Source organism: Aethalodelphis obliquidens, unplaced genomic scaffold (assembly GCF_003676395.1).
Source record: "Aethalodelphis obliquidens isolate GAN/ISIS:26980383/991018 unplaced genomic scaffold, ASM367639v1 scaffold57, whole genome shotgun sequence".
Lineage (NCBI taxonomy): Eukaryota > Metazoa > Chordata > Mammalia > Artiodactyla > Delphinidae > Aethalodelphis > Aethalodelphis obliquidens.
The window spans coordinates 8,371,563-8,443,651 of record NW_020838001.1 but is presented as its reverse complement, the minus strand read 5'-3'; the positions used below and the strand labels follow the sequence as shown (position 1 = coordinate 8,443,651).

Genomic DNA, 72,089 nt, shown 5'->3' with positions numbered 1-72,089 from the left:
CAGGCCCTGGCCCAGACCTGCGGGCTAAGAATTCACGACACACCCAGATGACAGTCTGCAGGTTCATAAGCTAAGGGAGCTGGGGTTCCCACGCCCCAAGTGAGCGACCCTCATCCACCTTGAACAGCAGAGAGACAAAGACACCTACACTTGTTCCCGCATCCTAGGTCCCCAGTCCCAATCGGAAACTGCCTTGTCAGACTAATTATACTTAAGCGTGTTCTGTGACTTGCTGTATTCCCCGGAAAAGAAAGAGAAATGAAGTTCTCTTTCGGGTTTGCAGGGTAGATAATGTCAAATATTTACAGAGCAAACATCATTCTAGAGGAGTGCCATTCCCTTCCCACTGATTAGGGGGCTGTCAATCACGCCTCGACGAGAGGACCCAGCAGCTCTTCTCAGGAGAATCCACCTGTCAACTTGGTTGAACTCTGTGTGCCTGCTGAGCTGGGGTGGGGGCACGGGGAGAGGGTTCTGAAGGTGGGTCGTGGAAGCGGGGTTGCTCCAGGGCTGCAGAAGAATGGGGTGTCTTGAGGCTGGCCGTCCAGTGAAGCTGATGGCATGGGGGAGAGAGGCCTCTGATGCAGAGGAGACTGGAGCTCTCGCAAACCAGGGGTTTTCGAACCCAAGCGTGCATCTGACCACCTGCAGAGCTTGACAAAACACTGGCCTGCCCCAGGCTCAGAATTTTGGGGATGGGGGCCTGAGAATAAGCATGTCTTCCCAGCTCCCAGGTGAGGCCACTGTCCTGAGGACCATTCTGACCCCCTGCCAACCACTTTATCACACCTCCTCATTTAATCTTCACAACCACCCCATGTGACTGGGATCGTCTTCCCCATTTTACAGATGAGAAATCTGCACCTCAGGGTGGGGGACAGGGCTGCGCGCAGTCACGACACTCACAGGTTGCTGCATCGGCGTTGAAACCTGTGTCCGACTGTGTCGTCCGAGCACTTAACCACGATGATCACCGCCCGGGTCCTACGCAGGGCCTCCTAAGACCCAGGTTCAAATGCAAGGGGCCCTTAGGGGCCCCCTTCAGCACCTGGAAGATACTAGAGTCTGTGACAACTTTCGGAGGCATAAAGATAGTTCGAGGTTTGATATCTGCCTTCGAGGAGCTTTTCTCCAGATAAATAGACCATTTCAATAAAATAATTTATGATCACGTTTTAAGTCCTAAGACCAAGGTATGCAGAGTATGCTGAGCAGAGAGGAGGGGCGGTTATAAGCTTTCTGGAAACCCCTCAGCTTTCCTCCATCATTTTGTTTTTTGGAAATATAGTTGATTTACAATGTTGTGTTAGTTTCTGCTGTATGGCAAAGTGATTCAGATATACATATTCTTTTTCGTATTCTTTTCCATTGTGGTTTATTATACGATATTGAATATAGTTCCCTGTGCTATACAGTAGGACCTTGCTCTTTACCTGTTTTATATATAGTGTTGTGTGTCTGCTAATCCCAAACTCCACATTCCTCCCCCGCCCCCTTTGGTAACCATAGCTTGTTTTCTATGTCTGTGAGTCTGGTTTCCTCCATCATTACCGCCACTTCCATCTCTCATTCTGACTCATGACTGGTTGCCTCACTCCCCCCTCACCACCTTGGAGTCTTTCATGACAAAGCAGCCTGTGTAATCCCTTCAAAACAAAGAATCAGATCACAGAGACCTCTGCTCAAAACCATCCTGTGGAGACTTCCCTGGCGGACCAGTGGTTAGGGCTCCACACTTCCACTGCAGGGGGCACAGGTTCAATCCCTGCTTGGGGAACTAAGATCCCACATGCCCTGGGGTGCGGCCAAAAAAAAAAAATGAACAAAATCCACCCCAGTTAGTTAAAAGAGAAAAAAATAAAAAGGAGGGAAACAAACAAAACAAAAGAAAACCCTCCTGTGGCCCCCATCTCACTCAGAGGAAAACCCTAAGACCTTACCATGGGCTGCCTGAGCCATCCCTCAGCTGCTACCTCATCTCCCACCACACCCCTCCTCCCCTGTCTAACCATTCGGGATCCCTGCCCTTCCTCCCTCATGCCCAAGTCACCCCACCACAGGACCTTTGCACTGACTGTTCCCTCTGCCCAGAACACTCTTTTCCAGGGCATGGCTCATTCGTACATATGATTTACATCTCTGCTTAAGTGATAACTTGTCAGTGATGCTTTCCCTCTCTATCCCCTTAACCCACTTTACATGTTTCTTCACAGGACACATTGCCACCTGATGTGATATAATAGAGGTATCTGTTTATATCAATGACAATTCTTCCCTTAACCCCAGAAAACACTGGGTAATGTCCAGAGATATTTTTGATTGTCAGGGCTGGGAAGTGTTGTTACTGGCATCTGATGGGTGGAGGTCAGGAAGGCTGCTAAACTTCCCGCAGTGCACAGGACAGCCCCCAGCAGAGGACGACCCAGCCTCACGTGTCAGAAGTGCTGAGGTTGAGAACCATGGTTTACAGGCTGATTGTCTCCATGCAGTAAGGGACAGTGCCTGCCACACAGTAGATGCTCAGAAAGTATTTGTTGGATGGACGGGTGGTTGGATGGATGAACAAACCAGTTCAGTCTAAGAGCTCAGAAAAGACATTACTCATCTCTACCCTCCTTACCTCCAGCTTCATCCATTCTTCAGTTCTCAGCTTATATGAGCCTTCCTTGATTCACCTACACACACACACACACACACACACACACACACACACACACACACACACACGGTGAGCTTCTACTGGAGGACCTTCTGAGAACACGTCTACTGTCCCCAGTAGCACTGATCCAGAAGCTGATAATTTTTGTTTGGATGTCTGCTCCACACTGTCTCCTCCACTCAACTGTAAATTCCACAAGAAGAGGGTGGTGTGTGCCCGTTCACCAATTAATCCCCGTAGGGCCTAGCAGAGTAACCACTCCCTACATTTGTTGAATAAATGAAAATAATTCAAGGAAAAGAGATTTGAAATACAGCAATAAATATACCTGTTGAGCAAATGGATTTGTGGAAGGATTATTTATTGAAATATTAATTCGTCTTGTTCAGCCTGAGATATAGAAATAGGGGAAGATATTTCCATCGCCCCCATGCTCTGAAAGCAGCCTGGACCTCTGTGTTTCTTTTCCCGGGGGGAACGAGTAGGCCTTTGTTTCCAAATAGAAGATGCTACAAGGATTTGGATGGTCCCAGGAAAGAGGAGCTCCAAGGGAGATGCGTGAGGGGTTGGGGGGGAAGGAGACGAGGCCTCAGTGGTCCAGCCCTAAGGACCAAGCACTGGAGGGCAGGTGGAGGAGATGCAGTGATGCAACATTTCCCCATCACTCCCAGAGGGGCTGATCATCTAGTCAGGGTGCCAGCGTGGAAACCTGGGGCTCCCTACAGCAGGAGGAAAGGCATCATGTCTTGGTGACTTTAGGAAAGGACCCCTGTGCTCAATCTCGGGATGGTGAGCCAGTTGGATTTGAAAGAGTAAAGCTACCTTGAGAATATCTCACTTTTAATCACAATGCAATCAAGACGAGAGACCCATTTCCCCAGTTTTGTAGAGCTTGGAAGCTTTGTTTAACTCTAAGCGTGGAAGGAATTCCCCTTAAATAGGACAGAATAGAAGTATCCCAACCTCTAGGGAAACAACACCCAACAGATATATCATGCAAGCCGCATATGCTTAATGTTACATTTTCTAGTAGTCACATTCTAAAAACATAAAAGAAACAGGTGGAATTAAATTTAATAATATATTTCATTTAACACAGTATATCCAAAATATTATTTTAACATAAAATCAATAGAAAAGCTTATTGATAAATATATTTTTTATTCTAAGTCTTCAAATTCTGGTGTATATTTTGTACTCACAGCACATCTCAGGTGGGACCAGTCACATCTCAAGTGCCCAAGGGCCACATGTGCCTGGTGACAACTGTATTAGATGCCTCAGTGTTACTGGATGGGAACTTCTAATATATAGGGGTCTTTTTTATAGTGTAGCATCTGTTTTTCTCTTTCTTCTAATAATACTGCCCACGTTCCTTTTTAGGAAACAACTCTCTATGTTAGTTATTTAATTGCTGGTTGTTTGGTTGGATTGTGTCCCCACCAAAAAAAAAATATGAGGGCTTCCCTGGTGGCGCAGTGGTTGAGAGTCCGCCTGCTGATGCAGGCGACATGGGTTCATGCCCCGGTCTGGGAAGATCCCACATGCCGCAGAGCGGCTGGGCCCGTGAGCCATGGCCGCTGAACCTGCGCGTCTGGAGCCTGTGCTCCGCAATGGGAGAGGCCACAACAGTGAGAGGCCCGCGTACCGCAAAAAAAAAAAAGGAAGTTCTAACCCCCAGTCCTTGTAAATGTGATCTTACTTGGAAATAGTGTCTCTCCGATGTAATCAAGTTAAGATGAGGTCATTAAGTGGACCCTAATGCAATATGACTGGTACCCTCATATAAAAGGGGAATTTGGACACAGAGACAGACAAGCACAAAGGGAAGATTATGTGAAGAGACACAGAAAGAAGATGGTCATCCATAAGCCAAGGGAGGCCTGAGACGACCAGAAGCCAGGAGGAGGGGAAGAACAGGTCCTTCCCTAGGGCTTCCAGGGGAGTGGGGACCTGCTGACATTTTGATTTTGGACTTTCTGGTCTCCAGCACCATGAGAAAATTAATTTCTGTGGTTCTAAACAACCCAGTTCATGGTACTTTGCAATGGCTGCCCTAGCAAACTAATACACCACATAACAAATTGTCCCAAAATTTAGCAACTGAAAACCACAGGCATGTATGACCTCACAGTTTCTGTGGGCCAGGAACCCAGGTGTGGCTTAGCTGGGTCCCTCTGGTTTAGGATCTCTCACAGGCTACGATCAAGATACCAGCCAGGGCTGTGGTCTCATCTCAAGGTTCAACTGGGGCAGGATCCACTTCCAGGTAAAATCAGTGGCTGTGGGCAGGATTAGTTCCTCGTGGGCTGTGGGACTGAAGACCTCAGTTCTTCACTGGCTGTTGGCCAGAGGCCTCAGTCAGTTCGCTGCCATGTGGGATTCTCTTTATGTGGCCCACACATGGCAGCTGCTTCATCACAGTAAGCAAGACCGTGCAATGAGACAGAAGTCAGACTCTTTTGTAACCTAATCATCAATGTGATATCCCCTCATTTTTGCCTCATTCTATCCATTAGAAGCAAGCCATTAGATCCAGCCAAATTCAAGGGGAGGGGGTCACACAAGGGCATGAATACCAGGAGGTGGGGATCAGTGGGGCTGTCTCAGAGGCAGCCTACCATGCTCTCCCAGACTGTGCCGAGGCGTGGGCAGGCCTATCACTTTCTTTCTCCTCCAGGAGAGACTCAATTCACCCCTAGTCCCTGGAACCCCAGAGCTGCCCTGTGTCCTGCCCTCCCCAAGCCCAGTCCTTCAGTGGGTAGTTTGTCGGCTACCCTGTACCATTTCAAAACTGAAGAGTCGAGTTTGTTTCTTGCATCCATCAAATTCTAATGGATAAAGAGGAGAACGAATTTTCCTAATGTAGAAAAATAATGAATTCTAAACCTTGAACCCAACTATTGTAAAGCACATGCCCACCTGCTCAAATGGATGGATGGACGGATGGATGAATGGATGGATTGATTTGAATCTCTATGTGACTTGCCCACCAATCCTAATCACTTTCATCTGCCCAACAACTTTTAAGAGCAAGGTCATGATAACATCAAGTTTCCTATTTCAGTTACATTTCGTGGCTTTTATCTACTTGAAGCAGAGTGGCAACAGTATGTGTGTGTGTGAGAGTGTGTGAGTGTGTGTGTGTGTGTGTGTGTGTGTGAGTGTGTGTGTGTACATCCTAGTTTGTTCACATTTATTGGCTTTCTTAGGTATTCTGAAATTAACCAGGCCTGCTAAGGGACATTAGTAAATATTTGGTCATAAAGTGTCTTCAGAGAACCATTTTCTGAGTTAACCACACCCGATAAAATCCTCTTGCATCACTGAAAGCCTTGTCTGGCTGTCAGGCAATGAGATCATTTTATTAAAAAGACTCATGATGTAGTGAACAAAAGCTTGGGAAATAAACTCTAATCCCCAAAGGAAGACTCAGTACAACTCTACTCACACTAAAATATTCAATTAATGGCTTATATTGAATCCTATGTCTATAATTCACTGCCCTAACTACACAGGAGTTTTTTTTAATACAAACCAATTTCAATATATTTTACTATTTTCCTTGCCTCTGTTAAAGCAGAAATAACAAATTTTGCTGAAAGATTCGGAGACAAATGCAATAGACATTTCCAGGGATGCATCTTACAATCACCTGGTTTTCATCAGACGCTGAGTACCTAGGATTGTGTTGGATGCCCTGGGCACCCAAATGGGTACTCTCTTTTTTCACTGGCTTCCCAGGGAGTTCTGATATACATCAAAGACAATAGCTCTTAGGAAAACAACGGTGTGTTTATTCAATAAATATTTTAGGGCACCTACTGTGTGCAAGAATCATTCTAGATGCTGGGGACACAAGAGTCAACAAACTAGATAACAAAGTCCCTTTCTTTAAAGAGCTGTCATTTTAGAAGAGAGAGAGAAAGTAAATAGACATGTGAATATATACACTACAGAAACTGCTCAGGAGCCAGAAAAGTCCTCATTAAGTAAGAAGGTGCTTCTTTGGGAAAGACCTAAAGAAAGTGAAAGGAGGGAGCCATTCACAGATATGGAGGAAGAGTCATCGTGAGGGTTTTGGAGCAGAGTAATTGATAGTCCAGCTTATAATTTTAAAGGATCCTTCTGGCTACTGTATATAGAACTGACTCTAGGAGTGTGAGGGATAAAGAAAATTTAGGTGGATGGCAATTGCATCACGATGCAAAAAAATTCACGATGGTACTCGAATCTAGCGAGAGGTGATGGTGGTGGACCAGGATGGTAACTGAGGATATGAGAAGACATGATTGGATTTGGGATACAGTTTAAAGTTAGAACAATGGGGATTTGCTCTTCCGTTAGATTTGGGATGTGACATGAAGACAGATTTTGAGGATATCTTCAACGTTTTAGCCTTAGTAACAAGGATCATGACATTGCCATTTTCTGAATAGAGAAGACAGAGGGAACATTGTGTTTGCAGGATGAAGATTACGAGTTCAGTTTTTCACGTGTCATGTTTGAGATGCTGTATTGATTATCTATTGCCACATAATACATTGTCCCAAAAGTTATCATCTTAAAACAACAAATATTTATTATCTCACAGTTTCTGTGAGTCAGGAATTTGGGAGTAGCTTAGCTGGTGGTTCTGGCTCAGGATCTGTCATGAGGCGGGGGTCAAATTATCAGCCCGGGCTGCGCTCATCTGAAGGCTTGACTAGGGCTGGAGGAGCTGATTTCAAGATGGTACACTCAGCATGGCTGTTGGCAGGAGGCTTCAGTTTCTTATTGACTGTTGGTGGGAAGCTGCACTTCCTCACCACATGGGTCTCTCCATAGGACTTGTTGAGTGTTTTCCCATGATGGCAGCTGGCTGCCCCCAGAATGAGTGATTCAAGAGAGCAAGGCGGAAGTCACTATGCCTTTTATAACTTAGCCTCAGAAATCATACGCTGTCATTCCCATAATATTATGTTAGAAGAAAGTCATCAATTCAACTCACACTCAAGGAGAGAGAACTTAAGCTTCACTCCTTAAGGACGTTGTATGAAAGAATTCATGAACCTTGTTTTCAAACCATCACAAATGCCTGTTAGACATTCAAGTGGAGATATTGTACATGCAGCTGGTTATACAAATCTGAAGCTCAGTGGAGAGGTCTGGAATAGAGATACAGTCTGGGAGTTGATAAATGTTCATTATCATTATCATTATATCCTTATACCATAGCAGTTATGAGCACAAGCTTTGGTGTTAGATTTGAGTTCAAATTCCAAATCATGCATTCACTAGGTATTTGACCTTGATGGCCGTATGCAAACCTGTTGCAGTCACACTCTTTCTTTTTTTTTTTTTTTTGCTGTATGCGGGCCTCTCACTGTTGTGGCCTCTCCCGTTGCGGAGCACAGGCTCCGGACGTGCAGGCTCAGTGGCCATGGCTCAAGGGCCCAGCCGCTCCGCGGCACGTGGGATCTTCCCAGACCGGGGCACAAACCCGTGTCCCCTGCATCGGCAAGCGGACTCTCAACCACAGCGCCACCAGGGAAGTCCCCACCCTCTTCTTCTTTATAAAATACCTAGCTAGTCTTATCCCCAGGGAGCCTTGGTCCACCCAAAAACCCAAAAGTGAGGTAAGCTGGTTTCCCAAAGAAAATACCAATTGCAGCACCAGGATAAAGAGGAAGGAAGCGAGACAAAACCAACAGACACCCATAGAGACATTTTAAGTAGAGCAATGCCAACGGATCCCTTTAAAAGATATTTGCGCATTGGGATGTGAACCCTTCTCTGTTTGTCCAAAGAAATTGGTCAAGAGTGTCCTTGATACCTATGAAATAATTGATCTGAGTGGATTTTTATAGTTTTAAACAAAGGAGAGACAGAGTTTTAGGGAGGCAGGGAGGAGAAATAGGCATCACACTCAGCAACGTAACCCCGAGAGAGAGAGGGACTACCCCACGTTCCCTAAATCCCCACAGGAAGCAGCAGACATCTGTGGGAAAGCTTCAGAACAGCACAAGCTTAGAGAAGGAGGATGTCAAGGCGTTTTTACCCAGATATCAAAGGCAGGAGTTCTCCAGCTGCCACCCAAGCCACCATTGTCATATTGATCATAATTTTCAAACCATCTCCACCACCACACCCAGCAGAGTTTAGGAAAATTCACAACGGTACTCGAATCCAATGGGTGGGAAACGGGGAAGAAAAGTCACGACTCCGAGAAAACAAAGAAGCTAGTGAAATGCGAGAGGGATGAGTCCCAGTTTTAGAAAAGTTTAAGATCACTAAATTTGTAGACACAAAGCTATTCTTTGATTCATTTGAATATAATGGTTGATTCATTTTTTTATAATGATTTTATGAATGGGTACTTTTTAATGACGTTTCAGGTTTATAAAAATGTGCTGGAGAGTAATAGAGCAAACACCTCTGTTCCCACCCAGTTAAAGAAAAAGAAAAAAAATTTATATAGTTAACAAACCATGTATATTGATTGGAGTCTTTAAAGTATGTCTGTGATAAACATACAAAAATGAAAACAAGTTATTAAAAAATAAACAGTAGACAGAGCAATAGAAGAAAATTTAAGAGTAAAATTACAGTGGCCGTGTCTTACATGCTCATTACGGACTGCGTCTTTAAGTAGCTGTTTTTCTTTAATGAATAAATAATTACATCCATTTTTTTTTTACAATAGACCCCTGTGAACCTCTCACCTCTCTGATCATATTTCCCTCCTTCTCCCCTAAGATAACCACGATCCTGAATTTGATGTTTGCCTTCCCATGCATATCTTTATATCTTTTACATTTTTATCCCTGTATGATAGACAATATTCTGCATGTTTTTTAAACTTCATACCAATGGTATCATTCTGCATTTATCCTGCAACTTGCTTTTCTCACTCCACGTTAGTGTTTGAAATGTACCCATGCTGGTTAGGGTAGCTCCAGCTCCTTCCTTTCTGCGGTAACATGGCTTCCCACTCTAGAAGCAGAACACAATTTATTTATTCAGTCTCCAAATGTTGAACCTTTCGTCTGTTTCCAATGTGTGGCAAAACAGACATCTTTGCAGTTGACGACTTGTCCACACATGTGTTTTTCTAGGTATCTGCCTAGGAGTGAAATCGTTCAGGCTTGGAGTGTGCCCATGAAAATCCCCTTTGCTCCCATCCCTACCAATTCTTGCTAAAAAAAAATTTTAATTTTTGCCAGAGTTTTTTTTCAGACTGGAACAAAAATCTCATCAAATTGCTTAACAGAAAGTCTTTATCTCCACAGGCTCGCCAGCCTCATCCACTCTCTCACCCAACCGGTGATGCTATTCCTTTCCTGACACCATTGACACATGGCTCTTTCTAGAAAACCCCAGTACCCATAATTCTTCTCAGTCTTCTTCCTCCTCCTTGATTTTTCTGCATTGTTGGACCTTGTTGGCCTGCGGTCCAGTCGGGAAAAAAACCTCAGCAATTGAAGACATGTTTCCTCAAATGTGGGATCCTGCATTTGAGACCAGCATCGTCCAAGAGAAACATGTGAGCCACACACGTACTTTAAAATTTCTAGTAGCCCCATTTCAAACAACAAGAAGAACCAGGTGAAATGAGTTTTAATAATACAGTCATTAGAGTATTATAATTTAATAATATAATATATATAACTATATTATTAAAACAATAATATAAAAAATGATACAATATTGTCATTTCAGCCTGTAATAAGTATATAAATTATCAAATGTGTTTTTCAGATTTTTTAAACATAAACCTTTAAAATCTGGTGTGTATTTTATACTTATAGCACATCTCAGTTCAGATGAGCCACATGTCATATGCTCGATGGCCACACGTGGCTGGTGACTTACATGGAGACCAGAGCCATCCAGACTCTGTTTTTCAAAGTGTGGTCCTGTAAAATGAGTTAGAAATCCAGAATCTCAGGCCACAGCGTGGAGCTGCTGAATTTCAATCTGCCTTTTCACAAGATCTCAGGTGATTTTTGTGCAAATCAGAGTCTGAAAAGCGGCTCTGGAATTCCACAAGGACCTCAAGATCCAGGACCCCCATGGCATTCTTGTTTCACTCTGTCATTCACTCATCAAATATTTGTTTTGTCAGACTCTATGCCAACCCCAGGCTGGGTCACGAGGATAAATTGGAGAATAGTCCTTCCGTAGTTCATGCCCTCATGGAGATTACTCTCTGTTGAAAATGAAAGAAAAACCCAACTCAAACTGGTCCAAGCACAAATGCAAACGACCGGTTATGATTGCGAGCGTGGGATCTGGAATTAGCTGGTTGTTCTTGGGCGAGTTTCCTCATCTCTCTGCTCCTCCTACGCTCTGAACATGAGAAAAGCGCTGTGCTGGGCACAGTTGGTTATCAGCCCAGAATCCATCGCCCTTTCTTCTTCACCAGCCGAACTCTGACTTTGTTGCAGGGTTCATTCCTCTGCTACGTGGCCCGGGTGACCCGGGGAAAACTGAGATTACCCCCAGCTGTTCAGGGCATGGCATTCCCCCTGGCCATTGTTCCCATTATGTCACATGCTTGTCCCCGAACAAGTGACTGTGGCCAGAGAGATACAAGGTTCCAATCGCCAAGCCCTGAGTCCCAGGGCCCTTCCTGGATTCAGGGGTAGAGTGAATTCCATCCAAAGCTCATGGAGAGAGCACCTACTGGGTGCCAGGCCCTACATTCCACGTACATTCATCACCCGATAAAATAGTTTTATCTTCAACTAACAGAAAAGGAAACTGAGGCCAGGAGAAATGAAATGACTCCCTTAAAATCACACCTGCAGGGAACAGCCGGCCAGGACAGCACCTGAGAAGGTGCCCCGAGCCAGTGACCACGCCAGAATAGGTTGTGATTTCACTCTCTTCCCTCCCCTCCCCCTCCCCTCCTGCGGTCCTGGGTGCCACATGAAGGGGACACCACAGGCGGATGGGGTGAGGCCAAACCCTGGGAGCTTCTGTTTTTCACGCAGTTTCCTCACTTGTAGACCCAACAGCTGCCCAGTCTCATGGAAAAGTAGAGCATCAGTGTCTCTTTAGGGAACCAGTGGTCCACGTCATTGTCAAAGCATCAACACCTGCTGTATCAAGTTCAATCTAGAAAACTCTACAGGCTCGTGGTGAAGCCCTTGGGCCCTCGGCCTAATTGACAGGTTCAGATCCCAGCTCTGCCAAACGATGTGATCTCAGGAGCGTTCTCTGTTCCTTGGTTTCTCATCTGTCAAATAGGTTGTCAAATCACAGCACCTTCTTCGTGGGGCTGGTAGGATTCATTGGAGCACAGGTAGCATGGCAGACACAGTGAAGTGGGTTATTATGGCTATGGTTCCTCTTCAGACCATCCCACTGAAGGGTGAGACTTAACTTGAGCTCTTTGAGCCTCTACACTAAAGGGTCTGCAGGACGGAGGAGCAACTTTGATTGTCAAGGCTGATGTCCTCAAGAGCATCTTCCCCTCTACAACTGCTAAACTGGAAACCCTCTTGGAATAATAATAATAATAATAATACAAATTGTTGCCAATAACTGAGAACTTGACATGTTCCAGACATTCCTAAGAGCACCTTCCGTACAATTTCATGGGCCCATCACTGCAGCTTTAACAGGAGGTGACATTACGGTGCCCACTCAAAAAGAAGGCAACGGACCTCACTGAGGTCACATGATTTAATAGCATCATTAGAGGCAAGTGGCCGACCCAGGACCTCAGTTCTCCCTGACCCCAAACGCCATGTTTTTCATTGTCAGCTGGATAGCAATGCTCCGTAAAATGGTCAGATGCTCAGCTCTCAGACTGGAAAGAATTGAGACGACTGAGAAGATTCAACTTTGGCAAGAGTATGGAAAGTGTGGTATTGTCAGACCCTGCTGGTGTGCATGTAAATCTGTGCCTCTATGTTGGAAGTGAATTCAGCAACAAAAATTCAAATGGGATATGCACATACGCAATAACCCGGCAACTCCACCTCTTGGTACCTGCCCAAGAGAAACACCTAGTGGACAAAGTGAAGCTGTTTACAGCAGCGTGGTGCAAGCTGGCAACAACCTCCAGATCCCTTCGTGGAAGAAGGGCTCACGTGTTATGAATGCAACCACCGGCCGGCTTCAACGAGGCTGGATGTAAACACGGAATAAGTCTAGGGTACTGACATGAACAATCTCTACGTAATGTTAAAAGTGAAAATAAGCAAATTACAGAAACAATAGAGGAGAGCGAGGCTATCTGCATTTTTAAAAACCTTACTCGTCTATGTAATGCATGGGAAAACATCATGAAAGATACACGTCCAACTGCTGGCAGGGATTATCTCTGAGGAGAGGAGTGGATGGGGGAGAGCAGAGAATTCAAGAGTGGCTAGGTTTTTCTGCATTATTTGAATAGTTTACAAGACTATGCATGTTTTCTTGGGAAATTTTTGCAGAGCACTGGGATTAGATAAGGCTCAGTAAAAAGGAAGCCCACCATGCAGTGATTCATAATCTTCCTGACAGCTCATCTCGCTGGAAAAAAAAAAATGCACATTTTGCACATCTGTACAAAACCTCATTCAGGGGTTTCGCTGAAAAACATGTCCATGAGACCTAGTGACCCCTGGTTTAACGGACCTGCGATGGAGGGAAAGATTATGGTGGATGAACGTGCCACAAGGCCTTTGCTGCCCCTCCCTGGAGAGGTGGGATCTGATTCTACCCCACCTGGAATCTGAGCGGCCTCAGTGATTTGCTTGACCAGTAGGATGCACCAGAAGTGGTGCCTTGGAACCTCCGAGGCTACTCATAAGAAGCCTGGTTTGCAGCTCTGCCCTTGGGATACTCGCTCTGGGGGAGTCCAGCCTCCGTGTAAGGACTCTGACTCCCTGAGATCATGCTGCAGAGGCCACGTGGAACAGACAGTGGCAGCAGGGCCCAGCCTTGCAGCCATCTTTGCCAGGACACCAGACACAGATGGAAGCCACTTTCACTTCCAGACCAGCCCATCCACCAGCCTTCAAGGGATCACATTCAACACCATGAGGAACAGGAAAACTGCCCAGGTGAGCCCTGCCCACATTCCTGAGCCACAAAATCAGGAGACGTAATATACTGTTTGTGGCTTTAAGCCACTAAGTTTTGGGGTATTTGTTACTTGGCAATAACAGGAAGGGGATGCATTCCTATGATCTGGAGTGAAAGTGGGGACCCCAGCTATCCAGGGACCCTGGGAGGGGTCTTCCCTTCAGACCTGATATCTTAAAGTGTGTCCTGACCTTCCACTGAAATAATTTCCTCCCTTCCCTCTTTCCTGCCTTCCCTCCTGTTTCCTTTCCCAATCATTAACTGAGCACTTACTAAATAAGTACAAAGCATGGGACAGACTCTGGGGAAACAAAGATCGGTTAGATTGGGTCCCTATTCTCAAGGGACCATTTCAGTGCGAAATAGATAGACATGCAAATAGTGACAATAAATTTCAAAATCATAACTACAATGCCACTACTTAGCATTAATTGGCTTTAGACGGATGAACCCGTTTAATCCTCTAAGATGGGTCTGGGTCCCATTATTATTTCCATCCATCAGCTGAGGAGACTAAGACACACAGGCATGAAAAATGACAAAATCTCATGAATAAGGAGGAACAGAGTCCAAATGTGAACCCAGGCTGCCTGGTTCCAAAGCCACCAAAACTGCTGGGGAGAGAACAGGCTGCAGGGCCCCGCAGGAAGCAGGGAGACCCTCGAGGATTACGACGGTGCCGGCTCAGGTCCAGGTGAAGGTGTTTTGCATGTTTAGGACTGAAGGACTGGCCAGCAGGTTAGAGACGTACGCGGAATGTTGACCTGATGGGGCTGGCTGCTGGCTGCGTCCCTTCCACACAATCTCATGGAAGCACGTGAGGTTTGGGGTGAGAGGGAGAGAGAGAGAGGTCAACGATGGAGAAAGATTTGCTGGGAAAATTGAGAGTTCGGTTCGGTGAAGTACGTTGGAAATCCACGGATACCTTTCAGCGGCCTGTGGTAAACGAGTCCACTTTTTCAAAGGAGGAGATTTCATTCTTGAAAAAACACCTGCTTGGGAATTCCCTGGCTGTCCGATAGTCAGGACTCCAAGCTCTCACTGCCCAGGGCCTGGGTTCAATCCCTGGTCGGGGAACTAACATCCCACAGGCCACACGGTGTGGCCAAAAACAACAACAACAGAAGCACCTGCTCAAACTCATAGGGACAGAAAGTGGATGGGGGGCTGGGTTGCCAGGGGCGGGAGAAGGGGAGACAGGGAGTTAGCGTTTAGCGGGCGTGGGGCTTCAGCGTGGGAATGTGAAAAGCTCTGGAGATGGAGGGCGGCGATGGCTGCACAATGATGTGAATGGACTTAATGTCACAGAAGTGCGCCCTAAAAATGGGTAAAACGGTACATTTTACGTTATGTATTTTTTACCACCAAAAAAAAAAAACCTGGAGTTTTGGAGTCTCTGGAAAAGTTGGAAAATCTGGCAAGACTGTGGTGCCCCTCCAGGTCCCCACTCACATGTCAGGCCCCTCGGACACCCAGGCTTTCGGCTCCGCGGAAGGCCCAGACCAGCTCTCCAGGCAACCTTCCTCCTTCTGCGTGATTCCTTTGCTCCATCCCATTCCCAAGGCCCAGGAAGTGTCAAGGAGAGAGTCAGGTCTCTGGGGCAGAGGAGGACAGCCGGGCTGGGACCTCAGGCTTCTAGTCTGTCTCTAAGTATGATGATTGTTGTTGCCCCGTGATTAGCCGGCTCTGAGCCAGCATTAACTAGTCACTCATCAATTCCTGAAGCACCTTCTTCAGCAGAAAAGCGTGGCCTCACCCTGCACTTGGCAAACAGGCCCCGCCAGTGCCCTCTCGGCGGCATGGGGCTGGGGCTCCTGGCCTGAAAGGAAGAGTGGAAGCAAGGCCACGGGCACAGGGAGCTCTGCGCGTCGCTGGTGTGTGTCTGTGTGCTGTGTGTGTCTGTCACCACCACCATCACCACCATCATCATCATTATCTGAGCTGCACAGACCAGAACACACAAGTTGGAAGCTTGCAAATGTGTTTCATCTGTCCTACATGTGTCTTTTATATTTTGAACCAGTATTTTTTATAAAGGGAGATGTCACGTAAATACCCTGGGTTCTGGCTTCTTTTTAAAAATCTGAAGATCTGGTGACATTGGACTTGCATTCCCACCTGGCACCGGTCAGCCAGAGCTAAGTAGCCGCTGCTCCCTTTAAATGGGTCCAGGTCCCCAGGCCGCCCTCCCCAATTCACAGGTACACATGTCCCCTCACATCTGAGCCACCTACTGGCCTTAATGGCCTTGGAGTTTGTCATCTCTGCTCTAATACAATCCCTCCATCTCCCCAGGGATGACCAGAGAGGTTGTGTGGCCCACCCGAAGTCACCCAGCAAGTTGCAATGGAGTTGGGACTGGACCCCAGGCCTCTTGGCTTTCAGCTTCCTTATTGTCATTAAGGTATTTATAACTGTGGAGCTTCCAGCATCCAGGACTGTGAGAAATAAATATTTGTCATCTATGCCCTCCAGTCTATGGTGTTTTTGTTATAGCAGCCCAAACGGACCTAGACAATCCCTTTTAGGATGCTGGGACCTTGAGAAATAAGCCTCCTCTTTACATTCAGATTTTTTTCCTGAAAAATGAAATATAATTTTAAAAAGATGTTTCTGATTAAACAGACTCCAGAAATGACTAAATAGAAAGAGATATGTTCTCTTCCCTCATAAGAAAATTTATAGATGATATTTCTATGTATATTAGATTAAATCATATGGCCTTTTATTATGACATTTAAAAATTTATACTCTGCCTCATTTCACAAAGGAGTTAAAACAGAAATTTGGACATATTTTATGGAAATAATTATTTAACTCAGAGTCTGCTTTGTTGCTGTAACATTCAAAAAGTTTCTAGGAGAATTATGTCTTTAGGGGAACTCACAGGCAGTCTAAAGAGATGCTAGACATATCCAAAGCAAACAAAAACACTAATTTGGAAAGCTACACCCACCTCAATGTTCACAGCAGCATTATTTACAATTGCCAAGATTGGGAAGCAACTTAAGTGTCCATCAACAGATGAATGGATAAAGATGTGGTATATGTATACAATGGAACACCACTCGGCCATAAAAAAAGAATGAGGGGCTTCCCTGGTGGCGCAGTGGTTGAGAATCTGCCTGCCAATGCAGGGGACACGGGTTCGAGCCCTGGTCTGGGAGGATCCCACATGCCGCGGAGCAACTGGGCCCATGAGCCGCAACTACTGAGCCTGTGCATCAGGAGCCTGTGCTCCGCAACGAGAGAGGCCACGACAGTGAGAGGCCCGCGCACCGCGATGAAGAGTGGCCCCCGCTCGCCGCAACTAGAGAAAGCCCTCGCACAGAAACGAAGACCCAACACAGCCAAAAATAAATAAATAAATAAATTTTTAAAAAAAGAATGAGATTTGGCCATTTGCAACAACGTGGATGGACCTGGAGGGTATCATGCTTAGTGAAATAAGTCCAGTGAAAATGCTGTATGTATGTTATCACTTACCTGTGGAATCTAAAAACTAAAACAAACGAACGAATAATACGAAACAGAAACAGACTCACAGATACAGGTTACCGGTGGGGAGAGGGAAGGGGAAGGGAAGGGAAGGGAAGGGGCAAAGTAGGGGGAGGGGATTAAGAGGTGCAAACTACTATGTATAACATAAATAAGCTACAAGGATATATTATACAGCACAGGAAATATAGCTAGTATTTTATAACTACAAATGGAGTATAATCTATAAAAATATTGAATCACTATATTGTACACCTGAAACTAATATAATAAATCAACTGTACATCAAGAAAAATTAATTAATTAATTAAAGAGATGCTAGATCAAACTATTTCTGTGAAGGTCCAGATAGTAAATGTTTTAGGCTTTGCCAGCTATAACCGTCCATGTTGCCACTACTCAGCTCTGTTATTGTAACACAAAAACCACAGACAACATGTAGACAAATGAGAGCATTGTGTTCTCTTGAAACTATTGCATCTAGATGAGAAGACGGATGTTAGCTGAACTTGTTGTGTAATCATTTCACAATATGTACAAATCAAACCATCATGCTGTCGCCCTTCAACTTATACAGTGATGTCTGTCAATTGTTTCTCAATAAAACTGGGGGGAAAAAATTAATAACTAGTCTAGCCTTTGACCCAATAATTCTGCTTCCAAAAAATCTAGCCAGAAGGAAATCTGAAATATGAGAACAGCTAAATGCACGAAGATATCCAATGCAAATCTTTTCTATAAACAATGAACACTTGGATCAACTTAATGTAAGTGCTGTGGTCCGTATGTTTGTTCTTCCAAAATTCATATGTGGAAATCCTAATGTCCAGTGTGATGAGTTTAGAAGATGGGGCCTTTGGGAGGTGATCTGTCGTGTGGGCGAAGACTTCCAGAGTGGGAGGGTGCCTTATCAAGGAGACGCTAGCCCCTTCCACCACGTGAGGACACAGCAAGAAGTCTGCCACCCAGGAGAGGGCCCTCACCCTGCCACGCTGACCCCCGATCGCAGGCCTCCAGCCTCCAGAACCATGGGAAATAAAGTTCTGTTGTTTATAAGCCACCCAGTTTGTGGTGCTTTGTTACAGCAGCCCAAACAGACCAGGACACTAAGCACAGGGCAGTAGCGTCAAAATACACATTTCATTCATCAATGGGAGATGTTACAACCTTCAAAAATTATGGTATGGAGGATATTGATAACTGGGGAAAATGCTTTATTTTATACTTTTAAGTGAGCCAGGGAGGATGCAAATTCGTTTATAAAGTTCAACCTCAAAACATAACAATTTTTTTTTAAATAATGAAAAGAATCATGGTCACACATTAGCTGCCTCGAAACTGGAAAAGTACGGGTGATTTTCCTTTTTGAGGGTCTACTGGGGTGGTGGTTGTTTTTTAATTTATCAGGAAACCCACGTCTTTTCTTTCCAGAGCAACCTGGAGCAACCAGGGAACGGCAAAGCTCTGTGGCCCAGTGGTTAGGTGCGGTGGTGGGGAGGGGATGCTCGCTCCATATTCTGGGTTCAAATCTCAGCACCTCCGCCTCACCAGCTGTCTGCCGGTCACATAAACGCCTCAAGGTCTAGTTTCCTTCCCTGTAAAACGGGAATGATATCAAGTTCCTGTCTCAAAGGGGAGTCACGAGAATTAAATGTCAGTACATAAAAAACAAAAATATGGAATTACCATGTTGTATACCTAAAAGTAATATCATATCAACTATACTTCAATTTGAAAAGAAAGAAAGAAAGAAAGAAAGGAAAGAAAGAAAATGCACAGCCCGTTGCAAATGCTCAGGAAAGGTGAACTCTCCTCCAGTCTGGTAGAAACAAGCAATGCATTTAGGGAAATTCAGACGAGTTACTTGCCCTTCGAATCTTGATTTCCTTAACAAGTTTCTCTCAAGCCAAAAGAATTAACACCTTTAGAAGAATGTCTCCTCGAGTCTTAATGAAGTTTTCACGGATTTGTTTTTCATGAAATTTTCTTTTTTATCCAATTTAAAGGATTACCCTTTAGTCTTCAATCATATTTTTCCAACTGTCTTGCCCTATCTTTTATGAAATCATGGCAATAGTAAAAGCCAACTGTACTTTTTTATCCCCTTAACTGGCAAGATCAAAACTTGATATCCACCCCTATGATGACACCAGTTTTTCAGTGTTATTGGTTAATGAAATTCCAAAAATCTGAGCACCCTGGCCTCCCCAACCCAATGGAAGGTCTTCTTGGACAGTCGCTTTCAGCTGCTTTTGAGATGTTTGTCATGCACTTGGCTGCCCTCGAGTTAGAAAGTTCTTCCTCGGGGAAGCGGTGCCCTTTCTTTGGGTCCTCATCTGTCTGTGACAACCAGCACAGGGAGGGGGTAAACCAGGTACCACGCTTGGGCAGCTCTGATGCAATCGTCAGGCAGACATGTGGGAACGTGTGCTGTGAGCCCTTTCCCTCCCCTGGAAGAGGTGAGAATCCTCGCTGTGGTTTTCGGAGCTGATGCCTGGTCTGTTTTATATTTGTTGACCCAGCGATCTACAGTCGTTGATTAATTTCCTAAAGTTGGCCTAGAAACCCAGCAGCCAGCCCACTGTTGGTGACTGCGGCCTTTGTTCCCTTACGATTGCTATTCTGAGCAAATACTGCCCCCGTGTGGACAGAGGCTGCATTACCATTGCCTGGGAAAAAACCTTTCCGGGGGCCACCGTTTAAGGAAGTGGCTCTAATGGGCTTTCCCTAATAAAACTCAAGTTCCCTCTCTACCTGTCCTCGTGTCTAGGTTCTGAGTGTTCCAGAGAAAGTAGTTCAATTAAGTAGAGACTGCTCTAAGATGAGGGTGTGAATTTAGGCTCCACTGCTAAGTGGACACCCCCTCCCAGGCTCAGTTTTCTTTTTTTTTTTTTTTTAACATCTTTATTGGAGTATAATTGCTTTACAATGGTGTGTTAGTTTCTGCTTTATAACTAAGTGAATCAGCTATACCTATACATATATCCCCATATCTCCTCCCCCTTGCGTCTCCCTCCCACCCTCCCTATCCCACCCCTCTAGGTGGACACAAAGCACCGAGCTGATCTCCCTGTGCTATGAGGCTGCTTCCCACTAGCTATTTTACATGTGGTAGTGTATATATGTCCATGCCACTCTCTCACTTTGTCCCAGTTTACCCTTCCCCCCGCCGTATCCTCGAGTCCATTCTCTAGTAGGTCTGCGTCTTTATTCCCGTCTTGCCCCTAGGTTCTTCATGACCTTTTCTTTAGATTCCATATATATGCGTTAGCATACGGTATTTGTTTTTCTCTTTCTGACTTACTTCACTCTGTATGACAGACTCTAGGTCCATCCACCTCACTACAAATAACTCAATCTCGTTTCTTTTGATGGCTGCAGGCTCAGTTTTCTAATCAATAAAATGGACCAGCAGGCGCCACACATAACTTGTGAGACTGAGATAGAAAAACCAGAAACTAAAAACAAAATACAGCCTATGCTCCTTGGCATGAATAAGGAGTCAATAAACATTCACTATAATCAGTTCTCATAGAGAATTTTATGCCCATATTATATAACAATTTTTCAAATGTTGTAATTAATAGGGTACCAATTCACTGACTAGCACAACAGAAGTCTTGGTGGGTTTTGCCATGAAGGGTTGCCTCAGTCACTATTATTCATTCATTTACTCATTAAATATATATTTAGTAATATTTAAAATAAAATATATTTCTTTAGCAACTCCTGTTTATCACTGTTCCAGGCACTCAAGACTCAATCGTAAAGTGCAATTACTATCGTTTAGACTAAAGGTCTGGGGGAAAGTAACACACTAAGAATGGGTTTTCCTATTGAAAAATAAAAGAAAAAAAAGTGTATGTGATACAATAACCCATATGACTAAACAATTCCACTCCTAGGTATATACTCAAAAGAACTGAAAACAGATACTCAAACAGAAACGTGTACGTGCAAGTTCCTAGCAGCACTATTCCCAACAGCCAAAAGGCAGAAACAACCCAAACGCCTATCAACAAATGGAAGATAAACAAATGTGCCGTATCCATACAATGGAATATTATTCAGCCATGAAAAGGAACAAAGCACTGATTCCTGCTGTCACATGGGTAAACCTTCAAAACATGATGCTGAGTGAAAAAGCCAGGCACAAAAAGGTCCATATTGTATGAGTCCATTTGTATGAAATATCCAGAATAGGTAAAGGCATAGAGACACTTGCATAGTTATAACTACTGATTTTTCAGCTTTTAGAATCAAACTCGATAAGTATGGACAACGTTCTTATGGTTCTTATGGTTCCAGAACCCAGATCAAGTGTCACCAGTCTTGAACATGGAACAGAAAAAGTACAAATAACATAAATTGAGAAGTGGAAGCAGAGATGTGATGAGACGGGGCAGACACCATCATTATCATCATTTCACAAGAGGGGAGGCAGAAGGTCCGCAGCAGAGCAGCTGTTCTCAACTGAAGGAGGTGCTGCCCACCCCAGGGACACTTGGAAATATTTTTCTCACGTAACAGGTAGATCCTCCACCTTGGGTAGGGGTGTGGGCAGGAATGCTAACGTTCCGTCTTACAATAAATGGTCAGTCCCACGCAACACAACTTTGTCCCCCCCAAAATGCCAACAGTGCCCCCACTGAGAAACACTGCAACGGGCAAGCTAAAAATCCTGGCACAGTGGAATGGAGAGGATTCGAGAGACAAGAGCTCGTAGCCATAACGCTGGTAATGCCAGTAGAAGCTTGGAAAAACGGTCTTGCATCAGAAGAGCGGCACTGAGGGAGTAGGGAGGTAGTGCAAGACCCTCATTTTGCACTATAAACACTATTTGGCTGTTTTAACCATTTGCATGTGTGATGTTGTTTATTTTTACATAAATGGCCATTTCAACAGTATGGAACGGGCTATGACATAAGGAAACGCTATCAGCTACAACATTTCAGTTGAATTTTTTAATGTTTTCTTATGTCACATGCCCTTTGGTTTCAAAGACAAATCCAGCTTGGAACTACACAGCAGCTGCTCGTTTTTCAAGGGAAGAAAATGCATCATTTGAAGCCACATAATTCACATCTCAACAAAGGAGCACCCACGTTTCTGTTTACCTGATGACGGGCGCCACCATGTGGCAATGATGTGTCCCCAACCTTCAGTCCACACTGCCTGAATGAAGATTCTCAGAGAATTTCTAATTTTGCAGCATTCACACTATTGCAAATTTGGTACGTCCCATGGAACGCTAACATGTATCTAACTCACAATTTCAAATTTGCATAAAGTAAGACCTCGCTGTGTCAGCTGGGGTCCAGTCAGGCGGATGCTACTTCTGAAAATCTGTAAACTTCTCAACCCCAGGCGTCGTTTGTGTTGTAGATGAAAGGAAGCCATTGAGCTGGCTGTGATTTACGATTATTTGCTTTATATTAAGGATCAGCAAGAGGCAATAAAAAGAGTCATTAGAGGATTCCATTTTCCAATTTGCTACACTTGCCTGCTCACCTTCAAAACTAACCGATAATAATGAGGGACAGTTAATACAAGTTAATAATGAGGGAGAGTTAATACAAGTTAATACAAGTTCAACCAAAAGTTCAAGTCTTGCTGTTGATTTTTGACATTGCCTTACTGCTTCTGGTCGATAAAACCATGGATCTTGTCGTCCTGCAGCTTTGCACCCTGCATCTGTTGGCCACATGATAATGGAAACTCCTTAACCGGCTAACCAGCACCTCTGCAGCCTCTTCAAACCCTGCCCTGGCAGAAAATTCTCTTACTCAAGTGGATCCCACCTACTGATGATCCCTGAAGTGGGTCTTTCTGCCTTCAACCTCCAGAGGGAAGTTGGAAGGGAACAGCAGGCGCAAACCCTCTCAGGTCCATGTGCAAGTCTCAGATTAGGTGACACTTCCAGGAAGCCCTCCCGACCTTCCTCATGGGGTTCAGATGCACCAACAGGTGGGGCCTTCCAGGAATGGGAATCAAGTTCAACATGGTGGGATGAGCAGCCCCACAGGGTCTCTACTGTGTGAAAGTTCAACCCCACTTGGAGGTAGCCTCAGTGACTCAATGACCATGCCCCGGCATGGAGCTGGAATACAGCTGTGACTAAGTCCAATCATGTTAATCCTCTGCTCAAAGCCCTCAGTAGTTCCCCATCACGCTCAGAGCAAAAGTCAAATCCTTCCAACAGCCAGCAGGTCCCCATCTCCTGTCTCCTCAGCCACCTGGCCAGCCGGCCACCTGCACCTTTTCACTGTTCTTGAGTAACCCAGGACCTTTGCACGAGCCACAGTAAAGCCAGATCTACTTCCGGAAGTTCTTGATGGAGTCACCTTAGAAGGGGGGAGAGGGGGGAGGGAAGAGAAGCAGGGAGACAGGAAAGCAGGATGGGTTCGTAGAGAAAGAGGAGAGGGCGAGAGGGCAAAGGTCAATCCGCTCCCCCTCGAGCCGAGAGGCTCCTTCCTCCAGGACTAGATTTCCTTTAATGTTGGGACTTCACCACACCCTCCCCCCACTCTCCAGGATCACTGATTTGAACCTGTACCTTCCTGCCCCACATCCTCCCTGTAAACTAGAAGGCAGAGGCATCTCCATCCTGCCCCTGGCTCTCTCTGAAGCCAACATCTGAGGCAAAGAGGAGAAGACGATGGTGACCAGTTTCTTTCTTCCTTTTTTTTTTTTTTTTTTAATTAAACTGGGTTTGGGGCATTCCCGGAAATAAACATCAAAATAGAAGTGGTGTCATTCTACTGCAGAGTTACAGTCACTGAGTAATGAACATAAAGGTTAGCTCGTGGGATGTTGAACTACAAAAATGTTAAATATTTCAATAAAATCACATTAATAGAGTCTCATAGTCCCTGCAGCATTTGCAATAACACAAATCACTATTGCTCTGTCTTGGGAAATTTTGTCCCAAATAGTTGAATAGCAAAGCTGGTTGGACGAGTAAACGAAGCTTGTTCACAACAGCGCCACCTGGTGGTGTAGTTTATTTAGCACTTTCCAGGGTTAAAATATCTGGGGTCTTGGTCAGTTCCACGGGGAAAATAGTCTTGAATTATTCAAAGTGTTCGATTATTGACTGTCTTTAAGAACGCACCTCTCAAATGCAATTTGGCAAAAGTGAATTGTGCTCATCGCCTTCCTCATGACTAGAGACTGGTTTGGTCCCAAATGTAATCAAACCCCAGTAACTGCTTTAGCTTAATTCACAGAAATATTCACACTTTACAAAAACTCACGTAGAAACTATAGCCAGCTACCCATCTCTATGTTAAAAGTACAGACCTAGCTCAACCCCTTTACCAGCCATGGACAGGTTACTTAAATTCTCTGGGCCTCGGCTTCCTCATCTGTCAAATGGTGAGAATAAATTCTCCGCCTTAAGATAGTGCATGTAAAGCCCCTTCGTGCTTTTCTATTAAGTAAATGCTCAACGAAAAATCAGAAGACATGGATTCTGAACTATTAAAGTGGTTATTTTAGAGGAGGAAGCTTCACTTTCTACGTTATAGATTTACACGAAGCTTGCTTCTTCATAAAGACATATTGTGCTTGTAGTTTTAAATTAATGGGTTTTTTGTACTGTGGTAAAATACACATAACACAAAATTTACCATTTTAACCGTTTTCAAGTGTAAAACTCAGTGGCCTCAAGCACATTTACATTGTTGTGCCTCTATAACCACCCTCCATCTCCAGAACATTTTCATCTTCCCAAACTGAAACTCTGTCCCCGTTAAACTCTTCGTCTTTCTCCCCTACCCCTCGCTCCTGGCAGCCACCATTCTAGTTTCTGTCTCTGTGGACTGGACTATTCTAAGTGGAATCATGCAGTATTTGCTCTTTTGTGCAAAATCAGGGTTTTTTAATGGAGTATACAGGAGGCATCAAGCAATACCTCTGTCTTCTGTAAAGCCCTCAGTCAACTGTATTATTCCAAAAGTCCTAACAGTGTGGTCCAGGGACCTCCTACGGGTCCAAAAGACCCCTCAGGGGGTCCAAGGGTCAAAAGATCTAATACCAGGAAATTATTTGATTTTCACACTCTCGAGTGGAGTTTTCCAGAGGCCACATGGTGTGGGATGTCCCCAAAGACTAAATGCAGGGCAGTAAGACACTAGTGACAGTGACAAAAAAGTGAAACCATGCTATTCTTCTCATAAAATGTTTTTGCCTTGGAAATTTTGTTATCTACCATGAAAAGATATGTTATTTATATTAACATGTAGTGGGTTTGTTTTTCCTCATGAATTAAAGTTTTAATTCCGTTTTAACCAGAATATGGTAAATATCAATAGGCATAACCCACATAAAAAACTTTTGAGGACCCTGAAGAATTTTTAAGGGTGTAAAGGGATTCTGAAGCCAAAAGTCTTCAGAATGGCCAAATTCTGTCAACCTTTCCTACAACAAATGATGCTTGGATTGGCATAGACCTAGGAAAACTTTTTCTGCATATATATCGGTGATTTGTGAATGGCTAAACTTCTCAGACGTGAATAATACACTTTTCCAGGCACTATCTCTGCTCTCCTGCAACCTGATTATCAAATTCTGCCCTCAAGGCCATCTTCACATCCTTCACACCCTCACAAACACGCACACCCAGTAAAAAAGCAATCATTCAAGTACTCCAGACCAAAGCTCTCTCAATCCTAGCTATTTATTAATCCTAGCGTTTATTCCTCTAAAAGACCAGTCCCACCCACAATCATCCTCTCGGTAAAACTCCTCTCACTTTGTATACTGATGTATAAGCAAAAATAAACTAAGCAGTGGTGAGCGTGAATTACATTTGTTGCCATGGAAATGCTTATGTCAAGGAACTCAGTAATTAATTTCAAAGGTATGAGGTTATTCTGACATAATTCTAGGCAAACACCTCTCCGTCTTTAATGAATTACTGGGCTAGAATAAACCACATATATTATCCATCTTTCCATCCATCCATCCGTTCTGCCAACAAATATTAAGAGTGCCAAGCTCTGCATAGGCCTGGGGATACATTGATAACAAATTTCTGCCCTCAGGGAGTTCACCTGCAACTGGGGGAAGACCAAACAAATGCACATTATAATGGCAGGTGGTGCTGAGTGCTAGGAAGAAAAATAATGCCAGATCCAGAGACGGAGAGGGCTGGAGAGACTTGGGGGCTGGTGACGCATGAGCACTTGAACGTGGATTATCCAAGGTACCAGGTGTAAAGGAGGTACCAGGCATGAAACAGCAAGGGCAGCACTGCTGAAAGAGGAAGGTGCCTAAGATGTTCCAGAAGGACAACCAAGTCCCCTGTGGTTGCCGTAATCAATGAGAGGAGGGGATGGGGGAAACCAGGGGTCAGGCCTGGTGAGCAAAGCCATGGCCAGGATTGGGTTTTATACTGAGAGTCATGTAAGATCATTGCAGGGTTTGAGCGAGGATGGAGTAAAATGACCTCTATTGTGAAAGATAGTTCTGGCAGCCACGTGATTAGATGGAAGAAGAGGTTAAAGAGGGAAGAGGGGAGACTAAAAACGTGAAGTCATCAAGGTGAAGCTCGTATCTTGGTCTAGGGTGATGGCAATGGAGGTGACGGGAAACGGCCATGTGTCCAGATGTGTTTTGAAGGAATAGAGGGAAGAAGTTTGCTCTTAGATTGGACGGGAAATGAGAAAGAGGAGTCCAGGGTGACTGAAAAGGGTTTGGTCCATTCCACAGAGGGAGGAAGGCGGGCTGTCATGGGCTGCCATCATTCCGGGCGCGTTGAGCTCAGATGCCAGCTGGGGACCCGGGTGCAGATGTGCAAGAGGCAGCTGTGAGCGACACATCTGGGCTCAGGGGCAGGGCCAGGGCGTGGACAGTCCTGAGGCTGGACCAATGCGGACAGAGCCCTGAACCCTGGGTCCTGCCGGGTCCTGCCATGTCAAGAGGCATGGAAGGGAAAGATCCACCCATTCCTAAAATCCCTGCTGGGGCTGCTGCGGGTTAAAGTGAAAGTCCCTGGGGCACTGAGGATGGCAATCAGTCCACTGACGATGATGCTTGTGAGGCTCGAAGCCCAGGGACACTTTAACCATCATTATGATGAGATTACAGCTGCCCAAATAGAATATCCAGGAACCTTAGGTAACGTCTCACTCTTTGGAGTAAATAAGAATCACCTGGTGTGCTTGGTAGGCATTCAGGTTTCTCAACCCTGCTCCAGGGGAGGTCGGACTGGGAGACATGCCAGGTGATTCTGATTCTATGGCTACAGTCCATAGGAGCCATAGACGTTAGCGAGTTTGATGTGTGTGCAAAAGTGAGGATGCAATTTCACTGTGACAAATAAGGGTAAAGGGCAGAAAAAAAATGTGATTTTTTTTTTTCTTCTTTGGTATAACTTTCCATGAACTCACAGGTTGGAAATCTTTTGTCACATGAGTATGTCCCATTCACACTAGGAAGTAGAATCTCATTGAAAGGCTGTACAATTGGATTAACATCAGGTGCCCAAGTCCCAGACACTGGCACAGAGATGTCACCCAGGCACCACAAATGGCCAAGTTCTGAGGAAGGAAGGGCAGACTTAGGTCTAACCAAGTCTGAAAATGAACCTGAGATTCTGCACTTCTCTCTGACCCTTGGAAAGAGAGCCGAGTGTAACAGAAGAGACGCCTCCCTCATAATGCCCAGCAAAGCTGTCTGGCCTTGGGATCACATGTGGCCTTCTGGGGACCTCGGGCTCCTCGTCTGTCCAAGGAGGGGGTCGAGTGCAGCCTCTGGAAGTTCAGCTCTCTCACCCTCTTAACATTACACAGCCACGGAGGGCTCTTGCCTTCTTTCTTTATCAGCACTTGCCTGAGCCGGGCTAAGATATGGTCAGCCTATCCATGCAAAAATTTTGGACTTTAGCTATTTGAGAAACCATACAGAAAGAAAGGGTTGAATACATGAAAGTAGTTAACAGTCACACATTGTACGTGTCCAGAGGTGATGCAGTTGAAGTGCGATGGGATGAAGAAGCCCCCGCCTCCCCAAAATTGAGATCTACTTTAAACCTCTAGACTTTTATTTACCCGTTTATAGGACTACATATAGAGGCTGGAGACACAGGTTAGATGAAACCACAAATATGCAATAAACCCAAACAAGAAAGTGAGAACTTCTACAGGACAAATGACCCAGTTTCTTCAATAAATAAAATGTCATGGGGTGTGTGTGTGTATGTGTGTGTGTGTGTGTGTGTGTGTGTTGGGGGTAGAAGGTTAAGATTAAAATCGGGTTAAGAAACCTATCAACTAAACCAAGTAAGTGGATCTTGTTTGGATCCTGACTGCAACTTACCAGTTGTCAGAAGACGTTTCTGAGACAACCAGGGAATGCAGACAGACATGGAGGTCAGTTATGAGAAATCGTTTTCCGCTTAGTTAGGTGTGATCAGGAAAAGCCCTTATCTGTCAGAGATACTTAGAAGTGTCTGAGGAATGAAATTAAATTATGTCTAAGATTTGCTTTAAAATACTCAGGAAAGGGGTGGGGAATCACAAAGAGACTGGCAAAGTGTTGCTGACGAGCACATGGGGACTCATTATATTCATCTATTATGGTGTATGTCTAAAATTACATTTATAAAAAGTTAAAACAAAATCAGAAAGCAGGGACACAATAAAGACCAAAGCCCAAGACTGCAAAACACCAAATCTATATTTACATCCACATATAATAACATAACTTTAAGCTGAAATATATCATAAATAAAACAAGTAATGTCTATGGTTTGACAACTTAAGTATCAACAATTAAAATAAATCAAACTGGAATGAAATAAATACATAAACAAAAATCCAACAGATTGTACCTCTATTATATGTACTGTTGTCTCAAAGAAAAAAAAAAAACACAAAACCAGTAGTATCCCAATAGTTAATACTGATGGACAAAAAAAAAAAAAAAAAAACACATTTTGGAGTACAAGGGCTGTGGAAAGAAAAAAAACTGATATTTTTATGCACTCAGAAATGTGGTTAAGAAGGAGAAATCTGAAAGCCCCCAAAAATTTCAGCATAACACGAACTGACTTGTTTTCAAATAGATTTGGTGATTTTTTTTTTTTTAAATACAGATTTAAATTTCAGCCCTCTATTATCATGTATCCCCTTTTAGGATTTATATTTATCATCACAGCAAGCTTTCTGTAACACTCATTGGATTAGGTAAGGATCAGGTCAATCATCTTGCAAATGTGTTAATCTTCAAAAGTAGGCTATAAAAGTGCAAAACTATGAAAACAAAAATCTAGATTATGTACATATGGCTCAGCTTGTGAACAGGAAGAAAGGTAAATAGTGTACACTTTCCTGATACAAAGCACTTCATCACGATGCCAGCAGACTGATCTCAAACCAGGTCTCCCTTTTCACCTGGGAGTTAAGACTTTTCTATCGAGTAGGTGTCATGTTGCATAATGAAAACAAACAAAAAAACATCAGGATTCTTTGAGGACATTACCCTTGCTCTAATGGAGAAGGGCAGGGCAAGAAAAATTAACAGTGCAAATTTACTTTTGAAACAGTTTTGTTAATGAAGAATTTTGTGGTCGCTAAACCCAGGTACTGCAGAATACACTCAGCCATGGGACAGCGGATTAAGAGAATAGAAGTTTAAAACATCTAGTAAGCCAGCTGGTGGCTAGCCTCTCATTAAAACCCAAATTGCATGTACACTGAGAAAAACGCTGCTGCTTCAAAACAACCAAAAATGGGAAGACAACTGAGGTCTCAAAACAGATTACCTCTCCCCTGAGTACCAGAAAACTCAGCCAGCACGCACTCCTGCAAAATCCACGTGTCTGTAATTAACCTGAGTGTGTCCACAGTTAACCCAAATGCCAGACACACCAAGACTTCCAAATGCAAACCTAAAATTACCCCAAAACTTTCATTTCTTTTAAAATTGTTTCCAATATATATATAATTCACATGTACAATTTAGTGTTTATATTTTTATATATGAATTTAGGCAAATGCCAGAAAAACCCAGGAATTGTCCAACAAAAATGATTAATTTGATAGAAAACAAATTTAAGTAACTCCACATACGATTTGGTACGCTTATTGAATGTGTGGCTGGCCTACAGAGGAAATGTTTCCCTGTAGATACACACACTTAAAAATCCCACAAACCATGCCATTCCCTCAGAAAAGGACTGTGGATCTGGGTCTTTCTCAGATGACATACCGAAATTTGCAGTAAAAGGGCACCAAATTCAGAATGGCTGATCTCCGTACATGCAGCACATATTCATAGGGGGTCAATGCTTCTGTTAACAATTCTGTTAAAACAACAGACTGCGGAGGATTTAACATAATACAAATCATTGAGAAATTTTTTAAAAAACATACATTTTAAATGAAAGAGGACAAGTAGCAGAAACATGCTCCAAGTGATGAGCAACATTAGAGAAAAGAATACACACAGTTTTAAACAAGCAGGTTTACAACATATATTTACAGTTTTACCTGAGGTGCAAGCGTTATATACTTTCTCCCCATCCCACCCCCCAGCCCAAATGATTTCTTTTCAGCAGCGCTCAAGTATGCAAAAAAACTCCACTTCTTATTTGGTCACTTCTAAAAAAAATATTATTCAGGGCAAAATAGAGATGTCCGGTCTCCATTTGTGTACAACCCAACTGTTCCAACTATAGTTTTTATTGCTATTTGGTACAAAAGTTAACAGAACAACTTTACAAAACCGTAGTGTTCTTTATATATGTACAGTACAATCACAGCTTATTTCAGTAGCTTTCACCATCTGCTTTTTCAAAAGATGAACTAATTCAATTTCATGGAGAGTACACATTTATATCCATCAAGACCTAAGGGGGGGAGGGGGAAAGGTTTAAAGATGATTAGGATAAAACTAAATACAGTATACAAAAGTCTTAAAAAAGAAAAAAAAAGTATAATAAATAAATAGAGCTAAAGGGATCTAGAAATGCAATGGGTTCCATTTAAGCTTAAATTTTGTGACCAAAGTCTCAGGAGTCTAAATAAATAAAAGCTGCACTATTTAGGGGGTGCTAATATATACTTAACAGTGATTTAATGAAAATGATTTAACCAAGAACCAGAATTCATATCTGACAGTTGCCAAAGGCAACTGCCATCTATAAGAAACTCTGGAAGTTTATACCCTATGAAAGGGAAATTCATGGCACAGAGTGTAACAATATTTGTTCAGCCAACACCTATCGACTTGTATGGCTGAAATTCCCAGCGATGGGCCAGCCACTGAACGAAGGAGACCCCTCCTCAGCTTAGCTCGGAGTGGAAGCCCGACGCACAGGTAAGATGGGCACAAATGGGTAAGAACCACAGCTCAGACGGAACACAAACAGGGAAGCCCCAGTTCCCGGCAAACATTCTGCAGAGATGATATGTGAGCTGGTCCTGAAGTCTCAGAACGAGGTTGTTTGGCAAAGAGGGTGCAGGAAGAATGTTCCCGGGGAGAGAGAAATGCAAGCAGAGTAGCCCAGAGGCTGCAGGAAGAGGCCGGAGCTGGATAAACAGGACGGTTCCCATCTGCTGTTACATGCAGTGCAAATAATCTATTGCTTACAACCTATAAATTTTCTGTTTTCAGGTTTTAAGGCAGAGTGGATTTAATCTCATTCCTGTGATGACACCAGTCTCACACCACTGGCATCACCTGAGCGGGAGAGAAGGATGTAGAGCTGCAGAGGCTGACGGGCCCCATGTGTCCCAGTGAAAACAGAAGAAGAAATTCTGCCCTAGTCCATGAGCCTTTATCTCTGTACCTAGATCTAGCAGGCACTCAGTCAAGAGTCTGCTCCATGGGGATATGGTGGTGGTTTGACAGGACAAGAGTCATCTGGGAGGGAACTAGATCGGTCCATGAGCCCCAATCTTTCCATTCAATTTATTTTTAAAAGCATCCTAGTGTGACTCTCACACAGACATCATGCCCTCTGCCCAAACTTGGAAGTAACTAAACTAACACGTGTACAACTCCAAGAACACTGAGGCTTTGGGGTAGCTACCGTTAGATACATTTGCCATGTGAACCAAAAAGTCGAAATAAACCTACTTGCTCTGTCCCACTCCCCTCCCCCAACAGATAAGGATTTATAAAGGCTTTGAACAAGCTCTTAAACTGGAGGGTTGGGGCACAGGCCTTGGACTGTGCAGACCTACGACCAAAAGTAGGCAGAGTAAGGCGCTGGGCAAGTTACATAATCCAAGTCTCAGTCTCCATATCTGCAAAGTGGGCACAGGACCTCCTAACCCAGGGATTGGCAAACTTGTTCTGTAAAGGGCCAGACAGTTAATATTCTCGGCTTTGCAGGCCATGAAGTCCCTATCCCAATTACCCACCTCTGCTGCTGTGGCACCAAGCAGTCACAGACAATACGTAAAGGAATGGATATGGCTGTGTGCCAATAAAACTTTATTGACAAAAATAGGTGGTAGGCAGTTGGCTAACCCCTGACCTGATGCTGTAAGAAGGATTAAATGAGCTGATGGCGATAAAACACTTCACTCAACACCTGGCATGAAACAAATGCTTAGTAACTTCCAGTTGCTATTGTTGTTTTTACCATTATCATCGCCGCTGATATGCAGAGACCGGGAGGACTCTGTTTTAAGACACTTCAAAAGTCAAATTCAAAGCAATTTTACTTTTTATTATTATACTGGATAAGCTAGATGGTTTATTTTCAATTAAGTAAAACCAATGCATTATATGTGCTCACCTTTCATCCCCAAAATAGGGAATCAAGTTTTTTTGTCATTTGGTCGATAATGTGCGTTCCCAATAAAATTCTCATAGTTCCTCTTCTGTAGCATGCTGCTAGATAAGTGTTGATAGGACACAGGCCTTTTTCCTGATTGAAAAAAAAAAAAGCATAAAAGGGCATTTAGAATTAAGTTCAACAGTTAGGTAAAATGTGTGGGATGTTAGAAGTCAATTTTCAAAATTCCTAACTGACAAGGTGACCAGAACACATAAGATGCATACATGTTATAAAGTTACTTACAAGGTGAAATGGTTTTAAATGCCACGAGGACATTTCTTAGCACAGAATTTTAAGTCACTAAAGCTAAAATTATCTAAGTGCTAGGTGGTCATCAGTAAAAATTAAAAAGCTAAACGGAAACAGCAGCATAAAGATTTTAAAGCTTTGTGTATCATGAACCAAAACTGTGTGGAGGAGGAGGGAAAAAAAGACTGATTTACTTGCAACACAGAGCCTTTTCTCTTCAAGTAAAGACACAGTTATGACTCATGTCCATTTTAAGTGCCGAGGAGGGGGAAAAAAGGGGACGCTTCTAATCAAAAGGCTGCAAAAATTATATCTTCATCAGAATTTTTATAAAAGTCACTGGACTGTATGAAAGCAATTGTTTAATTTGCTGTCCCTACCAGATCAACTGGCATCAAGCCATCCTTGATAGAGCATTGTCACCACACAGAATCTTTAATTTGAAATAAATACAAACTGAGAGGTTCAAAATGGATTTGTCCCTTTGGGACGGACAAACCTGCAGAGTTTATATCCGACAAAAGAAGGCATGGTGGTTTCATCACGTTTTCCAAGGGGGACAGGTCCCCACGACACTCTGATCTACTTTTTTGCAGGCACAGGTATGTGTCAGACACCTCTATGAAACTGTCATGAGTTAGCAAGGGCGTTAAAGACACCAAAGTATCTATGAGCGTAATGGACAATACAGGGAAAAACTGTGCTTTCTACAATTCACTTAACTATTTAACAAAGGCTAAAGAAGGCAGTGCAGTTCTGTAAGTCTGAACATCAAGCTGTTCAAAAGATTGTTTAACCAGCAGTTCTTAGCCTTCTGCTCTGGTGGATCAAGGGTCCTCATGGGTATTTACTGAGCACCCCTGGCACCACCCTGTGCTGGGCACCTGACAAGGGCTGCATACCAAAGTTATATAAAACTCATTTTCTGCCCTGAGTGAGTTCACAGTCTAGTAGGGGTGGTGAGACATGGACAGAAGTACCCCACCTCCGGGTTCCCACCTCCCAGGGTGGGCTGGAGCGCTGGACGCAACACACACGTGCAAAGGAGAAAATTGGACCGTGACGAAGTCAGGTGAGCGGGCGTAAATGACACCTGACATCAGACTCCTGGGTCCTCAAGCGCTTTTCACCATCCTCCCAACCAGGGAGAAAATTAAATTAAAAGAGCGAAATGAAACACTGGGGAATAAGCTTTCATCCTGTAGGGCCGAGTTTGGGGGCCCCGAACCACTGCCCGGTCTCGGAACGTCTCGCCCTCCCGGAAGCCCCCATCTCCAGGACACCCACCTTCCAGCGCCGACCCGGCCGCGGGGCCCGCAGGGCCGCAGGGGAACAGGGCTCCAGCCGCAGCGAAGGGCTTCTGCGCGGGCAGCACAGCCGCATCCGCCTCGCCGGTGGCCAAGAAGCGGGGCCGCGCAGGCAGCGCAGTGGGCGGAGGGCACGCGCACTCGGGGGGCAGCAGCGACGTGAGGCCGTGCACCACATGGAACTTGGGGAGGTCGAAGGGCCGCCGGTAGTGGGGGCCGGGTTGGTCCCCATCGCGGGCCGGGGCCCCGACCCTTGGCCGCTTGGGGAGCGGCTCGTCTGGCTCGGCGCCGCGGCCGCAGAAGTAGTCCCGGGCCGGTGGCGCCCAGAGGCCGTCATTCCTGGGGGTGTGGTCACTGCAGCCATTGAGGGCGCCGCCTGGGGCGGGCTGGGCCGGGGCCCCGGCAGGAGGCTGAGGCTTGGGCTTGGGCTCCAGCCGCTTGGCTTTATCCGCGGCCGGGGTCGCACTGGCTTTGGCGAACATCTCGGAAGGCGGCTGCCGGGCCGCGGCCCCCAGCCCCCCGAGGCTCTGCGGCGGCCGGTGGGACTTCAGGTTGCTGGGGGCTAAAGTGCTGGAGTCGATCCCTGAAGTCAGAGGGGCTTTGCCGGGCCCCGGGGGGGTGGGCTTCGCTTTCTCGGACGGCAGGGGTCTGGGCTGCGCTGGGAAGGCGGGCCTGGGCTTGGGCTTGTAGGGATTCGACAGGGGAGGCACATCTTTCCCCAGTAAAGCTGGGGGGCATCCGGTCCGACGACTTCGAAGCAGAGACTTGTTCCGACAGTTTCTGTGGCTATCTGGGTTGTACTTATGCTCCAGTCTCTGGTGCATCGTTAGAACCTCTGGATAAAATGTCTTGAAGGTGCAGAACGGGCAGGTGGTACTCGTGGTCACACTTTTACCCAAAGAAGCTGCCGGGCAGCAGTGGGAAGCCCCGAGGGATAAGTTTAAGGGCTTCTCCTGACAGTTGGCATCGACCTCCGCTTTCTTCTCTCTGTGGCCGACCTGGACGTGATGGGCCACCCGGCCGTCTGGGTGAGGGGCCACGTCCACTTCTGTTCTGCAGGTGAGGTTGTGTGCCTGAGGTTCAACTGCTGGTCTCTTTTTTAACACGTCCAAATAAGCAGGGGCAGGATTTTTGCTCAGTTTATCGGCACTGTCATCAGCTGCGTTTTTACTGAAATCCTGAGTATCTTTGTGTACTGCTAAGAGGACAGCACTGCCCAGAATGTTCTGAAAGGCAGGGGCCATCCCCTTCAGTTGCTTTGCAGGTGAGCTGCCTTTAACATCTTTGGCACCATCAAAACATCTTTTCTGATTTTTGGTTTGCGCACTGTCAGTGGTTAGAAGTGCATCTTCCGTCTCCTGGTTTTTCCCCTCGTTCCTGACTTCAGCAGCAGCATCGGTCTGCTTGTCCTTGTGATGTCTCTCCAGGTGATACCGCAGAGAGGTCTTCTGGGCTGCAGCATAGTCACAAAATTCACATTTGTATGGTTTTTCACCTAAAACAAGAAATGTCACTCTATTACAGAAGTTTAGGAAAGGCATCGAAACAAATAAGACATAGAAAATGGGGTCCTTTCCTTTTCCCTTCTTGTCTATTAATCTTCACATCCAGGATCTGTCATGAGTTGTTTGCTTCATCGCCCTTTCTACCCCAAATATTTGAAAATGTGAACACGTCTTTAATTTAAAAAATTAAAAAGCACACTTTAAAATTATCTCATTTAATCTTCATAACAGCCCTATGGGAGTGAATATTATCCCACTTCTACAGCTAAGAAAATGGGAGCGCAGAAGAGTTAAGTAATTTGCCTAAGGTTGTACGCCGGTGAGCAGATGTGCAAATTCAAGTCCACACAGCCTCCTAAACCATTATGTTACAGCTGCTTCTACAACCTAAAGAAAAGATTATTGGGAATTCCCTGGCGGTCCAGTGGTTAGGACTCTGCGCTTTCACCGCCAAGGGCACATGTTCAATCCCTGGTCAGGGAACTAAGATCCCACAAGACGTGTGGCACGGCCCAAAAATAATTAATTAATTAAAATAAACTTAAAAATAAATAAATGATTGTTAAATATATTCATTGCATTCTAAATCATAAAAATTAATGCGAAAGAGCTGTGGCATTAAAAAATGTTAAAGAGGTTTTAATAAGATGAGAGTTAGGATAAAGGAGAAATTAACTTCACAGCAATCAACAGACTACACATATATCCTTAAGCTAGTCCAAGGATCTAGCAGAATATCTGAACAACACAACAACAACAAAAAAAATCAGACACAGAACTACATCATAATCCTCTCAACTAATACATGCTGTAAACAAATCTAAGAAGTTCCTTACCTGTATGTGTTCTGAGATGAATATTGAGGTAATAATTTGAACGGAAAAACTTCCCACAATAACTACATTCTCTTGAGGATGTAAGATGCTTTATTTTTCCTCCATCATCATTTTTATCTTAAAACAGAAACAAAAATAATTCATGTAAGAAGATGGCTCAAGTATGTGAACAGGGCGAGCTGACTTAAAGATTCTTGATAGAAACATTTTTGGAAAGTATAAAATAATTTTTATATTAGGTATTGGCTAAAAACATGCCAAATGTTGCTTTGAGGTTGCCTGCAGTATTAAAGCAAGTGTGCATCAGTTTTTTTTCTGAGCACAGCAGAGTTCACTGTAAGATTCAGTTCTTCATCTACCTCGATCACAGGAACATTTAATAGACTGAAACCAACGGGCAGCTGTCCGCTCTCCCAACAAGTCTGAGACACGCAGAACCTGGCAAACTCAAGCTGGACCTGCACACAGGCTGGAATATCCAGATTCTTCAGAATAAGTAATTTAGAAAACCAAGCCAATACAAATCACCGACTTTCCCAACCACCAGAGGAAAAGCTTTTTGTCTTAAGCTTAAGCAAGTTACCACTAGAGGGCAGTGAGCACAACTTAATCTTTACAGAAAATAAAAAAGCTTGGCCCTGGGCAAACACCTAGGAAAGTTTGTCAAAATTTAGCAACGTTTTTGGAAAGCAGGTTGTATTACCCACAAGCACTCACACGGGCTAAATGTACCTGACAACTCAAAATCTGTCCCCAAATGACCCAGGGTTGAACTTTAAACTTCACTCTCTGCAGCCTGATCAGAACAGGGGAGTAAATGAAGGTCCTGGGGGGGCCACTAATGAGAGGAGGACACAGCAGCCCTCCCAGACAGCCGTGCTGCAGTTAAAGTACCGGCTTGCCATATATGGGCGTAAGTTCTAGATGAACCTCCTCTTATATTATTAAATTATGTCATATTACATAAATCACAATATGACTACAACATAAGTCAGGTCATCTCTTTAAATTTAGCATAACTTGTCCTTTTGCCTTGAAAAACTGTAATTCCCTACTAAATGGCCTCTTCCTGGCTCCTTCCACATTCCGCAGTCTAGATTATAGATTTCACTGATTTTAAAAAGCAACTTATAACTAAACCACGGTGAGCCTCCAGGTACAATAAAGACGGGACTATATAGGGAATTCCCTGGCGGTCCAGTAGTTAGGACTCCACATTTTCACTGCCGAGGGCCCAGGTTCAATCCCTAGTCGGGGAACGAGGCACAGCCAAAAAAAAAAAAGACAGGACTATAAAATCTCTGTCACCCCTAAACTTCCCTGAAGACAATGTAGCCACCTCTAAACCTCTGGACACTCTAAGACAGCAGAGACAACCCTTGATCTAAAAAGGTGTCATGAAGACTTTTAAAAATAATTTACATGAACAACTATTATTAAAGCCATTTATAGCTTAAAGTTGAAAACAATAAAGATAAATTATTTACTCTGCTTTTTGATCTTAAAAGTAAATCTAAAGAAAGCCTGGCTGATATAGTACATAACAATAAAATAAATCTAGACTAGAAGACCACATCATAATATTAATTCATGAAAGTCCATTCCCTAACGCAGAATGCCCAGCTCTCTTTCTGACAATCACACCCAACTCTGTAGCTGGGCTTGCACCTCACTGCAATTTCCTACTTCCAGCTATGTGTCAGGATTTACGGTATGTTGCATCATATCCCAAACGTTATGAAACGCCTTTATTCTAACACAAAGGGCATGAAATGTCCACATCTACCTGGTTCCTGGGAAATGTCCACATCTACCTGGTTCCTGGTCCTTCAGCACCACCTGTGATTTTGCTTGTGCTGCCCTTTAGAGGACTTTTTATAAATAGGCAGTTGAAATCATCCTTGGGAGGTGGAAGACAAGGGTCAATGAACCAATTTTGTAAACAGGGAAATCAGGGCAAAGAAAGGTTAAGCAACACGAAATGGGTCACAGAACAAGGCAGTGGTAGAACCAGACTCAACGCAAGTCTTGGCGCTCCCAACTATCATGGGCTATTCTATCTGCCTGCCGACTGGGCCCAAGTTTTCCACCAAGTTCTGCCCACACCACCTACTGGCAGAATGTGACCGGCTAGCTCATTTCTTTCAGGGCACCGCGGCATCTATCTCACAGGCCTAATTACCTCCCCATTACTGCAGGCCCACAAACAGCACTGCCACTAAGAGGAATCACTTAGAAAACTGGAGGGCTGGTTTAAAGTCATGTTTATGATGTCATTAAGACACCATAATGCGTTTTCTAGATTTCTGAAAAATGAACATTGTAAGCATGCTAAGTGCTAGGTTTCCTGTCTCCCAGGAAACTCTAAACATGCTAAATATTTGATATGAAAACTGCTGCTCTCACACCCATCCTGTGATCAGAAAAAGAACTGGGCACCAGCTTCAGAGAAGATGTATTATCTGGTCACATTCACCCTGGATCTCACACCCGGGGTTCTTAGAGACATCAACACACTGTCAAGTTACAATGCAAGAGGCCAGCATGTTTAAACCCAAGACCAGTCTGTAAATGATACCGTTTCTCTAAGACTAATTCATGATCTCATCATTCCTGTGTTGATTATGCAGGGGTTTATTCAGTGTTCTCCAGCAGCAGAATCCTCTGTTCAAACAAAATATTATTAAATGGGTAGAGAAGCTGTGGTTTACGTGAAGACGGGCACGATCTGAACCACAGGTGGAATTCTCCGCCCTAGATGACGCCCACTGGGACTCAAGAGATAGGTCAACAGGACCTCAGCGATGGCTTCCGTTTCCCATAAATGCCATCAGTACATTAGAATTTTGACTGAGCAAGTGAGATCTTTACATCATCTTTGGTGTGTTCACATTCTCTTTACTTTACAAATTGTTTCAGTGAATGAGCTATGAATGAATACTTGCCCCCAGACACAAAGGATAGGGGACCAGGCAGCACCAAATGGCCTAATACTCTTCCTCTGATTGACAACCATTCCCAGTACTGATCTGTGCCCACAGATATCCGTTTGGAATAAACGTGTGAAAGCTGGCCCTTGACAGAAAGGGAAGTGCACTGCATATAAGGATAACTTGTTTTTATAGATTAAGATCAGAAATGCTGGGAAACTGTAAGGGAAGGCCAGCATCTCTCAACTCTGACACTACTGGTAGGGGTGGGGGGGGGGGGGGCCTGCCCTGTGCCTGGGAGGATGTGTAGTGCATCCCAGGCCTCCACTTACTGGGTGTCAGCGGCACACACACCAACACAGTGGTGACGACCAAAACTGTCTCCAGACAGTGCCAGATGTCCACTGGGGGCAAAACTGCCCCAGCGAAGCAGCGCCGATGCACAAGGTAAAATCATGTGTGTCCTGGGACTTCCCTGGTGGCGCAGTGGTTAAGAATCTGCCTGCCAACGCAGGGAACGTGGGTTCGAGCCCCGGTTCAGGAAGATCCCACATGCCGCGGAGCAGCTAAGCCCGCGAACCACAGCTACTGAGCCTGCGCTCTAGAGCCCACGAGCCACAACTACTGAGCCGCGCGCCTAGAGCCCATGCTCCGCAACAAGAGAAGCCACTGTGATGAGAAGCCCGTGCACCGCAACCAAGAGTAGCCTCCGCTCGCCCAACTAGAGAAAGCCCACGCACAGCAACGAAGACCCAACGAAGATCCAACGCAGCCAAAAATTAATTAATTAATTTAAAAGATTGGTTTAAAAAAAATAAAATAATGTGTGTCTCCTGTTAGCAAAGTATGAAATCACATCACTCTTAGAACAGGAAGAAACCTCGATAAGCCTTATAACTCCACCCTACTGTTACAGAAATGAGAAAGTGAAGGCCCCGAGAGGCTAAGGGACTTACAACAGGGGGATGACACCAGAAACAGCCGGCACTCAAACTCACCTCCCCACCCTGATAACCGGCTAGTGTCCTCTGGCACCGAGCAGAGGAGGGACAGTGCACCACCCAGCAGCTTACCCAGGTGGAGCCCTTCTGGAAGCCCATCCTCGGACCCGTCTTCAGAGCCACCTTCTCGATCGATGGCTCCGTTCTCCTCCAGGGTTGGGGGCAGGTCCGGAGAACAGGTGCTTGGCTGCCTGCCGTCCACTGACATGGGCGGCGACTCGGCATCGGCCCTACGGTCCTTCTTGTGCACCCGGGAGTGCAGGACCAGCTGGTGGTAGGTTCTGAAGGCTTTGCCACACTCGGAGCAATGCGTCGGCTTCTCTTTGTTACTGGCTAACTTGGGGTCTGTGTCCATGGAAGGCACTTCACCGGCGGGGTGTCTGGGCTTCTCCTTATCTTGTGAGAGACCTGGACAACCGCTTTTACTTGTCTTGGACTTTCCGGAACCTTCGGGATGGCTTTTATTCGCGTTCCAAATTTCCCCCAGCTCTTCTTTGTCTGAACAGGACTCATCGTTGTCGGTGCTCCCCTCCTGGCCCGGCTGCTCCTTCACCTCTCGGCACACAGCGACCTTCCCTTTGGTGGCCAGCTGCCAGGCTTGGTAGGTGGTGAACGGGTCCAGCTGAGGTATCCATTTGGCCGGCTTCTTCGCGACCTCAGGGTGAGACCTGGGTCTTAGGTTTAAGAACTGCAGCAACTCTTCCCCCGGAGACGGCATTCCCTCCTGCTGCGTGTCTGTCTGTGAGCTGCGGGTACCGGAAGCAGTGTCTTTGGTGTGCATCTTCCTGTGATCAATGAGACTTTCTTTATTTGGAAACAGAAAGCCACAAACCATGCAGATCTTGTAAGGAGATGAGACGCTCTCAGCCGCGTGCTCCTGCACCACCTCGTTGATGGTCACCGGGCTCTCCAGGCCTGGCTGTGGTCTGCTCTTGGCCCCCGATTTGCCTGTGTGCGTTCGCATGTGATTCTTCAGAAACCAGGGCTCCTTGAATCTTCTGCCACACACATTACACCCGTAAGTGAAAGAGTCCTTGTGTTTCTTCATGTGGATCTCAACGTCGAAGGCGGCTCGAAACGTCTGCCCACACACTTCACAGCAAAGTTCTTCGTTTTCCTTGCAATTCTTATCCTTTGGAGGTTCTGTTCTCACCTGAACTTTATCAAGAGGACTCAGATACTCTGCTTCAACACGCAGAACGGCGGGCTCACAGAGGATAGGCCGATGTTGCATTAAGACGTGTTTATTGAGGTCTTCCGAATGTGTGAAGGTCTGACTGCAAAACATGCAGTCCAAGGGCATATACCCTTCTATTTGGATTATGTTTTTCTCCTGTGTGGCTCTGAAAGGAACAGCAGCGGTTCCTTTTATTGTCATGGCATCATCGATCTCCATTTGGGTGCCAAGAGAATTGCCAATAACTTCTGGTCCATCCATATACATCAAGAGGGATTGAGTTGGCATGTTTCCTGTCTCTTGAGGATTGTATATAAAATTAGAATCTGGGTGAGGAATCTCTGGAGTTGGAATAAGGCCACTTGTAAAGACTTGTCACTCACACGCCCAGCAGCCCGAGGCTTCAAAACTAGAGCAAGTATGTTATGAAAATTCAAAAGAAAGTGTATATTCCTCTGACTTCTTATCTTCAGAAGTCTCAGGAAGCTTAGTGATAAAAACAATCACTGGATCTTTCCACAAACCAGGCAGACAGACTCCCCAGTGCTTGGATTCAGAGGTGAGTCAGCACAAAGCATTAGTTCTCTTTGTCTTCATCAAGTGAGTGATTCAGTTGAGCAAGAAGTCAATTCCAGCAACCTGGAGACAAGGGATTTCCAAAACCTAGAGGAAAAAAAAATAGAAACGGCTATAGCTCCAGTCAGAGAAAAGAGAAGGCTGGCCGATGACTCACAGTGGTCCTTCCCACGAAGCACAGAATGTACCTAATTCAGCTGCTTCACTTTTAACTAATACAGCGCATCCTGTTAAAGTGCTCGTTAATTAAATCATTAGCATTTTATCCAGTCAGTACCCTTATCAAACTGCCAGAAATTCATGCAGTTAAACTGAAAACCTGGTGCTTTAATGATTTACATCTAAAATGTAAAGTTTCAGGACAGAAATTGTCAATTTCAGCTGAGTTTGTTTTAACTGCCATTAAAATGCACATGTGTATCCTTACAAACAACCTGTATAAGTATAGAGACTATAAGAATTGTAAAAAATAACAATAAAAGCACTTTAGGTAAAATTTCAAAAGCCAGAGTTTCAAACTCTCTTACAGACAAATCATACAAGAAACACAAATGCCTAAAAGCACACTCAAAGATTACCCATACATAAGTCAACAACATAAGCACAAGAAAATGGGACCCTTTCCTAAAATCCCCATTCAAGAAACACACCTCAGAACCGCTGCTCCTCCTGGCAAAGCAGAACCTTGATATTGATGTATTTTGGTTCACTGGATATTCTGGCCTTCATTCCACTGCCCAAATCCCAGTTTGCTTTTAACAGCGTCAGGCAGGGTAGGGCTTCCTTGTCCAAACAACAAATATACACAAAGCTACTCTGTGAATGTACACATTTAAAATAAAATCCTCAACATAGCTGGTTCAACGTGGCTTAGTGTTTCATCAGAAAATAGATCCTCTCATTTCTAATCCACCTTTCACATATACACTGACCAGGTAAAAAAATGCATGAGTTGATTTAACTCTACAGGGTCCGATCTAGAAGCTAATTTTCACTCTTGCAGAAGAATTAACCTCTAAAGCCAACACCCTCCACCTTTACAGCAAGCACAGGAATTATTTTTAAATAGTCCCAACTCCTTTAACTGAAGTCAGTTAATTCTACCCAAGAAAACAAAAAGACATGCAAACTATTCCCACCACAGTCAACGTTATATTAAAAAAACACACACAACTTTCCTTCTCTCCACTTCCTCAAAGAGCAAGGAAGGGCCTGTAGGCTCAGAGGAGGAGGAAACATTTCTTCCACTCTTTACGCTCAGAGAAAGAAAATTCTCATACTCCCTGTTATCTTTAGTTTTGAGTAAACTAGATCTTTAACATTAAGCTTTTCTAAATAAGACTGCAGATCAAAGTTTAGGGTACAGAAAGAATGGACTAAAGTGTTTTATCTTAATTTCTTAGTCTTTTATTGCAATCACAGTGGAGGATAAACACATGGGCCGACTACCAGCTGCTGGGTAGGACAGAACAGAACACTCCAGAGACCTGAGTTCCAGTCCTGGCCAAGCCACAACCTTAAAGCTGGCACCACTACATACCGCACCTTTCTCTGTCTACTTAATGAGGGTGGTTAAATTACAGGACCACTTGCCAGGTTCCAAAACTCTGTGGTCCTGGGGTTAGATCTACATTTATGGATAGACATACTCAAAAGAATATTTAATGATTATGCTAATCAAGACGTTAAATGATATTTGGATCTGTGATTGATAATTCGGGTTTCTGTGTAGTCATTTACTCATTCAACAAATATTTACTGAGTGCTAGTGTCCCAGGTAATATTTTAACTGAAGAAAGTAACAGCACACACTCTAGAAAAGCAGTTCTCAAACCCGACAACACTGTTTTCACTGGCCAACAGCTGAATGAGAAAGAGAAAAACTGCTCAATGAGCTCTACACAAAGCTATGTGAATTAATTCCAATCTGAATAAAGATTGTCCTTTATTTAAGGTCCTTTCTACTTTTTGATGCCAAAATACCCTTTTCATAAAACAAGAGTGGCAATTGCAGGCTTTTTTTTTTTTAATGTCCTAATTTGGCAAAATCAAAGTCCCCCAGGTCAGACCTCAACATAATTTTTTTTTTTATAAGAAATTTGACTAGTCTGTGACATTTTTAAGTTTGGGGGAACTCCACTTTTCTATAAATGATCTTTCCCCAAAAGACACCAATCCTAAACTCAGTATCTGGATCAAACATGATGTGGGTACATCCCTATTATTTCCCACATTGGGTAACAGCATATACTGGAAATTCCTGTCTTAGAAAGACAATTTAGTTTCAACTCTATCTCTGAAATGTTAAATATCTGGGTTAAGTAAGTCATCATCAGCTTCCAACACAAGACCTAAAGGATTGGTAAAGGAGGGTAGTGGGAAAAACCTTCGGAGAAAGAAGAGCTTCAGTTTTGCCCAAGAGGGTGAACAGGAGGGAGGGAAGGATGTCCCAGGCCAGGGAATCTTGGGGTGCAGTCAGCTGGGGAAGAAGACCCTCCCAGGCAAAACCCAAGGACTTCTTCCTCCAGGGAAGTTTCTGGGACAGATTCTGATGGTCATTAACTGTGCCCAGCTGTCCCCAGCACTAGGGTCACAAGCAATCCTTACTATTCTCCCAAAAGATACGAAAACTATGGGCCACTCCCTTTAAAGTAAGATCCCAGGGGCAGAGATCCTGTCGGCCTGGCTCACTGCTGCCCCCCAGTGCCTAGAGAGGGTCCCTGGCACAGGGTGAGGCTCTCAAGAAACACCACATAATCAGTACAGGTAGAGAATGAGTACGTGCATTTTTGGCCACAGTCACCAACCGTAACTGACTTGATATTAAAATTAACTTGAACGTTCATCAAGACTTCTACACAGCTATCTGAGGCTGCCATCTAATTGCCATTTTCTGCAATGTTAAGAGTATAATAAAAAATGAATCATATATAATCATACCATAAAGTTAACTAGTAGAAGCAAAACTGCATCACTTGGCTTTATAACCACTCTCCTTATTGACCTACCAAACCCAAAATGCAGGGCCTGCTAGGGACATCTCTCTAAGCAAATACCCTCAACTCGACTTAGAAAACTAAATGCAGACAAAACACTTCCTTAAACTATACATCAATAACTACACTCAAAATCAGTCTGCTCAACAAAAATCTTTATAGAGTGCCTGTAATAATAAAGACTTTAATAATAACAGAACTTAAGGAAACCAGACATCGTAACCTAATTACTGGTAACAGCAACATATCACCATTCCAACTGAGGGAAGTGTGCACACACAGGCTCCCCAGCACTTTCGGCGTTTCCATGTATGGAGCACACGGACGCCAACAGTACGCCAATGGCACTGCTGATAAAGTGAATTGTCTGTCTCGACAAAGAACTGGAGATGGAGGGGGTAGGGAAGACGTTATAAACCAACACCTACAGTCTAACTGCTTTTAGTTTGAAGAAAAGTGAGCATTCTGAACACACTCAGCTTATTGAAAGGCGCTCAGCAAAAATGTTTTTCAACGTCTAAAACAAGTTTTCTTAACCTTTACTCAGGTTAATGACAGCACTTGACCATCAGCCAGACACACCTAAGGCACCTAAGGCAAGAGGTTATTTAGTATAATCTAATATTTTGAGCGAATACTAGGGTTTAATTTATACTGTGATCACTTAAGTAGATACTTTTTTCTAATTCACCACAACATAAGCTTTGAAAAGAATAGAAGCCATAACTGCTACAACCACCTGAAATATAAGTCTGGTGTTCTTTAGGTCATTTATCTCTTTTTAAAGCAGATATTCATCTGTGAGTAAATTTACTATGAATTCTGCCAATACCTATCGACCTTGAAATTAGCAAATATTGATACTACCCAGTATACAATGCTTAATGAAAAGCACCATAATTTGTGCTTAAGCACAGTAAATCAGAGGTGAATGCCAGCTTGCTGACAATGTTAATTTGGAAATACTGTTCTTAATGTACAGCTGTACTCAAACTGTCGCCTTTAGAGACCCCACATCCCTACCTCGGCTGAACAGGTTATCTGACATGTCTTGGCATGGAGTATTTATTACCATATTATGGAGCAATAAGGTATTCAAGGCCCTCAAAACCTGTCAAACACACTTAAAAATTCTATTTATAGTCAAGTAATTTGCAGTATTCCTACAAATCTACTCCCCCTACCACCACCCAAGTTACCTAAGCGTCCAAATAAATGATCACTAAAACATTCAGTCTAAACAAACTACTAGTCTCCGGCCAATTCATTTGTATCCTTTAAACTTCAAAATTATCTCCAAGATGTGGTTAGGAAACTGCCGGTTTTTCTATAGGTTTCCCTTCTCTATTTTGCACATACTATTTTTTCCTTAATCTGACAAGTGAAGAGAACTCTACAAAGTAATCTACAGTAGCAATCAAAACCTACAACTTTAAATCCTTCAACACTATTGCAAGGAAATCACCAAGGTCACACCCACTGAACAGATGGCCAACCCAACTTCCCCAACATAGCTGTGGAAAGATGTTTAAAAGTTAAGCGAGAGAGAAAGACTAAAATATTCGAAGTTTACATTCAACATTACAATCTATTCGAAAGCAAATGATTGTTCAAAGGCAAGGCTTGCGAAGATCCGATGGGATAAAGGCTCATTTTCTTGAAATTCTGTGTAGGTGCTCGGTGCTACATGGGATTAGAGATCGAAGTAGGATAAAAATATATTCCTACTAGCATATTTCAGCGTCATGATTAAGAACTCTGCCTGAATCCTCCTAAATTAATTAAGCTTGATAAACGATCTTAATATGAACTTAAAACACCACATATTTTTAGTTTTAGTATTATCAATATTAACAGATACTGTGGCCTGTAAACTGGCTTTTAAAAATTCCATCTTGACGTGAAAAAAAGAATTATAAGGGAAATTAATTGTTTTAATTTTTACTTAAGCAAGATTAAGCACACTGCTATCGTGAGTTTCTATTATTACCACTTAACCAGTACTACCTTAAGTATTTTGCAAAGATTTTGGACAGGACTAACTTCAGAGAGATTTCAACAAACTAAAAAAAAAAACAAAAACTACCTGTATTCTTTAACTCTCTACAAAGAAAACACTGCACACACACACACACACACACGTGTGTATATGTATATCTGTGTGTATATAACACACACAGATATACAAATCACTATAACCATCATATTACCCATTACCCTACACAACTACACCTCTTTTTCCACAGTGCCTAATGGTGAATGTTCTTAATTATAGCCAATTTAACCAACTTCAGATTATATGTAAACAAGGGCAATGCCTTTTAAGGCATGAGATCTTTCTTTAGCCACATTTAAATATTCCCCTCCCCATCTCTGTTGAGTAAATACTAAAGCTGCATGTCTGGCTCTTTCAAATCACCTATTTGCTCTCAAAAATAAGAAAAAAAAGTCTCCCTTCAATTAATACAATCACTGCTCAGTAGACTTATATACTGAACTGAAAAGAACTTATCCACTAATTTAAAAAACACAAAAACACTTCTTCTGGTATAACTGAACTGTTCTGAGGTTATCCTGATTTGTTACAGGTAGGAAATATAAAAACAAGTGTTCTTCCTAATGCTGACTCAGGAACAATACATATGTGGACTCTCAATTTCCAGTCCATAGAACTATATTTTAAATTCAGAAGGTTCCCCGACACACTAGAAACTAATGAACACCAACACAAAAAACATTACACGAACCCGTTAAAAAACTAGCAGCTCACTCCACGATTGCTCTCCCATAGCAAGTGGAGGGCCGTACAGGCCAAGAGCAACTCTGGTAAAGCTCGAGGACAAAGGGTAAAGAATTAAACTAATTCTCTCATACAACTTATTAAGCTGTCTTTTTGGGTTTAGTAATTTTATTTCTCAACTTTATCACAAAATTACCAAACTGGCCCCAAATTTCCAGTAACTCAGTTATGTTGTTACCCTGGGCAGGAAGTTATGGGGATGTTCAGAAGAGTCCGTCAACAAATGTTCAAATATAAAGTGTTCTAATGAGCATTCCAGCCCGAAGCGTAAATGAGCAACGTGTGGTGGCACCTGGCTGACAGGGGCTGCCCCTCTATTTACTGGGAAGATAGATTTATACAAGAATTGAGCTTACTTATCAATAGCTGCCGATTTTAGGAAAGGATGGTCCCTGTCCTCCCACTTCCTCAAAGTCAGATTTCTATCTGCCCTCATGGTCTCAATTCCCAATCCTTTGCCCTACATACCACTGCAAATTTGCCTAACCATAGTATCAGTTGGAGAAAAATAATCCAGATCACCTTACTGCCAAAAGTCAACATTTCACCAACATTTCAGAAGGTTTTATACTGCCCCAAATGAGGCCATTCAGCTATGATGATCAAGCTTCCCTCCCGCAGATTTAAGAAATTTCCTGCTGTCTTTGTGTAACTCATTCTTTCTTCCACGTGCATTTAAACTAGTCAGCACCCCTCCCCCAAAGATCTGAAGATGAGGCATACAAATCAAGACTCTTCCACTGTCACGACTTTCCTTTACAGGCTGTAACTAAACTCTTCACTATTTAGAGTATTTAATATGATTGGATTCCTCTAATTCCACTTCAGTGGCTGTTCTGTAAATACCTTCCAGTTTTTTTTTTATTCTGCAGCACACCTCAGCAATTTGAAAACTACTCAGTATATTCCAAATAAAGTCATTTAACTTAAAATCTCTTTACATTTATTTTATTCTACAGGAATGAATACTCAGTTTATCCAACTGTCTCATGTGTTTCATTCTTACTGTGTAATTCTGAAGCTTGAAAATACATAGCCATTGTTCAGTTCTTTGACTTCACCTTTCCAATTCATCTATTAAACACACTATTACACAATTAAACTGAAATTAGAAATGAACCATTTAAAACAAGTCATACCCAGCAAGCTAGAAAACGCTTACAGGCCATAGTGGCATCTGTGAGCTGGAATGATCTGAATTGACTTTTCTTTTTTTTTTTTGAGCAAATGGAAACAAAGCTTCATGTAAAATGTAAAAAAGGTCCAATCATTTATAGTCTTAAGAGAGATAAAAGTCTATCTTTTTTTTAAAGTAGTAGACTGTAAGCAGTAAAGTATCATTAAAACTACTCAAAAGTTCTTATCAACCAATATCATGTTTGCGACAACTGTGAGAAAAGAATGTAATTTTACAAAGTGGGAAAACAGCACATCTTTTGGGACCCCTGAGGCTCTAATCAAGCGTATCAGAATTAAGAGTGCTCTGGGTTGGCAAAGCAACCCTGCTGTGGCAAAAACAGGCCATTTCATCATAAATGTTGTTAAAAGAGAAAGAAGTGATTAGCATTTATCTGAAATGAGGAGACAGAGGGACTCTGTCCTTGCCAGGCCATTATATTCCTTAATTATTTCATCAGTTTGTAAGTGACTTGATGACTGAGTCTTATTTCCAGATTTCCTCTTGAAAAGGACCACTGGAAGGGGTTTTTATTAAAACAGGGGCTGCTATTTCTCCCTGAAGTTCCACTGCCAAAAATGGAGGATTATTAAGAGAACGCAGACCGACCTCCACCTTAAACCTTTACTGGGAAAGTCAAAACCATCACCCCTCCCTCTTCCTCCCCTACTTGGAAAAAAAAAAAAACAACCAAGCTGTTATCTAAATCGATTCTTCAGGACAAAGGAGCAAAACATTTTCTACAAGTTTTATCTGAGTGGTGTATTAGTTCCTTTTTTTGATTAAGAAGTGAAAGGGAATAATATGAACCCAAGACAACTACTAAACTTCGATCTCACAAGTTATTAAAAACACACAGCAAAGGTCAAACGGCAGTGTTCGACGGTGTTGTGAAGATAAAAGGACTGAAAGAAGTTGGACACGAAAGAAAAAAGTCTGTGTCCTTTACCTAGAAAAGTCATAATCTTCCCCTACTCCCTCCTCCAGCATGCAAAATCAATGTGCAATTCTAAAGGAGCAGCCTCCCTCGTCTCGCCAAATAATTAAAATTCCAAACAATCGGATTATTAACCCTATTCTACCAAACAAGCCAAATAAATGATAAATTTGGCCTGTAGCTATTGACAACTGAATTTTTAAATAAGTCCCTACCTCTGGAATTCAGGATTTATATAACTGATTTAAAATGGCAGCAATGTGGGGTGGGGGTCGACTTCCACTAAAACACCAGGATTAAACACACACACACACACACACACACACGCACACGCACACGCACTACTACAGTCTTTAGAATACTAAACAAAACAGTATCTAAAATAAACAGGACTTCTCAGAAAAAGTCATCTACCATTAAGGACACACCTTAAAAGTTCTTAGCACACATTAACTAAGCAAGCACAAACTAGTGGTTTGACTGTTACACTTTTCAGACAAAAAGCAATTAGGTTATTGCTCTACACTTGTCACTACTGCGCTAAAGACTTTTTAGAAAATCTAAATCTATTACTCATTCTCAAAGTATTACAAAATTCACTATTTTAAGTCTTATTTGCTATCAATCAAGACGGTCCATCCATTCCAGGGGGGAAAAAGTACAGTCGAAAACATTTTAAATGTACTTCTTGACACATACAAAAGAGAAGGTACAGGCCCCCTAAGGACCCCTACCTAGTGGCCAGGCCTGGCTGGCAGCTGCTGTTACCCTGCCTTTTCTTTTGTTGGGCTTAATCTCATGTCAACTCATTCAACCAACTCAAAAGCGATGAAGACATAATTGAATCAACCTGAACTAAATCAGACCTAGGCTTCTTAAAACATACACCTTAATGATTCCAAACGATCTAGAAAACTAGGAAACCTGCTCGTTTGCACGGCGGTCAATAACATAGGACCCCAGACCGACCAAAGAACCACTGCACCCGCCTGTCTTTAATACACGTGAAGGAATGTTCAAGCTTAACGCTCCAAGCCCTATAGGCTGATCCAGAAAGATAAATTGAGGCTCAAGGAATTTCAAAGGGGAACAACACAGCAAAGCCTCAAACTCTGAAGTGACTATCCTTTTCTTGGAAAAAGCAACAAAATGAGAGAAAAAAAAGTTTACACTGCTCCAAGTGTGAACAAGCTGCTTGGGGTCCCAGAAGTGGCCACTGGTGGCCCTCTCCTGCTCTCTTTAATAAGCCCTGGGGGGAAACTGCCTCCCCCCCCCCCCCCCCCCCCCACCCACCCGCCCAAGAATGCGGCTTCCCGTCCTCGGTGGCCCCACCCTGAATCCTAAAATGTGGGCTCCAACCCGGGACTTGAACTTCTATTCCGATCCCCGGGGCGCAGGTACCGCGGCCTGCGCACCCCGCAGGCCTGGTCTGGCCCCCTCGGAGCAAGACCGCCCGGGCCATCCCAAATCCAGCCTCCCAGGGCCCCCAGCAGCGCCCTCCTCCCCCTCTCCCTCCCCATCCCGTGCGGCTCGCATTTTGGGGCCAAATCAAGAGTGAAGAGGGCTCTACATCTGAAACTGAGCGGTCTCGCCACTCAGCGCCTCCTGGCAGAAACTTCCCTTTTAAAAAAAAAAAAGAAACACTTTTAGGCTAACATTTCAATCCCTCCTGCCCTTTAGAGTTCCTAGTTCTGCTTCCAGCTGGCTTTGCGTCTCCCACTAGAATTGAGTGATATATTCTTAAAGCATTTAAGGGTTATTAAAAAAAAAAGTTAAAAAAAATTTTAAAATTAAAGGGGGGAAAAAAAACCCCTCATCACACATCCAGGAAACGCAGCCCGGTGCACCGCCTGCTCAGGGGTGGGCAGAGGACCGGGACTCCCGGGGACGGATTTGGGGGCGCCCGGAGGGCTGGCTGGGGTGCGCGGCCGGGTCCGCGGCGAGGCCAAGCCCCTCCCTTGGCCCCTGTAGACGCGCCCTCCGCCCGGCCCGTGCGGACGGTCCCGGCCATTGTTTGCGGGGGATGCCTGTTAGGACGCATTGTTTTGGCTGTTTCCAACTTGCCCCGGCCCCTCTCGGGCCATAGCAGGGGACCCCGCGCCGGCCCGCTCCCCTCCGCCCGCGCCCCACGGCAGAGTTGGCAAACGGGGAGACCTGCCCGGCGGAGCCACCCAACTTTTCAGAAACAGCCCCCCACGCAGCCCCCGAGCTCCCTCCGGCGGGCCCCTGGCTCCCGACCCAGGGAAGGGGGCACTTCTCCGCCCCCAAGCCATCTAGACTGTTTCCCAGAGTAAGTGTGATGGTCAAACACAGTCTGTGCACACCGGGGGCTCGCCCGACACCTTCTCGCCAGTGGAATCGCTCAGAAGCCAGGAGGGGAGGGGGCGCCCTAGAGGAGCGAAATAGAGAGTAGGAACGGTGGGGGGGGGGGGGCCGGCGGGGCGGGGGAACCGTCCGGGGAGGGGACGAGATAACGAGCACGGGAAACTCGAGGGCGGGCTCCGGGGACGCCGGAGGGGCGAGACGAGGAGCCCCCTGGGGCCCCGCGGGGGCGGGGGGCGCGCCCCCTTTACCTGCGGCTCCGGCTCCTCGGCCATTTCCTCGCTCGGCGGCGGCCGGGACTGAACTGACACCACACGAGCGAGCCGAGGTTTGAATGAGGAGGGAGCAGGCGAGGAGGGGAGGGGGCGGGGAAGGCAAGAGGGAGGGGAGGCGACGGGGAGTTTCTCTCGGCCTTTTGTGCGGACACCTCCCGGATTCCGCGCCCGCACCGGCCCCCCAAAAGAGACTTGGGGCCACTGCGCGAGAGGCGAGGCCATCCCCCAGGGCGCCTCGGGGCTTCGCGCCTTGAAGTTCCCCCCAAAAGGATCGTCCCCCACCCCCACCCCCGCCTGGAGGATTTGGGGGCCGGGCTCACCTCAGGCGCGGGGCTAAGGTGAGCGGGGCGGGGGTGCTCACGGGGGTCAAAGGCGCGGGCGCCCCCTACTCGTCTGCGCGAGGACAGTGCAGGCGCGGGGGGTCCCTAGAGCCGCCGGGGCGCGGCGCGTCAGGCGCAGGGGGACTGTTCGGTCAGAAAGTGCTCAAGGAGCAGCTGTTGCGCCCTCCCTCGGCCCGGCCGCTCGGAGACGCCCCGCCTCCTGCCTTCACCGGCCGCCCGGCCACGCCCTCTGCCACGCCCCCACATCCACGTGATCTGCGCAGGCGCGCCCCTGCCCCGCCCACCGCCACGGACCTCCGCCTCCCGGACGCGAGCGAGCGGCCGAGCGCGCGCACTCCCTGTTCTCGCCCTGCCACTCCCGCGCACGCGCGCGCCTTCCACCACCCCCACACCCCCCGCCTCCCGCCATCCGGCTTCACGTGGCCCGCGCGCGCCCCGGCGGTTCCAGTGACAGGTACGCGGGGAGGGGGCCACGAGGGCAGTGCGCAAGCGCAGTTCCAGGCCTCTGCCTCGCCGCTTCCCCCTCCCATGCAAGGTGTGCCCAGGCGAGGGGAGGGGCTGGTCGCCCGAACTCCTGGGTCATCCTGCATTACCAACAAACGAAAAGCCTTTACCCCCATTTGGGTAGGTTAGAAGGCAACTGTGCACAAACAACATTTTTTCAAATTTTCTTCAAGCATGAGAAAGGTCGATAAGATGATTAAAATATTTTTTAAATTAGTATCTCCGTAAAGCTACTTTTAGTTGTTCCTATTTTTCTGAAAGGGCTGAGCTTGCGCTGCTATAACTTGAGGTTTCTAAACTTGGCCTAGATGCCAAGAATCCACTTGGCTTTGATAGAAATCCACGTGGATGAAACCAGGCTTAAAACTGGAGGGAAAAAAAAAAAAACTAGCCTTCCCCCTCCCCTTAATTGAAAGCGTTTCGCAGCTATTCTTTTTATTTGCTCACTAAAAAAGAAAAGGTTATGATTCCGAAGGCCAGTGATATTCCCCCATTTTAAGTAAGCCCCAAGGAGGAACCAAAGAAGCAACACTCATATCCACCAAGTTCTCTGCCCCAAGATGCAAACGAATGCAAAAGTAAAGGGTGCTATGTTAAGTCACCACAAAATAGCCAAGTTTGTTTTGTTGTGTTTTTTTTATTGGCCTTTGGTGTGTCCAAAATGGAAAAACTTAAAACATATCAAGAAAGGCCCTTGAAGTATATTTTTAATAAATCAGGACAAAAAAAGCCCTACATAAATGCTCCGCTGGTGAGCAGTGCAATCCTTAATAAGTAGGAAATGGAACTTGAGAGACAGTTTCTCAGCAAAGGGGAAGAATTTGCCAAGTGTGATGTTTTGCTGTCATTTTATATATAACTACTAACCCCACATATGGTCTGGTTAGTCTTTTTTAAAAAGGAAGTGAACCAATTACTTACTCACACTTAATTAATTAGCAGTTCCAGAAGTAGATTCTTAAGCCAGAACTCTTTTTTTTTTCCCTCACTCAAGTACACTGATATTGATCACTTCTAGTACTAGAGTTCCTTTTCTCAGGGAAGATGAATATCTTTCTTTAAAATATTTTTTAAAGTCTTATAGTCACATACCAAAATACAGTCCATAGACATACTCTTCCTAAACAAGAAACTTCATTTAACTTACCAAAACAAATGACTTCGGGCACTGCTACAAAACAAAGAAACTATGAACAAGTGAAACCAAATTGAGTCTTCACATAAGTGTAGCCTCACTCTACATGTTAATAGATAACCTTTGAACTCTGAAACCTTGAAAGCTGTAAACACAATAGCACTGGTAGTTAAAAATCCTAGTGTCAAAATTGAGCAAAATAAAAGTCCAAACTTTTCAGTAGGAATAGGGAAACAATCAAATGTTTTGACAAATGATCGTTTCACTAAGAACAATGAGGCTCCTGGCCCTCAGACCTTGTTGCTACTGAATTATTTTCTGAGCAAAAAATGGTACTTTTCCCTATGCCCTCTCAAAACTACCACTTTGTGAGCATAATAGCATCATATGGTTTGTTAGTTACTGTTTCTCTCTCCTCCCTCCCCCCCCCACCCCGGCCCGGCAAAAAATAAAAAATAGAACAACAAAAAAACCATACTGTAGATTTTCAAATTGAAAGTAATTTTATTAACTGATCTATCCGCTAAGCGTTTTATAGGCGATCTTACGTTTGAGCAAAGAATTACAAAGAACCTTATTCCTGGAGACGTGCCAACAAAACTGGGAAGTCGTTGAAAAATTCTGCCAATGGCTGAGTGCTGGGTTGCAAACACATACTGTGTTTTTAAATGGACATAGAGTGATCTGAATGCGCTGTAAGGGCGTCTGTGGGACACATTCCGGCCCCTTAGAAGGTGGAGACTCACACTTAAGATTTACTTGGAAAGCGTGTATAGTTAAAACAATTAAGAATGAAAACTCCAAAAGCAACAGGAGGACGCCAGGAACATTCGGTTTTGTAGTAAAGCCAGGAACTCATTATTATCGTATGAAATGAAAATCGAAAATCGAACGTTGGTCTCCATATACTTAGCTCCGCCCACACATAATCCTGTTTCGCCCCCCCGCCCCCCCCCACCCCAGCTAGACTATCTCTAAAGGAGTCAGGTGCTGCAGAGACGCAGGCGACACAAACAATGGAACCAGAAATGTCCCTTCAAATGTGAGCTGATGCTCGGCACACGTTATTCGGGGAGAGAACGAAAGACCCCACTTCACCTCTTTTTAATGCGACGCACATCACCTACACCTCATTTTTCACAATTATCCAAACAGACCAGCCCCCCTTAAGATCTATTTCCCAGTGTATGCTTATAAAATCGCACCATTATCTCTGATCTAATCCCAGTGATAGGAGCCCTCTGGCTTTAGTTAACTTCTGATTTTCTCTCCAGCTCCTGCCTGCCACCGCATTCTCAGATCTAACAACAAAAAACCCTTCTAATTTGCTATATTTAACATTCATTGGAATCATCTTTTGAGAGTTAGCCTTCATTAGCAGAGGAGGATGCCGTTATGATCTTCTTATTTTCGCAAGTATTTATTTTACTGTGGAACTATTATAGAGAAACGATTTGGAAACTGTATGTAAATCCCTGGAGCTGAAACGGAGCCAACACAGACTTAAAAGAATTCAGTGTTCAGAGCAGGAAAACCTGAAAAACTGCAGTGAGGAGTTAGCAGGAAAAGAAAATGAAAAAGTTAGGCAAACCTGCCAGCTCTGCAAACTACAAGGGACATTTGAGAAGGAAATGAAGAAGGGCAGCTCTTTTAACAGGACAGAATGCACTAAATGAAGTAGAGATCACCAGCGACTCCAGGGAACACCGAACTTCTCTCTTTCCTGTTAAGTTTATTCATCCCATTCAAGTCATCTCACAATTTTAAACGCCCTACAAAACATCATAATAATACATGATAAAAATAAATAGCAGAAATTACCTTGCAGAAGTGGAGGCAGGGTCTGGAACCAGGAGGCTTTCTCTCCCTGAGTTGGCCGGTCCACCTGACTCGGAACAATACTGGAAGAGATGTGATTGCTGGTTTTTATAAGCAAACCAAAAAAGGGAGGGGCCAAGAATAAGGCTCAGTATAAATAGAGGTTTAGATGCAATCCCAGCTTGACTAACCAATCATGGCTGTGTCTGTCCCATTGGCAAATTTGGTGAGTACCCTGCCCCACTTTACAAGCACAACTTCTATGCATCTTCTCTAATATCCTGGATGGTTTTCCAAGGCTGACTCCACTCAAACTGTCACTGTAAACTTCCTTTAAAAATTACACGGGTCACAAATAAAACAAACTAGAGAATATAACAAAAAAGAAACACTCAGATATAGAGAACAAACTAGTGGTTACCAGTAGGCAAAGGGAAGAGGGGGAGGGGCAAGAAAAGGAGAGGGCATTAAGAGATACAAACTACTATGTATAAAATAAATAAGCTACGAGGATATATTGTAAACACAGGGAATAGAGCCAGTATTTTATAGTAACTGTAAATGGACCTTTAAATTTTTTGAATCACTATGTTGTACACCTGAAACTTATATAACACTGTACATCAACTATACCTCAATTAAATATATATATATATATATATATATAAAGTACTAGGGATGCAATATGCAACATGATTAGTATAATCAACACCGCTGTATGTTATATATGAAAGCTAAGAGAGTAAATCCTGAGTACTCATCACAAGGAGAAAAAGTTATTCTTTTTTTGTGTGTGTGTCTATATGAGATGATGGATGTTCACTAAACTTATTATGGTCATCATTTCGTGATTGTGAAAAGTCAACCATTATGCCGTACGCCCTAACCTTACGCAATGGCATATGTTGAATATATCGCAGTAAAACTAGAAGAAAAATAAATTACAGGGGTCATGTAACTTTTGGAGCACCTCTTTAAAGCTTTTGTACTCATCTAATATTCCAAATGGGGAGCTGTGGGGTGAGCGGGAGGTGACGGAAGAGGAAAGTAACTAACATCTATTGAAATGCAATTTTCATCATCATCTCAATAAATGGAACCATCTTCCAGCCACCCATGTAAGCCAAAACCTGGAAGTCAAACTATGATATTTCATCTCCAGCCCCACCTCCCGTCTCTCTCTCTCTCTCTCTCTCTCTCTCTCTCTCTCTCTCTCTCACACACACACACACACACACACACACACACACACACACCTTTAATCCATCAGCAGGGCCTATAATTTCTATCCTAATATATCTCAAATCTCTAACACAAGGCTACTGCACAGGACCACGATCTCTCACTCCTCCAAATATACCAAGGTGTCTCCAAGCTTCTTCCTTTCTAGGTTTGCCTTAGCTATGTTCTTCACCCATAGCCCAAGAGATCTTTCACAGTGTAAATCAGATCGTGTCACCACCCTGCTTAATGGCTTCCTATTGCCTCAGGAAAAAGAACAAACTCCAGAGCCTGCCTGCCAACCCTGTAGATCTGGCCCCTGCCTAAGTCTCCAGCCTCAAGTCTTGGCAAGCCCTCTGCTTAGAGCTCTAAGCTCCAGCCAGAAGGCCTTCTCTCTGACCCAGAGGATCCAGCCCTGTGTTTCCCTTTGCCTAGTTCTATCTCTCCAGTCTTTCAGGAAATCAGCTTCTATTCCCCCTGAGAGGTTTAAACTCTGGGCTCTCTGGGGGGAGGCCCTCTGACAAGGTGTTGGAAGGTCTTCTCTCCAATAGTCCAATCTTGGGCTCAAACGTTCCTGCTCCAACCTCTTGACAGTGCATTAATCCTAGAATAATATTTAATCTTCATGGGTTTCAATTCCTGATCCATAAAATGTGTGATAAAGAAGAAAAAGAAGATGGGGGCTTCCCTGGTGGCGCAGTGGTTGAGAGCCCGCCTGGCGATGCAGAGGACACGGGTTCGAGCCTTGGTCTGGGAAGATCCCACATGCCGCAGAGCAACTAGGCCCGTGAGCAACAACTACTGAGCCTGCGCGTCTGGAGCCTGTGCTCTGCAACAAGAGAGGCCACGACAGTGAGAGGCCCGCACACCACGATGAAAAGTGGCCCCCGCTTGCCACAACTAGAGAAAGCCTGCACACAGAAACGAAGACCCAACACAGCCAAAAATAAATTTTAAAAAAAAAGAAGAAGAAGATGATGGAGGAGGCGGGGAAGGGTGAGGTAAATTTTTTTTTTTTAATTTTTTAAATTAAAGTATAGTTGATTTAGGGACTTCCCTGGCAGTCCAGTGGTTATGACTCAGCACTTTCACTAAGGTGGCCTGGGTTCAATCCCTGGTCAGGGAACTATGATCCTGCAAGCCTCTTGGTGTGGCCCCCCCCCAAAAAAAAGTATAGTTGATTTACAGTATTATAATATATTAGTTTCAGGTATATGACATAGTGATTCAAAATTTTTGTAGATTATACTCTATTTAAGGTTATTATAGGGACTTCCCTGGTGGTCCAGTGGTTAAGACTCTGTGCTTCCAATGCAGTGGGCACGGGTTCCATCCCTGGTCAGGGAACTAAGATTCCATGCCATGTGGTGTGGCCAAAAAATTTTTTTCAATTTTTAAATTAAAAAAAAAATTTATTATATTGTTGGCTATATTCCCTGTGCTGTATAATATCAATATATTCTAGTAGAAGAAAGTAGATCTTAAAAGTTCTCATCACAAGGAAAAAAAATATTTGTAACTATGTGAAATGATTCATGTTAACTAAATGTATTGTGGTCACCATTTCAAAATGTATACATATACCAAATTACTCCATTGTATACCTTAAACTTATACAGTGCTATATGTGAATCATATCTCAATAAAACTGGAAAAACTATATAATAATATAATTATATTATTTATATAAATAGTATTTCTGTTTTCATAAGACTCTTGGGAAAATTGAGGCACACTGTGTAAAGCTTGTAAGCCCAGAGTTTTGCAGGCCTGGCACTGTTCTAGGCACTGGAGCTAGAGCTTACAGTAAGCAAAGCAAACGCAGTTCTTTCTGTTCTGGAGCTTACCTTCTAGAGGGAGGCAGGCAATACACAGGCTCAGTGGAGAGGGGAAGGTGCCTGCTGTTTTTTGGACTGGGGCTCCCTGAGGAGCAGAGACCTCCAGGAAGTCCAGTGGCAAAGCATACTAAGGCAGGAAGCAGAAGGTGAGAAGGCTAAGGGCGGAAGACAGGCTGACCTAGGGAAAGCACTGCAAGGAGGCCAGTGCATCGGGGCCCAGCGGGTGAGGACAGGGGAGCAAGGAAATAATAAGGCAGGACCTTGTAAAGACAGAGGGAAGGACTGGGTTTTTTTGTTTGTTTTTTTTGGCCGCATCACAAGGCATGTGGTATCTCAGTTCCGGACCAGGGATAGAATCCATGCCCCCTGCAGTGGAAGCTCAGTCTTAACCACTGGACGGCCAGGGAAGTCCCAAGGACTGGTTTTTGACCCTGGTAGCAGTAGGATATCAAAGATGGTCAGGGACTTCCCTGGTGGCACAGTGGTTAGGAATCTGCCTGCCAATGCAGGGCACCCGGGTTCGAGCCCTGGTCCAGGAGGATCCCACATGCCATGGAGCAACTAAGCCCGTGTGTCACAACTACTGAGCCTGCAGTCTATAGACACAACTACTGAGCCCGCGTGCCACATTAAAGCCCACGCGACTAGAGCCCGTGCTCCGCAACAAAGAGAAGCCACCGCAATGAGAAGCCCGCGCACCACAGCGAAGAGTAGCCCCCGCTCGCCGCAACTAGAGAAAGCCCGTGTGCACAGCAACGAAGACCCAACACAGCCAAAAATAAATAAATGAATAAATTAATTAATTAAAAAAAAAAAAAGATGGTCAATTCTCTGCTCTCATTTTATTTGCTGTATCTGCAGCCCTCGATAGAGTCAACCCTGTCCTCTTCCTTGAAACACGTTTCCCCTGATTTGGAACGCCGCGCTTTCCTGATTTCCACCAGTCCTCACTGGCTGCTCCTTCATCCCCTCTGCTGGTTCTTTTCCCCGGACTTCCAGGCTCTGAAGTGCCCCAGGGCCCAGTGCTGGAGCCTAGTCTTTTTCCTACTCATTCCCTAAGTATTTCATCCAGTCCAATGGCTCAAAATACCATCTATAAGGCTCCTAAATTTATATATTTCCCACCCAGACCTCTCCCCTCAAATCCCAAAATATATTTCCAGCTGTCTACTCCAGCTCCATTTAGATGTCCAGAAATTATTTCTAGATTTCAACCTCAGACCTTCTCCCACAGTCCTCCACCATAATGAATACATAAGATCATAGAATTGCATGAGACTCTCCAGGAAGGGAATGTAGATGGAGAAGAAAGCGTAGGTAGAGAGCTGGGTCAGCCACCGACATTGGATCGTGCATCCCTGCCAGGTACCCCCCGAGCTCAAACCAATGCAATTATACTCATCACACATTATAGTAATTATTTCTGCCTGTCCTCCTCCCACTAGAGTCTAAACTCCATAGAAATACATGATACTGTGATTTGTTCTCTGCTGTATCTCCAAGTCTTAGTATGATGCCTGTCTATAGCAGGGATCAATAAATGTGTTCAAGACGAATATAGAAATAATACTAATGCACAGAACTCAGCCGCAGGGAGATCCAGCCAAAAGGGACCTGAAGTTTGGGTGTTCAGGCCAGTCACTGGGGTCTTGGCTCAGTTTTCTCATCTGTAAAATGGGGCTTCTAACCTCTGTTTGACCTACCTCATTGGATAGTGGGGCTGCCCCCGTCATACCACGGGGAAGCTCTGTGCTGTATAACAGCAAAGGGTCGTTTTTACCATGACTCTTGTCTTGACTGCTGAGTGTCAACTCGGCAGGGGGCTCCACTTGTGTCTGGACTCATCTTTGGGTACACCTGGAACTCAGCTCCCCTGATGACCTTTACATCAGACCTGAAACCCAAGAGGTCCCGCACTTCGCTAAAAGCGCATTCAGAGTCTTTGAACTCACTTTTCTCTCCCTTTTGGATGAGATGCCTGGTGTAGTGAATGGTTTATATAGTTGGTTGGTTAGGAATTTTATTTTCTTTCATTTTTTGGTCTGAACCAGACTGTTAACTCCATCAAGAGTGGGGACTTGTCCAAACTCACACCCAGCAGAGCCTCCTGCATTTCTCTGCCTTGGGATGGGCTGGGTGGACTAAACCACTGACAGTTCAAAAAACTTCTATGCCAGAAACAGGGCCAGCTTGCCAAGAGGCTTAGCTGATAAGCTCTAACGTTGACTGAGTTCATGTGTGCTTTTCATTTGGTAACTCATTTAATCCACCTAACGACCCTGCGAGGCAGGGAGTATATTTTTCCATTTTTATAGACAAAGAACATGAGCACAAAGAGATTAAGTAGCTGGCAATAAGCAGCAGAACCAGGAGTCTAAATCCAGCACCTGCCTCTAGGGCCTCTGTCCTTACCTACAGATACACGACCTTCCTCATACCCGGGTCCCCTGCCTAGGTCTCCACCTCAGCTCCTCTCCCACCCTTTCCCCCTCCCTCACTGTCTTTCATCACAATGGCCTCCTTTCCTGTGCAGACACCGGCCAAGCCTCACCCCAACACCTCATGGTGTATCCCCAGGACCTTGAACCATGTCTGGCACATAATAGCTGCTCATTAAAATACTGGATGCAAAATGAGGGTGAATGCTGTGCGCCAGGTGCCTGCCATCTACTATCACATTACATTCTCCTAGTAATGGGCCCAGCGTTTTTCCCACATACCAGGGATACAGCTGTGAGGAAAGTGGACTCTGAGCTTGCAGAGCTGCCAATCCAGGAGAGATGCAGACGATCACATCTCTGTCACACTGAGCTCTTCACAATCTGCACTGATCTTTTCAAAAGTCAAATCTGATCACATCAGGGCCCTGCCCCAAACTCCCAACGTGTCTTAAAATAAAGACAAAATTTCTGGCAGGATCTGGTGGGCCCTGTGAAGACTTTGGACTTTATTCCAAAAGCGCTGGGATGCCAACGGGAAAAAAAATAGTAGTAAAACCGAAAGAACTATTGAATTTCAAGTGTTTCTTCCTTGAGAGATTATCTCCTGAAGGATCTCATCCTGGTTAAACAAAGAGGCCATAGCAAACATGAAGAAGTTACAGTCCTCTTGCTTCAAGCCCCCATTTTCCTCTCCTTCTGCCAAGGGTAGGATCACAGAATCACAGCAGTCACTGATCGCCGTGCCTGGCACCAGCTGTAATCTGATCAATCGTCACCCCTTGAGTTATTACTGCCTTTCCTTAAAAAAGAGGAAACTGAGGCTTAGAAGAGTTAAGTAGGCTAACTGAGGTCACACAGCTAACAGTTTGATTCCCTATCTTACAGACTAAAGCCAATGGGCAATTTGAACCCAACGTCAAACCTCAACTCTGTCACCTCTAAAAATCAACACTGGGGCTTCCCTGGTGGCGCAGTGGTTAAGAATCCGCCTGCCAATGCAGGGGACACGGGTTCGAGCTCTGCTCCGGGAAGATCCCACATGCCGCGGAGCAACTAAGCCCGCGAGCCACAACTACTGAGCCTGCGCACCTAGAGCCCGTGCTCTGCAACAAGAGAAGCCACCGCAGTGAGAAGCCCGCGCACCGCAACAAAGAGTAGACCCTGCCCACCGCCACTAGAGAAAGCCCCCGCGCAGCAACGAAGACCCAATGCAGCCAAAAATAAATTAAATAAATAAATTAAAAATAAATAAATAAAAATCAGCACTGATACACATTGCCTGACACCCTATTTCCTGAATATTCACCAGTCAGCCGTGTGTGGCTCCGGGGCAAAGTTGAAACCTCCTCACCCAATGTGCCTCCCCTCCCCCGCATTCTGGAACAGCCATATTTTACTCCATTGCCCTGGGGCTAGTCCCCTCCCATCTCAGTCACTCCCTGGCGTTCCTGGTGTCCCTGTGAACTCGGCCAGTCTTCCCCAACAGTCTGCGAATCTCCTTTGAAGGTAGGGGAGAAAGGTCATGCAAAGTATATCCCTACAGCAATTAGCAGAGTGCTTTTCACAGAGTTGGGAAGCAATATAGGTTTGTAAGATGAAAATATCCTAGACTAGGTCTCAAACATCCATGCCTTCCTTCACATTGCCTGTCAGAGCTCAGCAGCTAGCAAATCTTACAGATGCTATCCTCTCAAAATCTCTCAATGCACCCTTTCCTTCTTATTTCCACAGGCCTTGTTTCTTGTTTCATTCTGATCTGTGTATTAATCTCTTAACCCGTCCTCCTGTACCTGTTTTCTTCCTGACCCAGAATACTTTTCCCCGAACCCCACAAATAACCATCCTGCCACTGTCCCGTGCAAAAATCTCTAATTTTACCAAAAGAAGCCATACCTCCCTCTCTTAGGATGCAAAACTACGGCCCCAGCCAAGCTTTCAGCCAGATTCATTCCATAAATATTTATTTGGGAGCACTCCTCTGTCCCAGGCACTTGGCTAGATAGTAACTAAAGAATAAGATACAAAACAAATTGGATTCCTACCTTCATGGAGCTTACATTTTAATAGGAGAAATAGACATTAAACAAATTAAAACATAAATAAACAGAAAAGCATATAATTACAGTACCTACCCTGGAGAAATAATCACTCGGGTACTTAAAGAAGCATACACAAGGATGTTCATTGCAGCATTTTAAAACAGTGAAAAATTAGAAACAACCTATGTGTTCATAAAAAGGAAAATGGCCACATAAACTACAGTATATCCGAACTGAAGAATATAGACAGCAGTTGGAAAGAATGAAGCGGTGTGGCTAGATCACCAAGACATTGTGGAGTAAGAAAACAAGGCTGCAAAAACGTATGCCGTTTTTGTTTAAAAAGACACACACAGGGGCTTCCCTGGTGGCGCAGTGGTTGAGAGTCCGCCTGCCGATGCAGAGGACACGGGTTCGTGCCCCGGTCCGGGAAGATCCCACATGCCGCGGAGCAGCTGGGCCCGTGAGCCATGGCCGCTGAGCCTGCGCGTCTGGAGCCTGTGCTCCGCAACGGGAGAGGCCACAATGGTGAGAGGCCCGCGTCCGGCAAAAAAAAAAAAAAAAAGACACACACAATAATATATTTTCCAAAGTAAATACATGTATATGTATATAAAATTTATGTGTGTATATTATATATAAATATATTTACACATACATATATATGTATACATGTACACCTATATTTACATTAATACACACATACATGTTTGTGTGTACATATATGTATGTATACCTATGTATATATGTATGGGTATATTAATGTAAATAAATATATTTCCAAAGGAAATACATGTATATATTTATGTGTGTTATATATAAATATATTTACATATACATGTATACATATACATGTACACCTATATTTACATTAACATACACATACATGTTTGTGTATACATGTGTGTACGTATACGTGTGTGTATGTGTGTATATTAATGTAAATATATATGTACACACACATAAGAAATATATATATGCTGATCATTTCTCAATATATACGAATACTGAATCATTATACTGTACCACCTGAAACTAATATAATGTTATATGTCAGTTATATCTCAATAAATAAATAAGAAATATATATATGGAAATACACAAATAAAAGCTGGTTAATTCTCAAGTGTGGGCAAGGATCCAGGACAGTTTGGTGGTGGCTAAATACTTTAATTTCTTTACACGTAAAGCACACCCATATGCCTACTAAAAAGAAATTCCAAACTGCTGAATACACTGGGAGATAAAAAAAACAGAATAAAATGTTTAGTATCTCCATCTACTGCCTTCTGATAAACGTTTGATAAACCATTCTCTGCTTACCTGTCTCCTTGCTCTGCGACGGCTTCCTGTCCCACTGTCACTTTGAATCTCTCCAAATACATGTGCCATGTATGTGCAAAAGTCAATCTGTAGCCATCCTGCCCACTCCCCAAGGACCACTCCGAATGCCACCACCCTCTCTTTGTTCAGTCACTGTTTGCTCACCCCTGCTTTGTGACATCTGCTGGATTACGCTTAGCCCACCTGAATGAATCACACCTCCTTGAAGGGAAGGCCAGTTTCCTCCATGTCACAGTTGCTGGCACACAGGAAGTGTCTCAATATTTAGCTGTTCTATTTAATTAAATAAATATGCTCCCTGAATTCTTTCATTCACTCATGCATTTACTCTCTTACTCAACATTTATTAAGCACCTACTGTGTACCAGGCACTGTTCTAGGTGCTGGGAATGCCGCAGGAAAGCAAACCGATCAAAACGCCTATCCTCACAAAGTGAACATTTAATATTCTAGTGTGTTAAGTAAGTACTATGGAGAAAAATAAGGGGAGCGAAGGGGTCAGGAAACGGAACGGGTAGGTGTGGGAGGCGGGGGGATATTAAATAGGCTAGTCCAGGCCTTCCCTGGCAGACCAGTGGTTAAGACCGCGCTTCCTCTGCAGGGGGTGCGGGTTCGATACCTGGTCAGGGAAGTTCCGCATGCCAAGAAGTGGCCAAAAGCAAAAAAAAAAAAGTCTACTGCAGGTTGACTTCATAGGTGGAGACGTCTGAGTAAAGATCTGAATAGGGTTGCAGTGGGAGCCATGTGGGGTTCTGGGGAAAGAGGCTAAAAGGTTGGCCTGCAAAGACCTTGAAGTGTGTATCCAGTGACTCAAGGAACTACCAGGCAGCTAGCATGGTGGCCTGAGTGGCTGGCGTGAAGTAAGAAGAGACAACTCAGAAAATGAGAATGGAGGGTATGCATATAAATTGCCTGGGGCCTTTGGGACTCTGTAAAGATAGGATTTTTATCTGAATGAGCCTGAGGGCCACTGAATGGTTTGAGCAGAGGAATGATGACCTGGCTGGGGTATTAAGAGGCTTATTAAAAAAAAAAAAAAAAAAAAGAGGCTTATTAAACAGATGATAAAATTAAGAGCACTTCTAAAGTAGTAAAGCAGGTAGTCTCCTTTGCTGAAATCACTCAGATATTTAACTGTGTTCATATTTTCAGGCTACGTTTACAATAACAACAACAATAACGAGGACAATAGCAATAGAAGAGATAAAAAGGATAAGAAGGGAGAAATAAAATAATTTATTGAGCCCCTGCTATGTGCCAGAGTCTTGACTCCACATCTAATGTATCCAATCAAGCTGTTACTTAGTTCTGATAACCTATCTATACTTATGTAAATATACAGAAATGTAAATGTATATATAAATTAAGTATATTTAAATTCATTTGCCAGATGAGGAAACTACAGCCATCAGAGGTTAACTTGCTTTCTGACTTACTAACTTCTCTGACTTCCTTGAGGTGCTACAACAAAACTAAAGTGGGGCTTCCCTGGGGGCGCAGTGGTTGAGAGTCCGCCTGCCGATGCAGGGGACGCGGGTTTGTGCCCCGGTCCGGGAAGATCCCACGTGCCGCGGGCGTCTGGGCCCGTGAGCCATGGCCGCTGAGCCTGCGTGTCCGGAGCCTGTGCTCCACAATGGGAGAGGCCGCGACAGCGAGAGGCCTGCGTACCGCAAAAAATAAAAAATAAAAAAAAATGAAGTGAAATTCTCGCCCCGTCTAATTCCAAACCCCATGCTGCCACATGCCATTCTTTTTCACCCTAAGTTGTTTACCTTGGCCTTAGGAGGCTAGAGGGTAATAATAGGGATCATTGATTAAGTACTTATTATAGGCCAAGCACACTGTATGCACCATTACTGGATACCCAGGCAGAGTCAGTACCTTCTTCGCCCAGATTAGAAAGCTGCAACTCCGAGCAGTCACATGGATAGTGGTTAAAGGGCTGAGCTCATAAAACTGGGTTCAAACCAAGACTCTGGACTACCCAGCTGTGCCGCCTTTGCCACCTCACTTAAGCTCTCTTTGCCTCTGTTCTCCCCATTTTACAGATGGAGGTAAGAATACTCACTGACAAGTGTATCTAAGAGGAATAAATAAATCCTCACCTGTAAAATGTTTTGCAGAGAATTTGGCACATGGTAAACATTTAATTAAGACACACTATTATAATGAAGATTATTGCCCACGGTCACAGAAACTCACCCACTGCAGGACCCTGCCAGGGTATTTATTCATGGGTTGGAGAAGAGAAGTGTGTTTATAGAGGTGAGAGATTTGTCCTCTCCAGAACTGAGTCACTTTCAATCATCTGAGCGCCCACCCAATGTAGACTAAGTACGTGGAATTCCCTGGAAAAAAAGATACATACCTCAATCTGGGTGATCCTCCAGGAAGTTCGGAGACAACCCACCTTTCAGTGTTCCTTGGGCATCTTCTCCAAACTGAAGGTCAAGCAAGGCCTGAGCGACCCCTGAAGGAGGAGGGCAGAGGTGAGTGGCAGCAGGAAAGGATGTGGAACAGAAGAATCTCCTGACTTTAGGTGTGCCCTCTCAAGCCACGCCCTCCAATAGAATATTGGGATTTGGGAGAAGTGCTGGAGAGGAGATTAAGGTCTGAACCATACCCTTGACAGGCATAGAGTGACCAAAAAAATCCCTGGGTCTAGACTAAAGATCAGAGAGTTGCCCTAAATTTCTGGAGCATAGTTAATCCCAAACCAGCTACTTCACCACTTCACTTGCAGCAGCTCCCAACACTAACACAGCAAGTTTTCCCAGAAACCGGAACTGAATAAAATACAGTCTCCAGAGGCTTCCTGGATCCAAATCCTGACTCCACTGCTCAGCTGCTGGGGGACATCAGCCCGATGATTTAGCCTCTCTACCTCACCTGTAAAATGGGAATGATAGTCCCCAATGCATCAGGCGCCTTTAAGGGTTAAATGGGCTGATGGTGATGAGACCTTAAAAACCTTAAAACTGACTCAGTAAATGTCAGCCAAAACGACATTAGCCATCCGTCTCCCCGTCCTAAATCAGCCCTTCTACTTAACTAATCTCCTTGGCCTCTCTGACAACTTTTTTTCAAACGTCGTTAGCACATTTTGTTGACATATTTTTACAAATACCAAGCCTGCATGTCCTCTTAAAAATATTTTAAGAGATTATGTTTTGTTCCCACTTGCTTTGAGGAACAGCTTCAGTGCCGTTGAGTGGGATGAAAACAGTATAAAAGCAAATGAGGATAATAGGACCATCTTTCCTGAACTTTAAAAAAAAAAAAAAAGAAAAAGAAAAGAAAAAGCAAAGAATTAAAGATTCAGATCCTGGGCTTTTAAAGACCATCTTGCTAAGTATTTTCTTACCAAGTTCCTTCTTTTTTTTTTTCCTCACCCATAAACACAACAGTAACGAGATAGTTTTTCTTTCTCTCTACTTTCAAAAAAAAAAAAAAAAAAACCAAAAACTCTGTCACATAAATTTCTCCAAACAGATACAATTGAATTTGCTATGATTTGTAACTATGTCCTTTAAAGAAAAGAAGTCTATGAACAGAAATAAACAGTTTCTGAAGCAGTTGTATCTGAAGTCAAGGAATTAGAACAACAACGTGTCCCCAAGGAAACAAAATAGAATTTGGACTCCAAGCTAAAATGGCTCTGCCTTAATCCTCTGTTACCCGGTACCATGGGGCTGCGTTTACAGGAAACGCCTGCCACCAGAAGTTTTCTGCTAGTTTTCAACCCGCTTTCAATCGTATTTTTGCATCATCAACTCAGCCATATGGAAACAAATAAAGCACTCAGCTTAAAAAAAAAAAAATCGTAGAGGGAAGAGATTGCTGACCTGTTCATTTCTACCTTCTCCAGGATGGGTAGAGAGGCAAGAAGAAATGCAGGCTCCCCTCCCCCTCCACGACTGGGCTTCCCGGCTGGGTGGAAACTATCTCATTACCACATTTTCAACAAGCAGACCGGTTTCCTTGTTTAATCAAAGTTAGTTTGTGGTTGTTTGCGCTTGCCAGGTTTTTATGGCTATAGAAAATGTGTATTTATTTATTTTGAGATGGCTATGACCATATGACACATGAGCTAGCCTTAGCCAATGATTTATAAGAGCTCTGAAAAGCACTGCCTTTAAACATTTTAATAGAGGCTCTCTCATCCTTTGTAAGTGGAAGTGTAAATTGGTACAGTCCTTTTGTAAACAACTCAGTGAGACAAGTCAAGGGCCTTACAAATGTTCATACATTTAGGTGCAGCAATAACACTCCTGAAATCAATCCCAAGGAAATAACTCTAATCAAGGAAAAGGTGTTATGAACAAAGACATTCATGGCAACAAGACTTAATATAAGGGGAAGAAAAACACACACCCCCCCTCTCTCTCCACATACATGTGGAAACACACAGAGGAATGGCTAATCATCCAAATTATGCCCCACTTTTGCATGTAGCCATTTTGAAATTAGAAAGTTTTGAAAAAATAATGCCATTGGGCAATAGTTAAAATAGCAAATGGAAAAAAATCAAGATGCAAAATCATATTTTTAATAAGCTATGTCTTTTTATTAGTAAGCAAAAAGAGAGCATCTAAGAATATGTAAAACTGTTGCAATTGGTTTTCTTATCGCGGAAATTTTAGTACGGACTGCGCATCATGTGATACCGAGGGCTTATTGTTCATTCGTTTGCTGTGATAATGGCATTTTGAGTTACTAGTAAAAATTGACATATTTTTTAGAGATATATATTGCAGAGTATAGGAGATGAATGGCCTGGTATGTTGGAGTTTATAATATTTAGCAAACTTTAAAAAGGAGAGAATTGAAGCAAATGTGTTTTACATCTTGAAACTGCAGAACTGAGGTTGGGCATGGGGGCTTCACTATTCTCTCTATTCTTATGTTCATTTCAAAATTTCTATTAAAATTTTTTAAATGGTTGTTTTTGATCATGGGATATGCATGACCTTTTTCTACCTCCTATTTTTCTTGAAATATTTTCTCTTATATGCCTGTATTACCTTTGAAATAAAACAAATTAACATTTATTTTACCAAAAAGAAATTTAAGAGTTGACAGTCCCATGAGATGTCTTTATTGCTATGTAATAGTAATGAATCCTCAGAATGCTCTGATAAGCCTAGGTAGCTTAAAATGTGAGCTCATAAATGGTCCAAATCCTCTCTGTGGGTTGCACCACTGTCTGAGACGATGCTGTAAATATGATCAGCTGATAACAAGGCCAGCTGCAGCAAACCATTTTAAAGATTAGGAACCATTTAAAAACACACACACACATACCACCTCCTGCCTCTTAAGTGTTAAGTGGTGAGATACTCTGGTTTTATTTCCAAAGTTTCATGCAATAATCATGTAAGCAGCAAACAGCGCAGAGATCCACATACCGCCAAGCTGACTCAGAAGGAAGGGTTCCACATTCCTTAATTAGCAGCATCAGAAAAGCACCACTTCCTGCAGTGGAGTTTCCCATTTCGCCAAGCTACTCTTGGCTCAACACACCCCACAAGTTCACGGGGAGGATTTCCATAAAGTCTGGAAACATAGATAGTGTTATTTCATTTATTTTATTTATTTATTTATTTATTTTTATTTTTTATTTTTTGCAGTATGCAGGCCTCTCACTGTTGTGGCCTCTCCCGTTGCGGAGCACAGGCTCCAGACGCGCAGGCTCGACGGCCATGGCTCACGGGCCCAGCCGCTCCGTGGCATGTGGGATCTTCCCGGACCGGGGCACGAACCCGTGTCCCCTGCATCGGCAGGCGGACTCTCAACCACTGCGCCACCAGGGAAGCCCTCATTTACTTTATTAATTTACTTTACTGTTTTTTTGTTTTGTTTTATTCGATTATACCATTCTATTAGTCTATTCTGTTGTATTCTAATTTTTTGCAGATTGAAGAGTTTCATGATGATATTATGCATTTCCTTCTTTGTTTCCAGACTTCACAGACACCCTGTAAATATTGAGATCAAAGTTGGGAGCAGAATAGATGAACAATACACCAACTTGAAAATACAGTTCTCTTGGTTATTAATAGTCCAAAGATTCGAAGTACTGGGCCAGAAGTTTCTTTTTTACTACCATTTACTTAAATTAAGTTTCTGGTTTGTATTAAAATTCTCTAGCAGGTCTCTTATAGGGAGCAAGAGTCTGAGGGAGGCTTCCAAACAAGATTACACAGTTTTCCAAGGTGATATATTTGATCATCTTCGAAAAGGCAGGGGCATCACTGTTGCAACCTTAATTGAAATGTCAAATTCTCTGGAAACAGTCTCCTTGTA

At 44.1% G+C, this 72,089-nt stretch overlaps 1 protein-coding gene across 3 annotated transcripts; it reads right to left on the bottom strand.

Annotated features, from left to right (window-relative positions):
- Positions 1-28,879: 28,879 nt before the first annotated feature.
- Positions 28,880-68,252, bottom strand: ZNF217 (zinc finger protein 217). 3 transcript variants are annotated; one of them, XM_027086958.1, is made up of 7 exons: positions 68,152-68,252; positions 56,904-56,983; positions 40,915-42,682; positions 36,912-37,028; positions 34,551-36,065; positions 32,973-33,104; positions 28,880-31,073 (listed from the first exon to the last, which is right to left on the bottom strand). In XM_027086958.1, the coding sequence occupies exons 3-6, from the start codon at positions 42,305-42,307 to the stop codon at positions 32,995-32,997; spliced, it is 3,135 nt and encodes a 1,044-aa protein (XP_026942759.1). In that variant the 5' UTR covers positions 42,308-42,682; positions 56,904-56,983; positions 68,152-68,252; the 3' UTR covers positions 28,880-31,073; positions 32,973-32,994. The 3 variants fall into 3 exon arrangements, with proteins under 3 accessions (XP_026942759.1, XP_026942760.1, XP_026942761.1); XM_027086959.1 differs by lacking the exons at positions 56,904-56,983; positions 68,152-68,252 and adding an exon at positions 53,423-53,621; XM_027086960.1 differs by lacking the exons at positions 56,904-56,983; positions 68,152-68,252 and adding an exon at positions 53,079-53,245.
- Between the last annotated feature and the right edge of the window lie 3,837 nt (positions 68,253-72,089).

Coding starts and splice junctions, on each gene's coding strand:
- ZNF217 (XM_027086958.1), bottom strand. CDS start 42,307: ATGCCAACTCAATCCCTCTTGATGTATATGGATGGACCAGAAGTTATT. Junction 37,029..40,914: donor TCCAGAAGGGCTCCACCTGG/GTAAGCTGCTGG, acceptor TTCTGTTTTAAG/ATAAAAATGATGATGGAGGA. Junction 36,066..36,911: donor TCATCTCAGAACACATACAG/GTAAGGAACTTC, acceptor TTCTTGTTTTAG/GTGAAAAACCATACAAATGT.